General features: G+C 36.7%; 1 protein-coding gene across 1 annotated transcript; it reads left to right on the forward strand.

Annotated features, from left to right (window-relative positions):
• The first annotated feature begins 1422 nt into the window (after positions 1-1422).
• On the forward strand, positions 1423-60450 carry PELI1 (pellino E3 ubiquitin protein ligase 1). Its single transcript, XM_039243158.1, has 7 exons — positions 1423-1759; positions 46323-46462; positions 49350-49479; positions 52535-52636; positions 56772-56969; positions 57066-57254; positions 58022-60450. The coding sequence occupies exons 2-7, from the start codon at positions 46392-46394 to the stop codon at positions 58586-58588; spliced, it is 1257 nt and encodes a 418-aa protein (XP_039099089.1). The 5' UTR covers positions 1423-1759; positions 46323-46391; the 3' UTR covers positions 58589-60450.
• Positions 60451-60948: the final 498 nt, after the last annotated feature.

Consider the following 60948-nt stretch of genomic DNA (forward strand, 5'->3'; position numbering starts at 1 on the left):
TTCCCGCCCACTTCTTTCTTTCCCCTCCTCCACCAAAATACACAAACATACTAACTCATAGTCATCTTCAAGTTCAAACATTCTTGGAAGCATCTCCTGACCTTGCTTGAGTCTGGGGCAGCTGTGTACCAAAGCACCTGGTGTGCTTTCCTGTTATGGTATTTATCACAATAAGTCCATTTATTTACCCGTCTTCTCTCTGCACAGCAAGCAATTTGAAAACAAGGAATGTTTCCTTTACATTCTTGTATCTCTATTTCTGAGAACTAGTAGAGTGTCTGGGATGCAATATACTCAGTAAATGTTTTTTGAATAAATAATTATATGGTCTATAAACACAAGGATTTCTGATTTTGAGATTCTATTTGAAAACCACAATTTTTCTTTCTCTGCATGTGTTTCTGATTTATAAACATTAATCTTTCTCTTCCAGGGAATGGGTTTCTAGATAGGCAGAAGAGGAAAACAAAAGAGTTTGGGACAGGTTGCCTGTAGTTCTTTAGAGATCCAGTAACTGTGTCCTGCCTTTCATCACCCTCCTCCACCATCTATTCACACCAGGGTGCCCTGTATGGGTGTAGACTTAGCTGACCAGCCCAACAGCATATTCTGTTATTGCCAAATGAAAGTTTGCCAATAAATGTAAAAAGTAAACAATTTTCAACTTCTCATATATCTTTTGAATTTATGAATATTTCTTAAAAATCGTAGGCCTTAAAATAATCAAATCTGGATTATTTTACAACAAGGAAGTAAAACATACTAATCTTAATCCTGGATGTTTACCTTTGTTGGCCTTAAAGTCTGATGTGACTAATTAGGTGAAAACATTAACTATAGGATTCTGACGGTGATGTTCCTAACAGTTATCACTTAATTGTTCAGTTACTGAAAGCAACTACATCTCTACATGTCTTAGGTAAAAAACAAACAAACTTGAATTTTAAAAAGCAGAGAGGATTCGTTTGAGGGAAGGGAGGGAAATGGGTATTTGTGAAAGAAAATTAAGCAGGAGGGAAGACCGAAATACCGACAGGAAGTCAGACTTCAGTGGGCACTTGTGAGTGGTGAGGTTAGAAGTTGGGGGTGGAGCGAAGTAGGAAGGACTAGCTGAGGGCGGGATCCCTAACAGCACCTTAAGACAAGAAGGCCCTTGTTCCGCCAGCAGCGGCGAAGAACACGTTCTCTTCCTCAGAGTGTCGGTGACCATAGTAACAGTGGGGGCTGACCCTCTCTCCCGAGCATGCGCAATGCAGTGAGAGCCGGGACGCTTCCTCAACCATGATGTCCCTTTTTTCTTCAGTCGGAGAACTACAATTCCCATGAGGCCACTCGGCGTCGCGTCACCGCCTCCCGCTGTGGCCCTGCCTTGTTCCCTCCCTCCTGCCCCGCCCTCCTGCTAGTCCCCTCCCCTCCCTCTGAGTGTGTGTCAGTGACCCAGACGCGGTGTGAGGCGGAGGGACCGTCGGGGGGCGCCGCCGCGGCCGCCGCCTCCACCAGCAACACCAGCCGCGCCGCGCGTTCGGATTTGCCTCAAGCCCTTCGGAGACGCACCACAAAGCGGGCTCCGCGCCTCTCCCTCAGCTCCTCAGCGCTCGGCTCCGCGGCCAACTTCCCTCGCGGGGCTTGGCCGGCTGGCGTGGAAGGCGGCGGCAGAACGCTGGGCTGTCTGCTCGCGCTCCTCGCGTACGCACACTTCTCACCCCCTCGCTCCGAGTCTCGGGGCCGTGCTGGGATTGCGGCCACGAGCAATTGTCCGGTGAGTGCGGCCGCGGCGCGCCACGGAAGGGATGGCGACGGGGCCAACCAGGGGTGCGGGCAAGGCGGGCGCGCAACTTCCTCGGCGGTTGCCGGGGGCGGCCGGCAGGCTCTCCCCGCCCGCCTGCGCGCCCCCGCGCTCGAGGCGGCGGGGAACGGAGTTTGCGGCTCCCGCATCCCGCGCCCTCGCAGGAGGAAGCGCCTTTGTCAGGAGCCGGCTCGGCGCGCCCTCCCCCTCCACCCCGAAGCCCAGCGCGCGGCGGCCAAGTCCGAGCCCCGCGCCCCGCGCGGGGCCGCCTGCTGCGGGAGGGGAGCCCCGCGGGGGCGGGGAGGTAGAGGGAAATGAAAGAGAAACAAAGGGGGCGGTGGGCTTTTCTTTTCTTTGTGCGAATCTGCTAACTTCTTTCTCCTTCCTTACATAACGCAGACTTCCCAAGTTAGTCATTCTTTTTATTGTTGTGATTATTGTCATCTTCTCTGCGTGTCTCTCGTATTTCCTTTCATCTCTGGATCGCAAAGCGTTTGGAAATACTAATTAATTACACCTTCGGGGTCCCCACGAAACAAGTTAATACGCCCGTATTCCTAAGTGGGTAAACTGAGGTCCGGAAGAGCTCTCTAATTGATGGATACTCTTCATCGTCCCCCGCGCCTGGCGTCTGAGGACCTGAAAGCATTTATGAGTAAGAACTCGTTCTCCAATGCCCCGTGGAAAAGTTAAAGATGCTCATTTTAGTTAAAGGCTAACTAAGTTTAAAAGAAGGCTGGGTAATTGTGAGGTAGTTCAGACAATAATTCTTCTTGCGTAGTGTTTGAATCTTAAAACCTCAAAGGACTCTTGAAAAATGCTTGAGTGTGGAAAATACTGTAACTCATAAACCCACCTCACCATCTAGTTTTATTTTTGTACATGCAGGTCTCTTAAGAGGCAAGAGAGCAATGATGGGGGGCGGGAGGACGGGTTGGTTTTTTTTTTTTTTAATGTAAACTTGACAGATTTTAATCACTACACACGAGGAAATGTGTCTTGGTTTTAACAGCATCAACAGCCTTCCCATCGTTTAGTCATCCAACAGCATGTTAACAAATGATTGAGTGAGCATTTTATCCATAAGGTCCTCGATGTGCAAAGGACTGAAGCTTTAAGTGTATGAAAGGGTCATCTGTTTGTTTTGGTTCAAAGGCTGTGTACTTTTCCTTCTCTGCAGAAATGTTATTTTGTTTTCATAGCAGCTGATCTTTTGTTTCAGAACTGTCTTTGTCTTTTTCTACTTTGAATATATATTATTTGAGGAGAGAAGTAAGGTGTTGTGTTTTGGGGTTTTTTTTTTTCATTTGCATTGTAGTGTGAATTTAAATTTTTGAATTGTGGAGAAAGTTCAGTTTCTTCAGTTTTTCTGTCTCAGCTTATGTTTTCTTTAAAACAGGAAATGTTTTCTCAAAATGATCAGATTTACATCTCTCAAAACATTGTCTTTATTGTGCAGATAGCTCGTATGAATTCCTTTTGGTTTTTTATTCACACCAACAGCCTCTTCTGGAGGAAAATGCTTACCTCTGAGGATAAGTTTATTTTTGGTAGTTGAGCCACACTGGATGCTACCAAAGATTTAAATCAAGCATTTCTACTAGTTATTTCTTGAGACAGATAATGATCAGAACTGTGATCATTAAAAGTGAATACTTTTACTTCTTCTAATTACCATTGAATTTAATTTTTTGTGGTATAGTTGCCCCCAAATTTTGTATTCTGGTGGTTTCATCAGAAAAGGAAAGTGAGACACTTATTATTTTGATTTTTCTCCCAAATCATCCTGTAGGATGTTTAAAGAGATTTTGAGTTTCAAACAAAACAAACAGCTGGAAACAGAACAGTTAAATGTACGGGAAGTTGCCTGTAGTGAAGTGGTTTTAATGCCTCATGTAATATATTTATACTTTTTAAAGAGAAAATGGTCACTTAGGTTTTCATGAATGTTTTAGAGGTGCTGTAATACAATAATAGTAGTATTTATTGACTTGAAAAAAAAGCTAGAAATTATGCCTTGGTGACAGATTTGGGGAGAAGGGGAAGAATCTGTGCTCTTTTTAAAATTGTCGTTTTAGTGACCTTGCAGATGGTTATGTTGAACTTCTTCTGCAGCTTTTACAAACCAAATTTACCATAAGCGTTTGTACTTAAGGAAGCTACTAACACATCTTTGCTCAATCAGGGGAGTCCAGAGGCAGAAGTTAGTGTTGACTGGCAAAGGCTGGCATTGCAAGTTTACTCAGGTCTTTGGGACCCGTTAAAAAAATAGCAAAAAAGTTCAGGCAGGGAACCGAGTCTGGTACTGCTGAATGCTAAGCACGCATGTTTCAAGGGGGAAGCCTCCATAGGTTGCTCTTTGACTTCATTTCAGCTTCTTTTCAGGTTGTCATAATGTCACTTGTATGCTCAGAGTCTTGGCATTCAGAATATGCCATATTGTAATTGTCCAGTGGGTCAGATGGTAAGGACTTTCTATGCTAATCCTACTTTGTGAACAACTGGCTGCAGACAGAATTCTGGAGTTGATTTTAAGCCCAGACTTAGAATTGAAAACTGTCTTTTCTTTTCCTTTTTAATGTTTATTTATTTATTTTTGAGAGAGAGAAAGAGAGCACATGCAGGGGATAGGCAGAGAGAGAATCCCAAGAAGGCTTCGCGCCCCAGCACAGAGCCTGAAGCTGGGCTCAATCAAACCCATGAACCAAGAGATCATGACCTGAGCCAAAGTCAAGAATCAGATGCTTAACCGACTGAGCCACCCAGGCGCCCTGAAAACTATCTTTCTCACACACATACATCTTACCATTGTACAGTATAGACCTATCTTACTATTTATGAAATCAGAAAAGCTTATATGGATTATTTTATTATATACATTTTAACTGTACAGTGTATATTAAAATTTCAAAATGACAGGTATATAATGGGGTTAAGATGGTTCCAGGACGTTCTTTGCAAAAAATCATGTTATTCCAAAAGTTACATTTATATATTTTAATTGAAAAGAATAAAACAAATTTAAAAGCCATTTGAAAAAAGGGAGTAGAAAATCAACAGAAAGAAAGAAACCTGATGAAGATGTTTTTAAAAAGTACAATATAAAAGATTCCTGGCATTATATAAGGGACAGAATTCTAGCTAAAGTCTATAAACAGTGAATTCCACTTAGCACTTTCTGTTTATAGATTTCTAGTCTTCTTTTCCAGATTTCCTCTAAATATATTACACAGGAAAAGTAAATAGAAATCATTCTTTCAAGGGATTTGGGTTGCTGGAGATTTTTTTTACACATATGGTAGTGGGGGAGGGGGCGGTTATTGTTGTTTTTCTTTAAGTATAACCTCTGCCAGAGAAGATTTTCCCCACACTAATGTGTGGAAATCTCAAAACAAGAAATACTGGCAACTGAAAGAACTAGATATAATTTCAAGTTAATGCCACTAGCTTTTTCTTACATTGAAAGACCTCTTCTTTTCCTTCCAAAAGTTAAAAATAATTGTCTAATGTGTTACACTTAGTAGGTCCTATGTAATTTTTGTTGTTATTGCTCAATTAAATTGCAAGTAATAAAGAGAAAGTACAAGGTTTCTTGAGGGAAGGGTGGCTCTGTCAGTTTGGCTTAGGTCGTGATCTCACGGTTCCTGAGTTTGAATGAACCCCATGGTGGGCTCTGTGTGGACAGCTCAGAGCCTGGAAGCTGCTTCAGATTCTCTATCTCCCTTTCTTTCTGCCCCTTCCCTGCTGTCTCTATGTCTCAAAAATAAATAAACGTTGAAAAAAAATTTGAGTGAACATCAGGGAATTTCTGATATTTTTTTCATTTAAATAGAAATAAGTAACCAAAACATATGAACATCTGATTGGAGCCTTTCAGTTAACATAGCTTCTTTCAGAAATAAAGTTGAGGAAAAGAGATTTGTTAGATAATTTAAAAGAAATGAATTGTAAGACTAAGAAGACATTATTTTTTCAGAATGTATACACGATATTTTAGAATTTGTTATAGAATTCTACATAGTACTCCTTGCATTACCCCCTGTAAGACTTTTATACACCTCAAAATATCATTTACAGAAAAATAGATTATGTTGTTGTTGCCTATAAATGGGGAAATTCTGACGTTTGCTATTCCCCAGTTAATCTTGACCATTCACGTAGTTTAAAAAATAGTTCTAAATTCAATACACGTGTAATCTACTTCCTTTTCAAAGAATTTATTACCGATTTTTCTTCTATAATGAACCTCTTGGGATGTTGCTAATCTTAAAAACATGTAGTACCCCTAGTTTCCCACCATCTTCTGCCGTTTCTTTTTCTATCATTTTTTGGCTATAATTTGCTTTCTCCCCTAAATTGTCTAAAATAAGCTAAGAAATGTTTACACATACTTGACAAGAAATACAGTCACTTACTATGCTAAACTTCAGCTAAATTTCAACATACAGGGTCCATTGGAGATGGAACTACACTTATTTAGAAAGCAGGGATAGCAAATAGATTTCACCTTGGGTACCAAATCTGATTGCTTGGTGGTGTCTCCCTGGACTGTATTTAGAAAACTGGGAGTCCCAGTTCAGACTGAGGAAAGAGTACTGTGATTCTGCTATGGAACGGGCAGTGGACTTTTGGCATGAACGCCAAATATTCATTCAGTAAGTATTTATTGGATGTCTAGTGTCAAGCACTGGTCTAGATCCTCATATCATTCATACAAATTAAAATTAAAAGCTCTGTCTTAGGGTGTTTACATTCTAATAATAAGACGCAGGCAATAAAATAAAATATTTCATATTTTAAGGATAAATGACCTCATTTCCTCAAGAAATAAATAACAAGAAATAAGAAAAGGAGAGGAAGCTCTAAGATTAAAGAGGCTTCAGAGACATATCCACTAAGTGCAGTGTATGGATCTTACATCCTGCTTTGAGCAAGCGAACTGTAAAAAGATATTTATGAAAAATTTGGAGAAATTTGGACATTGGATAATTGATTAAAAGGAATTGTTAATTTTTTTGTAGGTGTGGTAATGTATTACAGGTTTTAAACAAGTGTAAACTTTTAGAGATCTAGCGTGTTTATTAATTAAAGTATCATGTCCGGATTTTTGCTAAGATAATTTGGAGGGGAGATGAGCATAGATGAAACAAGATTGGCCATATATTGAAAGTTGTTGAAGATAGATGATGGATACTTGAGATTCATATTCTCTCTACTTTTGTGTATGTTTAAAAATTTCTGTAATGAACAGTTTTATACACACACACACACACACACAGGAAAAGATAAAGGAGAGAAGGGGAAAAGGGAACAGGTGGGATGTGAGTATGGGATGGGAGGAGAATACAGAACAGATTTCATTGAGAAAGACCTTAGGGAGGTGAGGGAGTAAGCCTTGCAGATAATCCTAGAGCAGGGCAGAGGCAGAGAGACCGGCATGTACCCTGGCCCTGAGGTAGAGGATCTTGATTAGAATGCAAGAAACTACAAGAAGACCGGAGTGGCTGGGTTAGAGTGAGAGAGTAGCAGGAGATGGAGTCAGAAAGGTTAAGGGAGGAGCTAGGAGAACAGATTGTGTGGGGTCTGGTTAATTATCCATCCTTGCTTTAAAGTAAGGACATTTATACACTTAACCTAAAATATGTCTTCTTTAGTCACCCTGGGAGCTATCTATACTTCAACGATACTAGCATTACTCAAAATATTTTTGGAACTACTTTTTTTTTTTTTTGCTAATTGCCTTTTAAGCCAATTTAAGAGCCACACATGAAAATAGCTCAGTACTATATATTTGCCCCTGGTTTTTAGGAAAAAAGGTGGAATAGGTACATGATATTTCATTTATTAGATATGACTCAGAGGATTTTGGACAGAAAGAAAATAAGAAATAACTTTCTAAAATTCAGATCCTCTCTAAGAGGCAATTATTATTTCTTAAAAATCAGATCTACCTATAGACTGAAAAGGGGTTTTAATATCATGGACAATTGTATAGCATAATTTGGAATAATGCTACACTCTGAGAGTGACTGATAAGAAAGAGACTGTTACACTCAATTAGATATTTACATTTCGCCTGATGCATTGAAACACATAAACATATACACACAAGACTGTACACATTTCTTAATAATTAAGTATTTAAAATAGTCATTGCAGATAAGTTTCTGTGTCATGCATTCAAGACTGAAGAGATGGCATTTATAATGTAATGAAGTTGTATAGCTTTCTTGTTGCTATAGCATACACTAGGGGAATTGAAAGACTAGCACACATTTAGTGTTAGAGACTAATCTGGCTCTCAAGTCTTATATTCATGCTTCATTTCTCAGATTAATAGTTGCTTCCAGAACATGATGATCTCCCAGAAAGAACTATACTTAAATCTTTATTATTATAGTAAAATTGATCTCATCCTTCAAATGTTCGAAAGACCCCCTTTAAAAAACCCTTCATAAATATCGATGTTTAAAATCTTCTACTCATAGGACAGTATAGATGCAGAGATTACTAGTTTTGAATGATTTTACACAGTGATTTAAAATACATGATTTTAATTTTTGTAGGAATAAGTTTTGCAGCCTGAGAAACCTAAACTTATTTCAGTGATTTTTTTACTTTGTTGATAACATTGAATAAAGAAAATCATTTTTTTCTAGTTAATTATGCCTAATAGGAGGGTACAATATTTTCTTCTGTATTTTTAGCCAATAAAATGTAGGATTTAATGGGATTAAGTAGAATTTGGGAACTTTTAATATATAGTAAACTGCAGGGGTGCCTGGCTAGCTCAGTCAGTGGAGCATGCAACTCTTGATCTCGAGGCTGAGAGTTTGAGTCCCATGTTGAGTGTAGAGATTACTTAAAAAAATCTTTTTATAAAATAAATTGAATAAAGTGACCACTATGAATATAAGTATGTAACAGTATAAAGAATACTTTAACAAAACTCCCTGTTTTAAACTTTTTTTCAGAAAATTCTTTAATTTCTTTAATTCATTCAGAGTTTTTGGTCCTTTTGGTATGTATATATGTGTATGTGTATGTATAGATAGGTAGCCAGGACCTTTCTTAATATACTCTATATACTATCAGGATTGAGATGCTAAGCTGGGTTATTTAATGTATTTTTTTTTTTTAGTTTATTTATTTATTTTGAGAGAGAGCAAGCATGAGTGGGCCAGGGGCAGAGAGAAAAAGAGGAAGGGAAAGAACCCCAATCAGGCTCCACACTGTCAGCACAGAGCCCAGCACGGAGCTTGATCTCACAAATGGTGAGAACATGATCTGAGCTGAAATCAAGGTTCATTCACTTAACTGACTGAGCTACCCAGGGATCCCTATTTAATATATTTTAAACACTAGCCTATTAGCACGAACACAGAGCCCATGTTTAATTCCTGGGCTTTCCATTAATTCAGAAGGTATTTCCAAGCTATCTTTGATTCATCTGTAAAATACAATAAAAATAATAATAGTTTTTCATGAAGGACTTTGAAATTCTCTGATGGGACCATACTGATGTGTGGCTCATTTAGAAATAGCTTTCAATCTCTTAATTTGGTGATTGGATTATGAATCTGTTTTTCATTTCCATTTTTGTGAAATAAATAAATGACTTATGATAGATGAGAAAGAGAAAGGAGGGAGGGGACGGGAAGGACGGAAGGAAAAAATTGTCTCTCACAAAATAGAGAACGTAACCATGGATAATTCGTATAACTTGGATTTACTTAATAGATCAAATGTATAAATAAGTAGAGAACAGTAATAATAATACAGATTCCATTTCAAGAAAAAAAAGTTGCTTTGTAAAAGGTATGTCATCTTAAGTTTCATGGTGACTTAAACTTTGTGACCATGATAAAGCCTGTACTTATTTTGGGAAATAATAATAGTGATGAATCGATAATAATACTAATAGTGACGATGGTGATAATTAATAGTAAGGAAGAATTTGAAAATTCAGTCTATTAAGCTCTATAGATTTTTGCAGCAGCAGCTTCCAGGGTGTTTTCAACTTGTGCTTTGCAAGATTAGCATATTCCACATCTCTTGCCTTTTTCACTTCATCTCTCTTAACTTTCTTCTCTTCCTCACTTTGTCACTGGCTCTGTTTATCTTCCTTTGCTTGCTTTAGTGCCCGCAATGGGCAATTCTTCTACCATGTTTTCTACACGTCTGCCATTTTTCATACTTATAAAGTGGGCTTGGAATGAATTCAGGGTCTTAAAGAAGTAACAAATATAATACTCATGGCAAACCTGACACTCGGCCTCTTTGTGTCTTACCTATTTAGCTTCTTTTAAACTTTTCTTTCTCCATTTGTGTGTGTGTGTGTGTGTGTGTGTGTGTTACAGTGGAGAGATGGTATATTCTATCAACAAGGCACTAAGAGATAACTGTGTGACACAGAGGATATAGTACTTTTTGAACTGAATAATATAGGAAACAGTAGTAAAGTCATTGATTTGAGAGGCTCATGAGTTAATTCTACATCCATCTGGAACCTATACTTAAAGTAGCAAATTTGATAGAATTAATAGCAGAGTGGTATTTCTAGCACTATTTTCAGCTCTTGGTATATGTTGGCTTTTCCAAAACATCAATCAGGGATTTCATCATCAGTGTAATAATAGTTGATCATAATTGGCCTTGGAGAAAAAAATGTCTGGACTTCTGTTAAGGTACTTTTTGACAGTTAAGAGGAAAAGATAGGAAGATCAGTAATGTGGTAAAGAAGTTTATAACTTCTCTGTCCTTTTCTGGAATAAATTATAAGGTGATTGGCCCTGATTTCTTGCCAGTTGTTAAATGCTCATTGTAGTTTCAACATACCAGCTGGCATAATCTTTAGAAGGCACCACTAACTTTAATTTTATTTTTTTTAATTTTTATTTTTGTTTAATGTTTTACTTATTTCTGAGAGAGAGACAGCATGAGCAGGGGAGGGTCAGAGAGAGAGGGAGACACAGAATCTGAAACAACTCTCGCCTCTGAGCTGGCAGTCAGCCCAGAGCCTGACATGGGGCTCGAACCCACGAACTGTGAGATCGTGACCTGAGCCGAAGTCGGACGCTTAACTGACTGAGCCACCCAGGCGCCCCTTTAATTTTATTTTTTAACAATAAGTGAAAACAATTGGAGGTGCTTTGCTGGTTCCTGAAAACCTTAGTGTTGGATTCCTGGTTCTTGGCAGATAATATCCACGGTACCTCATGTTCCTCTGGGTTATGCCAAATTTAATGAGCTACACGTACTGGAAGCACTAAAAACTGATTTTCTTTAATTTTAGATTACAGTTAACATAATGGATTTTTCTTTGAATTGTTTCTCACTACATTTCTTTAAATTTACCAAAGGACCAAAACATCCAAATTACAAAACTAGTTAAATTTATCATTCATGAGAAAATGTATGGATGTGTGTTTCTTTTATAAAGTAGTTGTTACTTCTGATTAGAAACCACAGTCACATAGACAACTTCATGTATCTGAAAGCTTTTTAGATTTACTTAACTGCTTTACTGTAATTTTCATTTAAAATGGGATGATTCAGACTCTGAACTAAGTCCTGTCAGCTCAGCTCACCAAAGGAGCAATGAATTTTGTTTGAGTGTCTTAAACTCTTCATCCTAGAGCAAATCTTTCGCTTCAGTGACACCAGACCTTTTTTATAATTCATCACTGATACTTAGTAAACAAAAAGAAAATCACATTCTGCTAAAACTTCTTGGTTATGTCTCTTTTAGAAATTCTGTGCAAATTAATTTGCATGTAGTTCAGCTCTTAAAGACCAGTCTTTAAAGTCTTCAGCCAGAATTTGCCTCCTGAAGCTCTTTAAAATGGCTTCCAAAAAGGATTTGCTAGATTTCAGAACTGAGTAGGCTGTTAATGATTCAATATGCCCCCTCATTCTCCTCCTACTTCTTAAATTGAAAGCTCCTTCATAGCATCTAGGTGCCCTGAGTCATCATGGCTAACCTCTAAAGAAAAATTGTCACATGGAAAAACACCATGAAGTAACATTGTCAGAAAATAATCTGAGTCAGAGATCATTCATTGATCACAGTGATGCAACCTAGAGATTGTGGACTTCATTTAAGTCTTTGAATGTACTTACATGTAAGTCTTTGTTATAGGACTCGTTAATTATGAAGACTTGTTTATTCTCAGTTAATTTTTAATTGGTTTGATTTTTGCTATTATGTATAAAGGATTTTATATTGAATACATGTATCAGAGAGGAACAGCCGGATTCAGGATAAAAACCACTATACCAGAAGTTAAGAGACTTAGAGTTCTGGCCCATTTATTTAGTATGCACCTCAAATGTTTCATTTAACCTTTCTGGGTCTTCGTTTCCTCATCTTTACAAGGTCAGCAACTCTGTGATCGCCCTTTTTGGAACTGACCCATGGCAGATATAGCTAATAGCTGACCCCATCCCAGCTTCATACTCCCTTTTTGGTACCGCACTGTGAGCAGCTGTATAGATGGCATTCTAGATGAAGTCTGTCACCTCAACCTTATAAAGTCCCTTCCATCTCCATGATTCTGTGAGTTTAAATGACTTGCCAATAAATAGTCTTGTCTCTTCTGAGTCTTTACTGGTTTTTTTACATTGAACATTCAGAATTGAAACTTATTCTGTGAAGTAAGAATTCTATGTAGTAGAGATGGCATGTTTATGTTTCATGTAATTCCATAGACTGAATGTTTGCATCCCCCGCAGATTCACGTGTTGAAACCTAATCCCTAATATGATGGTATTTGGAGGTCGTTCCTTTGGGGGAGGGGATTAGGTCATGAGGACAGAGTCCTCATGAATGACATCAGTGACCATGAGACTCTTGAAAGATCCCTCACTCCTTCTGTCAGTGTGAGGACACAGTGAAAAGATGACCATCTAGGAAGCAGGCCCTCACTGGATCCCGAATACACCAGTGTTGATCTGGGACTTCCCAGTCTCCAGGACTGTGAGGAATAAATTTCTGTTGTCTATAAGCCATCCAGTCTCTGGTATCCTGTTTGAACAGCCCCAGTGGGCTAAGACATATCGTGATGTTAAAAAACAACTATTGGAGAAAATTCATGGGAACACTTAAAATTCCTAATGGAGTGGAAACATTCAAAGTGGCTGATTTAAACTCCTTTCAACTCCTCAATGTTTCTATGGCAAAGCTTCAGGTTAGGGAGGTTCAAAGTGATGTGTCTGTTTGAAGGGCTCATATGAAGCAGAATGAATACTAGATTGAGAGGCAAGCATTCTAACTCTGCAGACTTGTTTAACCTGGTTAGTGTCTTCGTCTGTGTAATGGTATCAGACCATTTCTTCCCAAACGTTAATATATTATGCAGATTATCAGGGAGGGGGTCATACTGAGATGAGGCTCCCACATGTGTTATTGGCTGTGTACTGTAGAACATGTTTTATAAACCAGTTAATGATGGTTTGAGTTTCTTCTGCCTGAGTCTTCAAATCTGAAATCAATCTCTGACTCTTTCACATGAAGTTTCATTAAGCTTTTTTTAAAAAATTTTTTAAAATGTTTTATTTATTTCTGGGAGAGAGATAGCATAGGCAGGGGAGGTTCAAAGATAGAAGGAGACACAGAATCTGAAACAGGCTCCAGGCTCTGAGCTAGCTGTCAGCACAGAGCCCGACACGGGGCTCGAACCCACGGACTGTGAGATCATGACCTGAGCCGAAGTCGGACCCTCAACTGATTGAGCCACCCAGGCACCCCAAACTTGTTTTTGAAGCCTCGTTTTCATAGGCTCATTCCCTATTTTCTTAGTTTGATAGCTTCTTTAGGTTTGCTTTTTCTCCCTTCCCAGAACCAAATTCCTAGGTGGTCATTCAAGTTAGAGGTAAGATAGTATATTAAAAAGAGGCTTTGATTTAAAGAAAACTGGATTTAAATCCTTCTACCAATGATTAGCAGCTTTGCTACCTTGGGCAGTTGACTTAGTTTACTTAACCTCTCAAAGGTTTGAATGCCTTCTTACAGAGTTGTTGAAAGGAAGAGAAATAATATATAAAGTCCTCAGCACAGTGTCAAGCGTGATGTAGGTGATCAAAAATTGGAAGCTGTTTTTATTTTTACTAGCATGTTGATTTGTATAGGTGGAAAAAGAGAAGAAAAGATTTGTCCCCAACCCAGGACCTCCCTGCTGTGTGCCACATTTAAATTTTCAATTGCCTATAGACATATTAATCCAAATTCTTCAAACTTACCATCGTCAAAAAGATCTTTTTATTATTCTTTCTGTATCTGTTCTGCCTCCTTTGGTCCCGATGGAACTTAATGTTTTACTCTCTACATGCCCAAGCCAGGAACTTGTCAGTTCCACCGTGGTTTCTCAAGTACTGCTTTTCTCTGTCCTCATTTCCACATTCCCCTTTCCCTGGGTTCTTTATCCTCTTTCACCTGGAGCTCTTTTTATCTGTTCTTGTTGATTCTAGACTCCTTATGTTTTTCACATCCTCCATAGTGCTTTCAGAGTTATTTTCCTAAAAATTCTTTTTTTTTTTTTTTCACAACCAGTATTTCTTAAATGCTTACCATGTAGAAGGCACTGTGCAGGCATGGTGAGAGTATATGGTGAGAGAACAGAATGAGACTGCTCCTGATGAAAATCACAGACTAGGAAGGGCAGTGGATATTAAAAACAAGTAAATATATAAGTAAATACAGAACAGAGTGCTAAGAGAGAATGCCAGAAGGGGATTATTTTGTATATTGGGTGGTCAGAGAATGCCTTCTGAGGAATTAACATTGAAGCTGCTATCTCAAGAATGAGGAGCTAGCTAGCGAAAGAGCAGGACAGTGTTGTTTCAGGCAGAGGGTACAGCATTTGCAAAGACCTCGAGAAAGTTTTAAAAGTAAAATGATAGGACATGGTGATAGACAGTATATGGAAGATGAGGGAGAAGGAGTTGTTAAGGACTTCCAGGTTTCTGGTATGAGCAGTCGCTGGGTTTATAGTGGTACCATTTTACTGAAATAAATTAGGGATAGGGTAAGTGAGAGCAGGGGTAGAATCAGGAGTGTAGTTTGTCAAGGCTGAGAGTCAGAAAAAATAGATATACTTATATCAGTCTATTCTGGTTCTCCATTTCCTAAAAATCTACTTCAAATTCTATCTTGGCTTAGAAAGTCCTTAAATAGTTGGCCCTTATCTACTTCTAGCTTCTCCCACACTTCTCTTTATTACTGTGCATAGCCATAATGAAATTTTCATTGTTCTCAAAACAGTTTTGAACCTTTACATAGGTTATTGCTTGGAATAAACATCTCTGGCTGAGACCTTTTTGTCCTTCTAAGCCTATCTTGAATATTACTCTTCTATAGAATTTTCTCCAACTTTTCCATGTTTAGGTTAGGGTCTTGGGCCTTTTTACTTATTACTGCCATTGGGTGAACATTAGGTTAACACATCTATTGTAGCGTTGATCACATTGTATTACAATTTCTCTTTTGACATACCTGGACACATTTCATTAATCCATGAGCTATGTGGACCCAGAGCTCTAAGTTTGTTGTTTTTGGGTTCCCAGGATCTAGTTCATAGGAGCTGCTCAGAAAAGTGAATGAGTGGATATTGTTCTTACATAAAGCAGTCTGATCCTACCCCCTGAACCAGGATGAGTATTCTTTGTTTCCATGGGCCTGTGAGACTACTTTTACCACATTATCTTGATGTTAAATTGTTTTACATCATTTATTTTTTTTTTAATTTTGTTTTAATGTTTTATTTATTTCTGAGAGAGAGAGCGAGAGCGTCAGCCAGCAGGGGAGGGTCAGAGAGAGAGAGGCAGATACAGAATCTGAAACAGGCTCCAGGCTCTGAGCTCTGAGCTAGCTGGCAGCACAGAGCCCAATGTGGGGCTCGAACCTACGAACCAAGAGATCATGACCTGAGCTGAAGTTGTATTCTTTTTTTTTTATTTTTTTTTTAAATATTTTTATTTATTTCTAGGAGAGAGAGAGAGACAGCGTGAGCAGGGGAGGGACAGAGAGAGAGGGAGTCACAGACTGAAACAGGCTCCAGGCTCTGAGCTGGCAGTCAGCACAGAGCCCGACGCGGGGCTCAAACCCACGAACCGCGAGATCATGACCTAAGCGAAAGCCAGACGCTTAACCGACTAAGCCACCCAGGCGCCCCTGAAGTTGTATTCTTAACCGGCTGAGCCACCCCGGTGCCCCTGTTTTAGATCATTTCTTAAGGACAAGAACTGAGTCTTGGTTTTCCTTGTTTACCTGGTGCCTGTTACTGTGCTTAACATACCATCAGGAAAATTCTAGTAGACTATAGATTCATTGTGGAATATTTCATCAATATAGCCTTCCTTGGGTGTACATTATGGGAGCTGGAGGTAGGAAGAAGGGAGACTCGATATGATGATCAACATATCTCAAATATTTGTTTACTGTTCCTAATAAAAGATACATAAATGTATTTCATAAAATCCTGTTACTCTTTTAAATAATGTGGAGATCACTTACTATCTCCAGATAGCTAAATTTAGTGATACTTTGTTCAGTATTTAGTTACTTGACCTCTCAGCAACATTTGACACTGTTGTCTACTTCCTACTTTTTGAAGCATTCTTCCTCACTTCCAGGACACCATATACCCATACACCAGCACCTTGATGCTGTTGCTTTTTAAAATTGCTTTTAGGGGCTGCTGCTGTTATTTCAGATTCCTGAGTTTTTGAACTCTTCAGTGCTTCCTCTTACACTTTCTTCTCATACTCTGTACTCATTTCCTAGGTAATTTCATCTGTATTTTGAAGATTTCCAGGTTTATATTTCCAGCCCAAGTTCCAGAACTGTATGTATGATTGCTTCTTACTCTCCGTGGATGTCTCAAAACCTCAAATTCCCGTGCTCACAATCAAACTTATAGGAGCCTCAAGAGTACCTGCCTACAAAAGTTTTTGAAGAGTTATTTACTACCCTTCATAGAAATTAATTTCCATTAATTAATGGAAATTGGTGGAGGGTTGTCCCCCTCCCCACCAGTTCTCTTTTGCAGAAGATAGTTTCTGTACTAATTATTTTAAAATAATTGACAGTATAAATATTCAAGTAAATAGAAGTTAACTGTCAAAAAACTGTAACAGTAAATCTTTATTGAGCCGTTGCTGTGTGCTAGACACTTAGTTTAATTTTCAAAATAACCCTTTAGGTGAGTAATAGTATACTGTTGAAAAATAATAGACTATAATGCTTATTTATAAGTATTGACTCTTAACCAAGACTTCTCAAGTTCCCATTCCAGACTTATTAGCTGTATGACCTCTGGTAACTTACTGATTTGGGCCTCAGTTTCCTCATCTATAAAACAGAGATGATATTATCTCCCAAAAACATTACTAGGAGTTAAAGAATAAATATTTAAATTCTTTCAAAAATCCCTGGCACCTATTACGATAAGCACTGTGTACCTGTTCATGTTATTACTTATTATCTTAGGTTTACAGGTGAGGAAATTGAGCCTTAGTAGAGTTTGTCCAAGACTTACAGCTATTAAATGACAGTGCCAGGAGTGAGCATAGACAGTCTGACTCCAGAACCCATTAACCACTCTGTTTTACTTCATCTCAACTAGTAATAATCTATCTTATCCTCTTACACACAAGACTTCATATTAGTGGTCTCATTGTGATCATGAGAGTATTGTAATTCATTCTAGCACTCACACCTGGTGTTTAAAATGTAAAAGATCTAAAATATGCAGGTACAAGGTCATTTTAATAATGATATGAGAAACACAGGGATATACATTTTAATTCTATTTTATTCCACATGCATTTTCTTTTTCTCATGTTACCAGTTAAGTCACAAATCCCTGGGAAGCAGAAGTACTAATTTTATATTACTCTTAAGTGTCTTTAGTTGTTGTGAATTACTTACTCTGTTAAATCTTCTGCTAAATATTTTCAGAATGACTTGGGAGCTCAAAAGTATGTCATAGTCACATAGTACACTTAAAATCAATAATTTTTATTATGATTAACTATAACCTCTTTTGAAATTATGTAGTTATTTGCCTATTTGTTAAAGACGTTTCAGTTTCCCAAAAATAGTTTTCGTTCTATCAACTGCTTTTTGAATAGGAACTTCCATTTTAGTATTTTGAGGTCTTTGTATTAAATTCTGTGTGTAGTTTAATCTGCTTAATTGTAATAGCTTTAAGTCCCTGACTCTCATTTAGGCCTTTAGTAAAAAGTGCATTTGGTTATTATTTACATTTTTTATAGATGATTTACTCCCCCACTTCCCCATTGCTTATTATTTTATCCATTGTTGGATTTTTTATTCTTATTTCTTTGTGGCAAAAAAAAAAAGGAAAAAAACCCTTTGTGTTAAGACAGTATAAAGGCAGAAGATATAAAGCCTTTTGTAGCCATTGAACTTAGCAAGGAGGGGGTTTTGAGAAGGAAAGTAGACTATGAACACCAGAATCATTTATGAGGAAGAGTCTGTTTTTCCATTGTTTTTGGAACTGAATTCTATGGCCTAGAATATTTACTCTTCAGGGACATAAACACAGTTAAAAAATTGTTATATCAGTTAAGACTATTGAGACAGAAAACTCCACTTAAACTGGCTTAAGAGGGGGAAAGGTTTATTGGTTTGTGTAAACTGGACCAGGATAGGTGTGGCTTCAAGAATGGCTCCACCCAAGGCTTTAATAATATCAGCACTCAGTTTATGTGCTTTTCTTGGCGCTGTTTCCTCCCTGTTGGCGCTGCTTCCTCCCTATTGGCTTTATTCTCGAGCCCTACCTGAGCAAAAGATAACTTTACTCCCAGAGCCCCTAAATCTTTACAGTGTCAACTGTATCTGGAAAAAGTCACCATCTTTTTCCTAGAAGCCCTACCAGAAGTCTCATTGTATTTTACTGGCTAGGACTGGCCTACTCACTCCCTTTGTGGCCATGGGAATGTGAAGCTTGGCTTGTCTGGGAATGAGCTGTATGCCCACCCATCAAGTTTGAGGGCACAGTCAGCTCCACCAGATATATATAAACTGTAATTTCCGAAAAGGAAATGAAGATACTATTATATATAGGAAGTGTGAATGTATGCTGAGCAACAGTAAATAGATGTCCATAATTCTTGTTTGTATCTTTTCCATTTTAAGACTTTAACTGGACTCATCTAAGGAAAACCAATTTGGTTGAATTTAATATTTAGTGCTAATTTGGAGTTTATATGATTTCACTTCCAAATTACTGTTTTAAATCAATACATAAGTGGGAATTGCTAGTACTTTTCACCCTTGAAGACCTTTGAGAATATCAAAATTTTTAAATGTGGCCCTACTTTAACAAACACTATGCTATTAATTTTCCTATTAGCTATAGTAATCAAATTTGCTGATAACTAGTTCTTGTGATATACAACAGTGTCTTTATGGATTCCATGTTTTTCTAGGTTAATACTTTTTTTAATGCCTCGGGCAGACTGGGTTTTGATACAAGAAGTTCATAAAGAACCTCCCCTAGATACTAAGGGCCTTGGGGGAGAAGGAGGAGCAGGAAGGGGTGATGAGGGACATTGACAAAGGCTTTATGTATTCATTACTGGGACAGATTTTAGTCTGAAAATGGAAACTCCGTTATTACTGAAAAGAAAAATTAAATACTTACTGTACTTTTACTCTTTTTAACACCAAAAATATGAAATGAAGTGGAAAATTATATTTAAATTTCAGTCTCCAGTATAATCATATAGATAGCTCCTTAGTTCTTTCCTTTTTTTTTTCTCTCCTTCCACTTCTTTCTTATGTTACATTAATATATGTGAATGCGTACAAACATCCCCATAAGGTTTTACCATTCTATAGTGATTCTATAGTATTTAGGAAATTTTAGGGGTTTTTTCTTTTAAATTCCTTGACACTATAGAAATGTTCTTTACTCACCAAATTAAAATGAAGAGTTCATGATATCTAACTTAAGCATATATTTAAATTTTCTTTTACTTTATTATTAAGTTCTGGAAAATGAGCAAAACAGTTTTTCCCTTACAGGAATTTTCAGCTTTAATAGGAGATAGCACAAGATTGTACCTACTGTAACATAAAGCTGGATATAAGGATAAGTGTTTAGAGGATAAGGAAAGACCTCCTGATTGGAAAAGGCATACCAAATGGACCTTGCAGCGTCAGAATTTTTTACAAGTAAATAGTGATAACATTAAAACAACTATTCTTTACTGAGCATTTATTGTTTCACTTTTTTTGTCAAAAAAAAATTATGTATCATTTTAAATCTGTGGAAAAGCCAGAAGAGTTTGAATTACGGTGGATCTTAAAGATAACATGGTTTAAAACTTAAAAATGAAAAGTAATGGAGCTTATTGGGACACATCAAGTGGGAAGTTTTCTATCAGCCACCAGAACAATACTTTGTAGTATAAATAAAAGTTGAAAATCGTTTCTAACAAAAATTACATTGTTTCTCAAGAGATATATATCTGAATAAAAACTTCGTAGTATATACATTACCTTAGAAGGTACTCAATTAATCTTCTGACATAAAAGAAATTCCTGTGATTGTGTATGAATCAGCAGTATTAGCAATTGTAGTCTGTCATCTGCTAGAATCAACAATGTATTTATTTGCTTAGTTTTTATTTTATATATTAATGTTTTAGAAATAAAAGATTGATCATTTAAAATGGATTTTCCAAAATACAGGGTAACTTTAAATGAGTGGTGTTAGGAAATTTATAAATACTCTTAAGTATTTACTGAAGAATATTTTTATAATCACAAAAAAGAAAATAATAAAAATTCATGTTATTAAGAACTTACATCCTTTTTTGAAGTACTAAGAAGAGATTAGACAGAACCTATTAGAATGTGATTTTAATTGCAGTTTATTGAGTTACATATCAAAGAGCCCAAATTAGTTTAAACAAATAAGATTGGAATTTTTGGTATTCTGAGCCTCGTACTTTTTCATTGAATGTCAAGGGTATGTTAACGTTTCTGCATTTATGTTTCTCTGCAAAAGATTGTTCTGACAGTAAGTTTTAAGTCATTTTCACAATTTATTGCTGTCTAAAAATTTCCCTTGAGTTCACATTTTGTTCTGAATGTCTTAGTTTCTTTCCTCCACCTACACACAGTGTAGAAGGCAAGTGAAGCAGGAGTTGCAAAGTAACACAGTGAATTTAAGAACTCTGGCTTTTTCTTCAAAACTAATAAACCTTTATCATAAGATTGCTTTTTATTGATACCACAAAGGAGGTGGGGGGGATTTTGGCAAGTATTCATTAAATGTGTGAATGACCTAATTGATTTAGCTGGAATGAATAGGAAGCTTTGCCATTTGTCCTTGTAGATATTTGGCTCAGTAAACACAGTGATAAACCAAATACTTTATGGTCAAAGGTAAAACAAAAAAAACAACAACAACAACAACAACCAGTCTACCAAACTTACTGATCCAAATATCAGCAATTTTATGTCCAAGTCAGAGCCTTCAAAGAGAAAGGACAATATATTAATTAGAATCTTTATTTCTATTTTGAAAAACACTTATGTTAACTTACGTAGAGTCCAATTCTTTGACAAATGTTAATATGTGAAAATATTAATAGAGGAGATCCTTGCTGAGAATTGTAAGCTGTATGTAATTCAAAGATATGTGTAGAAATTTAAACATACTATCATACACTCTACAATAAATCTCCAATAAAAGCAGGAGTCATTTTTAAGACCAATAATTAGAGATGACAATAGGAGCAACTTTAGAATTTTTTAAAAATTCATTATGGTTTGTCACATTAGTTCAATTCAGTCTGTAACTGTTTTAAAAATGTAAAATTTTAGGAAATTTTTGAGGTCTTCTAAAAAATATTTTCCCTTCAGTGAGGGGGAAAAGAAAAATTTTGATGGCAATTAAAATGTATATAGTACTTTAAAAAAATTTTTTTTAATGTTTTATTTATTTTTGAGAGAGAGAGACAGCATGAGCAGGGGAGGGTCAGAGAGGGGGAGTCACAGAATCTGAAGACAGGCTCCAGGCTCTGAGCTAGCTGTCAACATAGAGCCCGGCATGGGGCTCGAACCATTAGATCATGACCGAGGTCTGACGCTCAACTGCCTGAGCCACCAGGCGCCCCTACAGTACTTCTAAAAAGTACATTTGCAAATCTGCGAATTTGCAAATTTATCTTTTAAAGCATAGAAGTGTGTCATATATACGTTGCTTATCTAAAGCTTATATTTGCTTATATGATGAAAAAAAAGGTATCAGAAAAATTCTAGAGGGGAAACAATTGTTTCTCTTAGTAGCTCCTTTAAGAGAGGAATATTTCTCATTTAATCTTTGTATCTGCAGCTCCTAGCACTGTACCAGATCCTTGTAGGTATCCTGTAAATGTTTACTTACCTAACGTCAATTTTAGGAATTTTGTAATAGGACAGTATTATATTTCTGGGCTTTAAAACTATACTCCTCCCCTCTCCACATACCCACTTTTGTATCTCAATTTTGGTACAAACACGTTCTCAGTTTTGAGTGTGAAGAAAACTGGTTGATATTTTCATCTCCCTATCTTAGCCTAGGCTGAAATTACTCAAAAGGGAACTGAGTTTAGCAGCATACCATCTTTTCAGGTATCTAAAGGGTAGAATATAGCTTCTGAATAATATGTATGGAAAGAGTCTGTTTTTATCTGAGACGACTGATGGAAGGTTTTCCTATCTAGCGGTCAGTCCTAACAAGTGTTGTTAGAGGGAAGCTAAATTCTAACTTCCAAATGTTAACTGAAGCAAAAGCCTAGATTTTATTTTACATATTAGTTCCAATTTCAGGTACAGCAATCCTTTGACAACAAGGAATAGAACTAGGATTAGCGAAATTGCAGTTATTGGAGAGGTTCATAGGAAATACAGTTTGAGAACAAGTTAAAACAGCACTAAATGAATATTTTGCACAGCATCATTCCAGAAGACATCGACTTCCAATGCAAGCTTTATTCACCAGTGTTAAAAACATGACTCACTTAACATTGTGTAGGAAACTTGCTGTGATGTCATAATCTACCACAGCATAGTAACAAGTATATAATGAAACATACCTCTGAAAAGGTTTCAAATCAACTGTTAATGGCATGGAATTTGATGGGTTTTATGCTTTTATTCTCCCTTGTGTTGTTTTGTTAAAGCATCAACAAAAAGGGATATTAACATCCTGAGCTTTTGCAAATTAATATGTTTTAAAGGAATGTTCTTTTTCTGGTCTTGGTAGTTTGTCCGTTGAAAAAAATACAAGGTAAAAAGATTTTCTCTGTTGTGAAGTAATAAAGGACAATCAGTAATTGCTGACATACTTTTTGTTTGCACTGAACTGAATTTTTTTAAGTGAAGTTTTATATTTTGGTATACAAATATTAAAAGTCATATTGGTGAGTGATTTCTTTGGTTTCCTTCCAGCCTGCCTCAACCAGCTTCTCATTCCTATAGGTAAACTCAAACTTAGTCAAAGTTGTCCTAGTTCTTAATACCCAAAAGTATAAAGACCATGTCCAACACCAGAGATTTCTTTTGATCGCTATTGACCTGGCTGGTTTCAAATAGCTTGGTAAACATCTTCCAGCTGCATATTTGGTTTCTTACTCCTTTTACAAACTTGCATTACAGAAACATCTATGTAACTCCTCTCACTCTGGGAGCCACATTACTGGCCTGTCCTTGATCCATTCACTCTGAGAAAAAATAAAGATATAAACCCATCCCTCTCTGGTGACCCAAACAGTCTTCTGCCTGCCTTCAGAAAAGAACCTTCCCTCTGGGAGAAGTTGAACAATAATGTACACAAATGCTGAGGGAGTCCACACAGAGTAGGCACCCATATTCATCACTATATATTTTATAATTTCCTAAATACTAAACAATTGCCAAGACATGTGAGGAGAATCAGTAACTAGAAAAAGAAAAGTCCAGGCTGCCTGTCCCTTTGTGGCTTTCCATACATTACTTCATCCATTTTGTCTCTATGCATATGGCATATATTTCCCTCTCCATCTTCAGATTCACTTCTCTTGCATTGGTTTAATCTGTTTTGAAAGATAACTATTTCTTTGAGATGACTCTCCAAGAATCCCCAAAGTGAATTTTATGTGTTCTTCTATAGCCTAAATTTCAGGTCACTGTATCTGAAAATTCCACCCAAATTTGATAAAATTTGACATAATACAGCGTTTTTATCATAGACATTTTTGGCAGACCACTTCTGGCCCTGGTTTGATTGATTGATTGACCTTTGCTGTGTAAAATGGTGGAAAGAACAGGGGCTTAAATTCGAATCACAATTTTTGCCACTCAGTTTCAAAATGACCTTGAGTAAATTATTTATCCTGATTTCCTCATCTATTAGAAGACAGTTGTAAAGATTGAGTTTAACAACAAAGTTCTTAATACCTGCTACCCAGTAGATGACACATTTGTTTTCTTCCCTGCTCTGAAACCTCATTTAAAGATTTTTGATTAATTCCACATTCTTAAGTTCCACTGTATCAGGCGCTTCTTTGCCTTTCAGCTGCATATCATTCAGTTATTAGATAGACATTTATTCAGTGCTTGCTGATAGTGACTGAGCTTACAGAGACCTACTCCTTGATTTCCACAGACTTACACTTTTATTGTCCTCCTAACCTTTCACTTCCCTCCAAGGAACCTTCTTACTTATCCTTTCTTGAGCACTCAATCCAGTTTTTACTTGTTGCCTTTTTTGTCTTGATGCATGTGTTTGTTCCACCTGAACTGACATTTCTCAAAAACTCCCTTCTGTGAAGATTTCTCTGGATCCTCTTCCACCAAAGTGGTAATACTTTTCTTTGAAGTCTTTCAGTATCTATGGTCTTTTGCTTTAATATAGTGTCTGTCCCATTCTGATTTAGGTTGGGCTGAGTAAATAAACAAGTGGTAGTATAGGGAATTACATCTTTTGCATTCATTTGAATACTCCCAAAGCTTCTGGCATTTTAGTGAATGTTCACTGATAATTTTTTGCATTAGTTATTGCATTATAGTTACTCGAGATGCACAAAGTTAAAAGTAAGGAGATCACAGCCCTCAGTTTGAAAACTACTCAAACGTCTAAGTTAATTAAACGACAAGGGAAACCTACAATTACTATTTTTAGTAGAAAAAAAATCATTAACAAGCATTTAATGGAAAATACCAACCTAGAATATTGAAGGAGGGTGACTCTTGAATAATATTGTCATGTAGAGATATCATCATCTGGTTACCTAGAAATAATGGCTTTTAAACTATTTTTAGCTATTTAACCAAACAAGATCATAAGCTATTATTTGTAACTAATATTTCCTTTTATATAAAGTAGTAAGTGTAAGTAAAGTGTACTCCTGAGTTCTGTGAGTCATACTAGTAAACTGAGGAGTGGGTAATGGGAACTCTGTATGTATAGCCTGTTAGTCAAAAGTAAAGCTAGCCTGGGATTTGTGACTGGCATTGGAAGTGGGATGGTCTTTTGGGATTGAACACTTTAACTTGTAGGATCTGAGTTAACGCCAGATAGATAGTGTCAGTTGAAATGAATTATTGGACACCCACTTGGTGCTAGAGAATTGATTAATTGGTGTTACAGGAAATGCTGTGCTCATTTGCATTCACTGAAGGTGATGTAAAATATCAGCAAAGCATAAACCAAAAAAACTGTGTCTACAATTAAAGCTAGATTAAAATAATATGAGGTTAGAAATTTCAAACCTAATTGTGAATTTTGTGATCTCTGGTACAAAAAGCATTTAGTTCGGAAAAGTCTTAAGCTCTCTTCGTGAAAACCTGTAGAATGTTCAAATGATTACTTCCCTCAGTTTCTTTGGTAGTAGGAGTTAAAATATTTAGAATTTTTTAGCTTATTCAATTCTAAAGTTGCATAAGTTCTTCTGATCTTTTATTATTTAAAAGATCAGTATTTGAATTCCAGATGAATGCCAGCATTCAGTGATCTCAGGTCTATGGCAGAGTTGTTTTTTTAATGTGATAATATTTTGTTTGTTGTTATGACAGCTTTATTGAGATATACCATACAGTTTACCCACATCATCATGATCAATTTTAGAACATTTTCATCACCTGAAAAAGACACCCATAGCCTGTAGCCATCACTCCCCAAACCCCAATACCCTGCCCTCATCCTAGTTAACCACTAATTTTACTTTCTGTCTGTGGATTTGCCTATTCTGGCCATTTCATGTAAATGGAATCATACAATATGTAGTCCTTTGTGAGTGGCTTCTTTCATTTAACATGTTTTCACTGTTCATTCATGTTGTAGCATTTATCAGTACTGTCAAAAGTTCATTAAAAAAAAAAGTTAAAATCAGTGAATCACTTAAGTAGAAATTAGTTGAGTTTACTGTGCATATACCAAAAAGACAGTTTGTAAACAGAGCATTCAAACCAAAACATGGAATGAGGCTCAGATACTTGCAATATTGGAATTTTCTTAAACAGAATTGATAACTAGTCACCCCTTATCAGTTTGGGGGAATTACTTTATGATTTTTAGAAGTGACCCAGGTCAGGTTAACTTCACCTGTTTTGCATAATAAGCTAAATTAAACTTTGCTTGTATGACTGCTTGGTGGTTTTCAAGACGGTCACCATTTGTATTTTATTTTAACAGCTCTTTATTCATTTTTATTGCCAGATATTCTATTATATGGATAGACCACATTTTGTTTATTCATTCATCACTTGATAGACATTTGGGTGGTTCCACTTTTTGACCATATATTTAATGGTCTTATGAACATTCGTGCACAAGTCTGTGTATGGACATATGTTTTCATTTCTCTTGGATATACACCTAGGAGTAGAATTCCTGGGTCATATGATAACTTTATATTTGCTCTTTTAAGGAATTGCTAGACTGTTTTCCAGAGTGACTGCATCATTTTGCTTTCCTACCAGCAGTGATTGAGAGTTCCAGCTTTTCCACATCCTTGCCAATGCTTACTTTTTGTCTTTTACTGTGTCATACTAGTGACTGTGAAGTGGTATCTCATTAGGGTTTTGATTTACATTTCCCTAATGGCTAGTGAGCTGAGCATTTTTTCATGTACTTACTGCTCATTTGTTCATCGTTTTTAGAGAAATGTCTATTCAGATCCTTCACCAGTTTTTAATTGGGTTTATATTTTTATCATTTAATTGCAAGAGTTCTTTATATATCTGTATCTAGATATAGATACATCTCTGTGAGATAAGTGATTTGCAAGTATGTTTTCCAATTCTGTGTGTTATCTATGGCAGTACTTTTGACATCTAGGTTTCTTTGGTTTGTTTAAGGAGACTTCTGGGTTAGCAAAAGCCTACAAAGTGGGAGAGTGAGCAGACAATTTAGGGAGGCATAGCCTCTGGGTGAGCAAAAAGAAATCTCTATTTTATGCCTATCATCAGATTTTTAATTATGTAAATTTCAGCTTTCTCTTTATGATATAAATTATAACAACCAACCCAGCAAATAATAGCGCTAAAGGTGAATCTTTAGCTATCTCATGTAATAATACTTGCACAGTACAAGATATGAGTTACTTGTTGGCTGACTGCTCTGTTCTTTAGTGCTTGTACTATCGCCTCCAAAACTAATGAAACAGACTAACATAGAAGTCAAAAGATCTGTTAGCTAGCTCCTCTGCTTAGCCCTCCAGCCTGATCAAATAACGTACCCTTTATAACCTATAGATTTGTCTCATCTATAAAATGAGGAAATTGAACAGAAAAAAATGTCTTGGTTGAATAGAATGTCCTTTAAGGTTCTTTCCAGCTTTAGAATGTGATTATATGGTTCAGTAATAGTGAACTTTCTGACTTTCTTCTTCTTTCTTCTTCCTTCTCACCATTGTTAAAAAATCTTGGGCCCCAATATACCTTTTCCTTGAAAGGAATGGAATTAGATGGATTTGGCCGGTAAAAAACCAAGCACAGGTAGATACTCGGTAAAGACATGATAGAATAGCCAGTGCCATCTGGGTGGCATATGGATTAGAAGAACATGGCCTGTGCATCATCAGTGAGGCAGAGCTAAAGGATGAAATAATTTACACACCTGCTGTGGGTGTGGCTAGAGGTGAAGGGACTGTGAAGAATGAGTCCTTGATTGTAACCGTGGAAGTTTACAGAGATCATTAGAGAAGAAGCAAGCTTTCAGAGGTTAATTGTGTACAAAGGTGGAATCAAAACCTAGGCTATAAGTAAAGAGGAAAAATAGGACCATAAGACAAGAAACATCTGAAAAGGCCTAGAAATTGTGAGGTAAGTGTACTTTCTTTTGTTTAGTCTTCTTCTGGATTATTATTTATTTTTTTTAATGCTTATTCATTTTTGAGAGAGAATGTGTATGTGTGTGTGTAAGTGGAGGAGGGACAGAGAGAGAAGGAAACACAGAATCTGAAGCAGGCTCCACACTCTGAGCTGTCAGCACAGAGCCTGACACGGGGCTCAAACCCACAAACCGTGAGATCATAACCTGAGCCAAAGTTGGACACCCAGCCGACTGAGCCACCCAGGCGCCCCTCTGGAATGATTTTTTTTTTTTTTATTTCTAGGAGAGAGAGAGACAGCGTGCGCAGGGGAGGGTCAGAGAGAGAGGGAGTCACAGACTGAAACAGGCTCCAGGCTCAGAGCTGGCAGACAGCACAGAGCCCGACGCGGGGCTAGAACCCACAAACCGCGAGATCATGACCTAAGCGAAAGTCGGACGCTTAACCGACTGAGCCACCCAGGCGCCCCGGAATGATTTTTAAAAGTTTATCATTGGTCTCCAAGTTCAACTGAAATATTTGCCAGAACTTCAGACATTGTTGATAGTGACAAGGAAATTTAAGACAGCTGTCAGCCAAGCTAGATATAGAAGAAGAGTAGGAGAAAGGTCACTGAGATTCAGGTCCATTTGCCAGTGTTTAGGAACTTCGAGTCCCACCAGCCAAGAAAAAATCCTTAAAGTTTTCTTGTATTTGACTGGTCTGCATGATATTACTATTCAGACATTACTGTAAGTAAAGCACATGTGAACAGCAAAAAGTAGAATTCAGACTGAGAAAGAAAAACTTGGAGATTTAATTTTAGCCCTTTTCTCCTTTATGAATATGGGCCTTTGTTTCATTATAAACATAACTCACCATACTCACTTAGAAAATATTGAGGTTTTGTCTTTAATGTCTTCTTAGAGTTAAGAAAACTATATCCCCTCAGGAGACTATTTGGTATAAACACAGAGCTTGAAATACATAAGGAACGTTTATAGTGTTAATGCTTTAATTTTAGTCATTAAGGTAGTTTATGATGATAGCATATGAGCTATTAATATCTCCATTACCTTAGTTGTTGAGCAAGAAACACACTCCCAAAATTAAAAGAGTTGGTGTGTTGGTCTAAAAACCGGCAATCGCTTCTCCGCCTTTTGGCTAAGATCAAGTGTGGTCTAAAGACCGGCAAGTCCTCAGGTTTTGTTGTAGAATCAAGTTTAGGGCATAGTCAGTCACAACTGCATTCTATTTAGTATGAGTATTGGACCTGTCATGTCCGGCTTCTTGAGCAGTTTCATCAGCCTGGAGTCACATGACAAGGCAGGATCACCAGATAGCAAAATCTTAGAATATGCCCAGATCATTTTTACAGATACATTTCCTGGACTGGACATGCATCTATACAGGTTAAACAAAAGCAGGGTACTGGAGCAGATTTACTTCACAGTAACCTTAAAGGCCTGCTACCAGCAGAATGGGCAAAAGAAACATAATGCAAACTTACTGAAGAATAGCTTCAGGGCAGGTGACACAGGGAATGCCGGGAGGCAGAAGTTAACTTACAGCTATAAGACAGGGGGAGGTTTAGCTTGTGCCAAGGCATTAGGTGACAAAGTATTATTAGACTTAAACCAACCAAAAACACTTATTTTTGTGTAAGAGAATATCAGCCCCTAGACTCAAGTTGGACAACAGTTTAATGGGTAGAGAGTATAGATGGTTTGCAGCTTATTGAACAGGTATAAACCAGCATTTATTCTTATGACTTAAGTAGCATGTTTTTTAAAAATCTTAAATTAATTAAGCACCAAGCAGACTCACCTTTGATTGTGTTGAGGAATAGACAAGTTCCATGTACAACGCTTCACCATAAGAAAACACATTTCTTGGGGCGCCTGGGTGGCTTAGTCGGTTAAGCGTCCGACTTTCGCTTAGGTCATGATCTCTCGGTTCGTGGGTTTGAGCCCTGCGTCGGGCTCTGTGCTGACTGCCAGCTCACAGCCTGGAGCCTATTTCAGAGTCTGTGTCTCCCTCTCTCTCTGACCCTCCCCTGCTCACGCTGTCTCTCTCTCTCTCCTAGAAATAAAAATTAAAAAAAAAAAAGAAAAAACACATTTCTTAAAAAGAGTGGGGGAATTTGGAGTAGCAAGAAGTTAACTCTTCAGATGAAGTTTACAAGGAGGGTAATTAACGTAAGCTCAGCTGAAGGGTGTGCCCAGTAGCTATTTATTTGATGAAGCGTAAACAATACCAACTTGCCTCTGGGTATTGCTATTGATTCTCCATGTTCCTGAGCACCAAATGGATCTAATTTATTTTAAAATACAAAATTAGAAATTAAAAAAAACATGATCAGTTGAAAAGAACAGAAATGTTCACCTGTTCTTATGCCTGGGATAATGTAGTGTTTTGTAACAAGACCAAAAAAGTCTGATTCATTAGATGGTGCTAAACAGACACTGTTTCTTTATATGAATTATGTGGATTTGTCTGTGTTTTTTTAACGGAATGTTCTTAACAGAATATTATACCAAATCTGTTAAGAATAGACTGTTACACTATGATGAAAGGGTAGTTCAGTATCTTAGTTATACTTCTGACATTTTTAGAACATTTATATAGTTAATTCAGTCAGCCTTTTAAGAAATGGAATACTGCCTTTTCAGGTACCTTATTCCATAACTTGAAATTCAGCCTGTGTTAAAAACTGTTCTTTGCTTCCCTCTTACTTCCGTTTCTTCCCATTTGGGCCACAGACTTCCTTAGGGAGGAGTTGAGGGAGAAGTCAGTTCTCACTTCAGCCAATAGAATTTAGAATTAAATAGTGTTTACCTATTTTGTGTAAGACAAGCCCACCCACACACATTATGAAGTGCTTAAGTGAAAGAACCCTGAGCAGGCAAGCTATTCAGTGTGTGATTGCAAGTGTAACTGGGAGATGCTTTCGTACTATTTGGATTTTATCTTCTGCTGTGAAGGTTGTTTATCTAGCTTTGTGATAGCGATGGAATAAAGAGGTAGGTATTCTATAGCTTAATATTAAGTGTCACATTGTCAGTACTTCAGGCTTTATGTAAGGTTCTAGAAATGATTTCAATCATAATCAGATTGCTTATGTTTAAGTTTTTCACATTCAGCTTTAGAAGTATGTTATGTGTGAATTATATTTCCTTCTGTCTTAGGGAAAGGGTTGAGTAAATCTCCAGCTCCAAGGCTTTTGTGTTGTTAGGGAGGCTTTACACTGTAATCTCACCCCCCCCCCCCCCCCCCCCCACCCGTCAGTCCTAAAGAAAACTAACTGCAGGTGTTTATTGCCCATTGACTGTTGGTCAACAGGAACCTGAAAATTCTTCATTTGTAATATTTTTCCATGTTTTAGCATGTTTTTTACATGCTTTAGAACTTAATGTTGTCCATTGTTTTCTTTTGAATTACTAAATTTAAGAATTACGTCGCTGTCTGAAGGAAATTAGTTGGAAGCCAGAGTGATGATGCTGTTTTGTAGTTTGGTTAGCTATTGACAGTTTATTCACAATCTTGTCTTTTGACCATAAATCTCCTCTTGAGATCCTCTAAAAGAGATCTAGGCCTTTGAGAGAACCACAATTTACTATTTAGACATTTTTACGAGATAGGGAAAAATTATAAAGATTTTTTTTTAATATTGAGAGTCTTGCTTTATAAGGATTTTAAGTAATGTTTCTACCCTGAATATTTTGTTGTTCTTCCTCTGATATGATAGGAAGAGATTTAATAATTTTAGGTCTGATGATTGGGGAGAGGGGGCGCTTTCTGGTATAAAATGAACAATTATAAGTTCCCCAGTATTCTTCTCTGAAGCATTGTGTTTTCACTTTAAAAAATGGTTATAATTGAGATTTGTATCTTTTTATAGGAAATTTATTAAAAACGGAATCTGTTTGCTAGAATACTGACATGCTACCCAGTAATGTATGTTCATTTTTTATCAAATTTTCTAATCAGTTTGTGAAAGGAAAGTACTCACTCTCTTGTACAATATAAAATGGAACTCAGTAACAAGAGAAAAGTTGCCAATTAGGAAAAATTGATCATAATAATTTTATGTAATTGGAGTATTTGTAATGTGATAATATAACATTAATCCAAGTGGAGAGAGGAAATTTGTAGAAATACCTCAGCTGTATGGATGAGGTATTCATTTTCCTAATGAAAAGAGTTAAATGGGAATATCACACCGAGTGATTTAAAATATTCACTCTGGTAAAAAATAGATGTTCTTAGCCTCCCACATACAATGTCTCTAAATTACTGCTATAAAAATTTATGGGGAAAACATTATGATTTGGTCAAAGAAAGATCAGCTGCTACTTCTGAGAACTTTTTATGAACCAGTGAGAAACTTTTTTGTTAGTGAGATTAATAACAGTTGTCATCTTTTAATAATCCCTGTCTATAGGTAATTGACCTTGCTGTTAAAACAGTATTGGAGATTCATTTGTAATTTGAATTTTCAACTACACTTTTCTTTTTCCAGTCCTTTTTAATAGAACTTATAGTGGAATTACAAAACTATTGAAAGTTAAAGTTCACTTCCGTGTAAGAGCAGGGAGTACATATACGAAATCTGACTTGACTTAGATGTACTATTTTTCCCCTGTTAAAAATCAAACATTTATATACAACATTCAACCTTGAAACTAACTGTGCTGATTTTTGAGGACTTTGATTATATTTCAGAGCCTGTTACATATTATAAGTAGTAGAAAACTAGACCTTATATTGTATCAAATTTACCTACAAAAATAGATTATAAGCATTTGTTTAGATACTAAGAAATAAAGATGAATCTCTGAGAAAATAAACCTAAAGTGATGGAGCTGTGTCACCATAAATGAACTGAGTATTAAGACCTACTTTGGATACCTAATTAAACACATACTAGGTATTTAGCAAATACTTTAAAAAAATTTTTTTTCTCTTACAGTTTGAATAGTTTTAAGAGACCCAAAAGTCTATAACTTCAGTATACAGTGAGTGAACTGAGCACATGGTCCAACATCCAAATCTCAAAGCAGCTTTGTTGTTCTTGGCACAGTCCTATTGTCAAATTCTATGAAGTATGAAAAATATTGTCAACATTTTACAAGTAGGGAAAATCATGTGCTATAGAATAGTAGATTTGAGAATTCATGAAGGACCTGGATCTAGCCCTCATGACTGTCCAGGGCCAGAGCTCTCAGGGTTGACCCTAGGCCGTCACACACAGCTTAGACATTCACAGTTGTCTCCTCTAGTTTGAAGAAAACAGTATCATAATGAAGTAATCAGTAAATAATTCAGCAGAGTCTTTGATATTATAGCTTTTCAAGATTTTGTTTAATGAAATGTATCAGAATTACAGGTTGATGCTGCTTCTTCCTAACTCTTGCTCCCTTCTATTCCTTTTCATAAATTCTTTAAGACCAGGATTCATGTGTAGAGGTGGACAGAACTCAAATTCAGATACTGTTAGATTTCAGTTACATGTAAATGTATGTACATTAATTGAATTTACATTTATAACTGATTTAATTCTCAGAACAGCCTAATGAGAAAGAACTATTATAAACCCTCGCTTTATAGATAAGAAAATTAAATGTAAATGCATGAATTTAGTAACTATTATATTATTGCATATACAAAGTGTTTTCTTTAAAGCTTTTTATTTATTTTTGAGAGAGAGAGAGTGTGTGCGCCAGTGGGAGAAGGGCAGAGAGAGAAGGAGATAGGATCTTGAAGCAGGCTCTGTGCTGTCAGCACAAAGCCCAGCATGGGGCTTGAACTCACAAACCATGAGATTGTGACCCTAGGTGAGGTCGGATGCTCAACTGACCTAACCACCCAGGTACCCCCGAAGTGTTTTCTAATAAAGCTACAACAGTAATGATAAAGTTGCCCTTATGTGCATAACATTTTTTGGTTTTTGGGGTTTTTTTGTTTTTTAAGAAAAATCTATGAAACAACATTCTGCAAAAATCTGGTCAGTGTGGGGATGGATCACTTTGGTCCTGGTATCACTCAGTCCATCCAGTGGCCACACTTATGTAGTAACAACTTTCTTGAGCAAGGGGGCTGTGGATGGGCAGTTTGATATCAGAGAAAGCACGGAAGGCACGGTGACTTGACAGGACCAGCACAGCTTGGCTGTACTTCACCTTTAGGTTGGGAGAAAGCTGAAAGGAGGCAGAGTCTGAATCTTGAATTCATTTTCATAATGCCTTTTGCTAAATTAAAGGGCTATTTTGTGTGTTCTGTCTGTTTTTGTCTCTTATTTACTTTTCATTTTGAAGTCATTTTAGCCTTATAGAAAAATTGGAAAGATAATTCAGCATGTTTACGGATACCCTTTACTCGGCTTCCCCTAAGGTAAACAGTCTATATAACCAGATTGTATTTATCAAAACCAGGAAATTAACACTGGTACAGTACTATTAACTAAACCATAGATCATGTTCAAATGTAAACGGTTTTCCACTAGTGTCCTTTTTCTGTTCCCAGATCCAGTTCATGATCCCATATCCCAGATAGTGATTGCATCTCCTTAACCTCTTCCAGTCTGGGAGTTTTTCAGTCTCTGTCTTTTATGACTTCAAAAGCACTTTGAGTGACTACTGGTAATTATTTTGTGAAATGTCTGTCAATTTGGGTTGGTCTGATGTTTTCTGATAATTATTAGATTGAGGTTATACATTTTTTGGCAGTATACCATGGAAAAAAGTGATGTGTCCTTTTGGTGCATCATAATCAAGGCATACATGATCTCAAACTGTCTTATTATGGATAATGTTATCCTTGATCAGTTGGTTAAAATGGAGTCTATCAGGTTTTCCCCACTATGAAGTTTCTGTTTTCTCCTATATAGTTAATAATGTCTTGGGGGAGATATTTTGAGACCATTGTTGGTGCTTTCTTAAAAATGCAGATAACTTGGTCAGTGTTTCAAGGAAAATAAGGACTAGAGAAACCCAGAAATATCTAGGAGTAATTTAACTGTCCAAAATAATAATAATAATTATTTTTTTAAATGTTTTATTTATTTCTAGGAGAGAGAGAGAGAGAGAGACAGCGTGAGCAGGGGAGGGTCAGAGAGAAGGGGAGTCACAGACTCTGAAACAGGCTCCAGGCTCTGAGCTGGCAGTCAGCACAGAGCCCGACGCGCGGCTCAAACCCACAAACCGCGAGATCATGACCTAAGCGAAAGTCGGACACTTAACCGACTAAGCCACCCAGGCACCCCCAAAATAATTATTAAATAATACTCTTTGGAAGAGCCCATAACCTACATAAGATTAATATGGCTTACTCCTGGAGATTAAAAAGATGATCGTAGACTCGTTGCGTTTTTAATGGTTTGAAAGTGGTTGGGGAAAATCCATTTAATTCATTTTTTCCAGGTTTAAATTTTATTCAAGGGACTTTTAAATTCAACTTTAACCAATTCATTGAATTACTGAGAAAATAAAAGTGGCTAGGCAATATTGTAGTTTATTTCCATGTTAGGACAGTAGAATTTATGTAAGCTCTGCTTAATATTTTGTAGTAGGAAGAGTTGAGGGATTTTCTTGTATGTTGTTTAGTTTCCCATTGTAGTCCTCTCCTGTACGCACCACCCACAGGTACTTTTAAACTCAATTATTTCAGCAGTTCCAGAAAGCTAGCTAGAATTTGAGTTGTAACATAATGTTCTTATCTATAAAATAAGGGTTGTAATAGTTCCTACCTCAGGGTGCCTGGGTGGCTCAATCGGTTAAGCGTCCAACTTCGACTCAGGTCATGATCTCACGGTTCATGGGTTCGAGCCCCGCATCGGGTTCTGTGCTGGCAGCTAGCTCAGAGCCTGGAGCCTGCTTCAGATTCTGTGTCTCCCTCTCTCTCTGACTCTCCCCTGCTCACGCTGTATCTCTCTCTCTCTCTCAGAAATAAATAAAACACTAAAAAAAAAAAAATTAAAAAAATAGTTCCTACCTCATAAGGTTGTTCTGAGGATTAAATCAGTTAATACATGTAAAGTGCTTAGGACAGTGCTTGGCACGGAGACAGAATCCAGTAAGTGTTAGCCACTATGAAAAAAAAGAGGTAGCATAAGCATGAGTTGACTGCCAGTGTTGGGTGCTGACTTTAGAAAATGATAGAATTTTCCATGAATATACTTTTATCCAATGTTTTTGTTCCAAATAGCTATCAAATCCCGCTGAATTTGCTGGTTTCTGCAGACTTTTGTTCAAGACTTTAGTGGTTAAACCTAGGGGAATTTCTAGTCTTCCTTTCTGCGAAGCATATTACCTTTTTCCGAACTTTGGTAATCTGAAAGGGTTGCATACAGGACAAGTATGGGCAGGGACTATACAAATGTTTGAGACCTTAGTTGTGTCTTTTTAAAATACATTTCTAGGGGCATCTGGGTGGCTCAGTTGGTTAAGTGTCCAACTTCGGCTCAGGTCATGATCTCATGGCTTGTTAGTTTGAGCCCCTCATCGGGATCTCTGCTAACAGCTAGCTCAGAACCTGGAGCCTGCTTCAGGTTCTGTGTCTCCCTCTCTCTGTGCCTTCCCTGCTTATGCTCTCTCTCTCTCTCTCTCTCTCAAAAATAAATAAAACATTAAAAAAATTTTTTTAAATACATTTCTAGATATAGGGGATTAAGTGATCATTGAGGTCAGCCAATCAGGAATAATGCCCTGCAGTTTTTTCTTGGCTTGTCCCTTTTTAGGGAGTCCTGAAGGCAGTTCACCCATAAGCTGTCTTGACTCACTTCGAATACATGTTTTTCTTCCTGACGGTACCAGGAATTAGCCTTAGTGTAATACCCTGCTTTTCACCTGAGGTTTCTTTCTCCCTTTCCATTTTTTAAACAGCCATACAAAGTCCATTTCATTTACTGAAGTGTTTATTGTTGATTGCTACCAGGAAACAGGATTGACAAATACAGTGAGCAGTAAGGAAGTGATAAAGTTTCAAACAGTCTCAAAAAAATACTAGTCATAGTTGCATCGTTGTTACTAGTCTATACTAGAGTTTAACTTGTTTAGTTTATCTTACCCAGCTATACTTTATACTCTCTCCTAAATGGTCCCATGATAGAGTCTTCTGTTCTTATGTAGGTGTTAGCCCCCACCTCCCAGACTTGGGTGGGATTTGATTGGTGGTATCAGAAAACCCAGACTACTTAACTTACAGGAGCCACAGTTTCTCCATTTATAAAATGGGGATAAATGACTATACTTGATATAGTTGTGATAGAAATTAAATGAGTTAATGTATGTTGAATTAATATATGGGTTTCAGTTCTACCTTTGCCAGATATTACCTGTTTGACCTTGAACCCAGTCAGTGGCCTTTCTGACTGACACACTCAGTTCCCTTATCTGGAAAATGGAGTTAATAAGACTTTGCTATCTAATTCATAGGGCTATTGTGAGGGTCAAGTAAAATAATCTTATGTGAAAGCACCTTGCTAATTAACATTCTGTGCCAGTGCAAGATAGACTTTAATCCAAGGTTGATTCAAATTGACACCCCTTTTGATTTAAAAAGATTTCCCCATGCTTTCCAAAGCTTGCTTTTAATTTCTCTAGATATGGGCCCCCTAGGTCAAGAAGATATTTGCTATTCTGGCCTTTACAGATTAGCCTTTCTCTAAATGTCAGACTACCCAGCACTGGCCTATAAAACTACTTCTGTGGCCACCCCAGCTTTCCTTCAACCACTTGAGAGAGGTTGCTACAATATTAAAGTATTTTAAATGCACACAAATATTAATAATTAATCAGCATCAAGATAAGATGATAGTTCTTCAATTTTCACTTCAAGCCACTCTTATTGATTCTAATAAAATACTGAAACTGCAGCTACCTTTTAAGCCATTGCCTTCACTACCACAAGGCTTAGTAATAGCTTTTAAGATATCAATATGATGATGTAAGAAAGCAAATATTTATTAAATATCTTACTGTGTGCCAAGCACCATGCCAAAAATAGGGAAAATCTCCCTCCTAGAAGCAAATTGTCATCCTCAATTTGAGATTAGAACAGTGGTTCTCAAAAGAGGACATCCAGATGGCCAACAGACACATGAAACGATGCTCAGCATCCTTCCTCATCAGGGAAATACAAATCTAAACCACACTGAGATACCACCTCACGCCGGTCAGAGTGGCTAAAATGAGCCACTAGAGGACTAGATGCTGGCGAGGATGTGGAGAAATGGGCACCCTCCTGCACTGTTGGTGGGAATGTAAACTGGTGTAGCTCCTCTGGAAAACAGTGTGGAGGTTCCTCAAAAAATTAACAATAGAACTCCCCTATGACCCACCAGTAGCACTGCTAAGAATTTACTCAAGGGATACAGGAGTGCTGATGCATAGGGGCACATGTACCCCAATGTTCATAGCAGCACTCTCAACAATAGCTAAAACATGGAAAGAGCCTAAGTGTCCATCAACGGACGAATGGATCCAGAAGATGTGGTTTATCTATACCATGGAATACTACATGGCAGTGAGAAAGAATGAAATCTGGCCATGTGTAGCAACATGGATGGAACTTGAGGGTGTTAAGTTGGGTGAAATAAGTCAGGCAGAGAAGGACAGCTACCATATGTTTGCATGTATAGGAGGATTAGAAGGACCTTAACAGAGGACCCTGAGGGAGAAGAAGGGGGGAAATAGGAAGGGAGAGAGAGGGAGGCAAACCATGAGAGATTCTTGAATGTTGAGAACAAACTGAGGACTGATGGGTATGGGGGGTGATGGGCATGGAGAAGGGCACTTGTGGGGATGAGCACTGAGTGTTACATGGAAACCAACTTGACAATAAACTATTTGTAAAACAAACAAACAAACAAACAACAGTGGTTCTCATAGGGTGAAAAGTGGGAAGGAGAGTAAGAGATGGGAGGGGGGATGGGAAGGTGAGACATCTTTGATCATAGCAAGTAGGAATGCTCCTGGCATCTAGATGGTGTAAAGGCCGGGTATTGCAGGCCAGCCACCCCACAGTATCTAAGTATTAGTAGTGCCGAGGTCGAGAAACCCTAGTTTAGAGGAGTAAGTACTGTCTATGGGAAAGATGTTAACTGCTTTCCCATCAGGATGAAAATAATAATTGTCCCTGTAGGTGGTAGAGTATCAGCATGTCATTTGGCTGTCCTTACAGGGAAGACTTGGGTGTTCACACATGAGGTGACCTGTATCTTGGGAGGAGGAACATGGACTTTACTTTCTCTGTTGCTGAATTAAAAGCTAAAAGTCACTGACAGGCAGTAGTAACCTCATACTCCATTGTTTCTTCTTTCTTTCCTTTTATGGAAGAATGCTGCTTATTAATCCTACTGATTGTAAAAAGAAGGAAGAAGATGATTAGATTTTCACTCTTATCAAGAAACTGCCATAAATTAACCTCCCTTCAATCATCAGTGTATTGGTTTTGTAAAATGGCTCCATCACAAATATACCAAAACAGTTCTGTTTGAGTCATTCTTTTGAAATCAGCCAAAGAGGAACTCTAGTGTAGATGGGAATCTGTTTCATCAGAGATGATATATGCAATCCACATTATATTTTTCACTGTAAAGAAGCACTTCATGTTTTAAAACATTTTCCTTTTCTTTTTTCTCCACATCCCTTTATGCCTGCTCACTTCCCCACCAAAATAGAAGTGTTCAAAAGATGACGTAAATATCTACGTAAGATTGGTTTTGTTCTTTGCTTAGTGTTTGTTTGCTTTTTATTTTTCAGAGCAGGGATTTTGTATTTGTGTTTAGTAGGTAGTAAGCAAAAGGCTGTGTGCAATGTAAATAATAAAGGAAAAAATGTGTAATGTTGGGAGAGCAATCTGAAAAAAGATTGATTTCCCAGTTTTCCTTCTTTAAATGAAACTGACAATATATATTATAGAAAGTCATTCCTTTGGGAAGAGTTGATATTAAAACATTTGTACTTCACTGGCCTTTAAGAAAACAAGTTATTAGAATGTTTTATTAGTCAAAGTAAAGAGACTATTTCTAAGAAGTATATATTTTATGGCTCATTTAAAAAATTTTCTAAGCCTACACAGAAAATAACACCAGGGCCCCTGGATGTCTCAGTTGGTTAAGCATCCGACTCTTGGTTTCAACTCAGGTCATGGTCTCCTGGTTTGTCAGTTCAAGCCCCATGTCAGGCTCTTTGCTGCCAGCATAGAGCCTGGTTGGGATTCTCTCTCTTTCTCTCTCTTTCTCTCTTTCTCTCTCTCTCTTTTTCCCCCTCTCTCCCTGTCTCCCTTTCTCCGGCCCTCCCCTGCTAGTGCTTTGTCTCTCTCTCTCAAAATAAATAAACTTTTAAAAAAAGAAAAAGAAAACATTATTCTAGAATAGGTTTCTTTAAAAAAATTTGTTTAGGGGCGCCTGGGTGGCTTAGTTGGTTAAGCGTCTGACTTTCGCTTAGGTCATGATCTCACGGTTCGTGGGTTCGAGCCCCGCGTCGGGCTCTGTGCTGACTGCCAGCTCGGAGCCTGGAGCCTATTGCAATCTGTGACTCCCTCTCTCTCTGACCCTCCCCTGCTCACGCTGTCTCTCTCTCTCTTCTAGAAATAAATAAAACATTAAAAAATAATAATAATAATAAAAAAAATTTGTTTAACTTGGGAAGGTCCCTGCTGATAAGAACATGCTTACTTTTTAAGGATCAAGCAGAGCTTTAAAATAACAGCCTTATTATTTTAGCAAGATCTTTTTCTATCGTTTTTTTTTCCAGTCTCAGAGTTAAGGGCATTATTTAATATTATTTTTGTTAGATCATCACATTGGGATAGAACTGAACATAATGTGGTCACACCAACTAACTTAATTGAATATCAACAGGTAGAGCCGGTAATTGAGTCATTAGAATTTATACATATGTTCATTTCATATTCTCAAGTGACTTTAGGAATTAATTTTGAAGAATTCTGTATCTTATTTAGATTTTAAATACAGAGAATATATAAAGAGAATGAGTACAAGAGCACTATCTTGCAACTGGGTTTTGTTAAAGATTTTGAACCATTTTGAAAGTCATGACTCTTTAGAACATATAAAGATTCTAACAACTTTTTTCCAACAGTCACCTATCACCATGTTTTAGAATTGCAATCGAAGATTCCTGGTGGAGTAGTTATCATGGCATATGTTATTCATAGTTTAAGAATGCCAGTTTAATACAGCATTGATGATATGCCATTTAAATTTAAGAAAACTGTTTTATCTTGGGTCATTTAAGTGTATAAACAATATTATTATAGTGTTTTATTATAGGTTTTAGATTATTAGATACAGAAATAGAAGTCAAGTTTGAGTGTGTTCCTGTGATTGAAACTTTGATATCACTGATAAAATATCCCCAAATCATGCCTTCTATTGTATCTAAGCAGAATAAGAATAAGCTTAATTGGAAATCTATTGTTTTTCTTGGCTAATTAGGCCAAGCACTCCAGGATGTATAGAATGTTGGCTGTATGTTAGCCCTACTGTAGTTTCTTGTGAAACCTAAAAATTGTTCCTTTTGCTGCAGAGGCAATGGGGCCAAATCTACAGTCCTATATGTACATTACTTGTAAATTCTTATGTTAGAAGCAGATGGTCTCATATTTTTTACAGCTCCAAAATTCTCTTTATTCTACTTTAGTCCCATCATTTTTAGAGATGAGGAAACATTGCTTTGTTCAAAGAGAGCTAGAACTAGAACATGCGCTAATATTTGCTAGCCGTGCTATATGCTGATGTCAGCCAAATATGGGCACTCATTTATATAACTTTCAGATTTCAGATTTGTATACTTACTAATACTATTTAGTACCATTTAAATTGACTTACCTCTTTAAATAAAGTTTTTTTAAAAGGAAGATTTTACTATAAATGGAAAATGATCACTTCCTAAAAATACAAAGTAACCCTAAATAGGAGTCTAAATCAAGACAAAGCTATGTTATTAAAATCTAATTTAAGCCTTAAATTTAATTCTTATTATTACATTTTTAATTCTTGCTGTTCTTGGTCAGAAATGTGTCAAAGTAGTGTTTTCATATTTGATGGCAGTACCTTTAATAAGAAAGGCACAGTTAAAGCTTCTGATTAAGCTTTGCTTAGCATTTTGTAATGGGATGCTTCCTTATGGGGGAAATAAGAAGGTATGAATTCTTGTTCATACATTAAAGTATGATTTAATATAGGTCAGAATGTCTTGTTATGGAACCAAAATTGTTTAGTTAAATTGAATTAATTTGTTGTAAAACTCTTAAGTTTTTACTCTGAAGGTTTTAGTTAGCTTCATATTGTTTTTCTAAATGGGGGATGATATCAGTATAGTTTATTTTACTGAAATAAAACATTTCCCTGGGGAGAAATTCATCTGGGGTGATGAGAGGATTTTATAGTGTATTTGAATGGAGGAAATGTATGCTTGTTTTTTTTTTTAAATAGTTCTTAAGCATGGGGGTACCTGAGTGGCTCATTTGGTTGGGTGACCGACTTCGTTTAGGCCATGATCTCATAGTTCATGGGTTCAGGCCCTGGGTCAGGCTCTACGCTGACAACTCAGAGCCTGGAGCCTTTCAGATTCTGTGCCTCCCTCTCTCTCTGCCCCTCCCCTCTCTTTCTCTCTCAAAAATAAATGAACATTAAATAATAATAATAAATAGTTATCAAGCATGTTGTATTTCTTTAAAATAACTTAGGGTTTTTTAAATTTACTAATAAAAATTAGTGTGTTTGTCTGAATTGCTGGTCTAAATATGTGTGTCAATTACAAGAGATAAAAGAAGATGAAATGGCTAAGCCTTCCTCTTTTGCTTGTTCTTATTCATTGGGCTACAAATAGTCTGTCTTGTCTTCTCTCTGAAAGTGCTGCTGTAGACGGTATTTAACTGTACTGTAGAAAGGCATTTTTCTTTCATGAGTTTCCTATGAAACCTGTTGATGAAAGTAAAAACCCAGGAGACTGTAATGGGCTAGCTAGTAAGAGTTTTGTTGTGAAACCTTTGTAACAGGTCTAACAAGACCATAGAAAGAGTAGATGTAGGAATCCCATTAAACTACTGATGAAGTAGACATGATAGTATTATGGGGATTGTTTATTATAGCAATTTTTCTGGCTTATCAGAAGTGTTCATGTTGTTTTCCATATGTGTGTCAAATTTATAGTTTTTAACAAGGTTTTTTTTTAAGAGAGAGCACTTGTGAGCAGGGGAGAGGGGCAGGTGATAGGGATTGAGAGAATCTTCAGCAGGTTCCATGCTCAGCACAGAGCCTCATGCAGGGTCTCAACCCCATGACCCTTAGATCATGATCTGAGATGAAATCAAGAATCAGATGATCACCTGATTGACTCACCTAGAAGCCCCTTAATTAAGGGCATCTTTACACAATTTCCCCCAGTGACAATATCTTGCAAAACTATAGTAAAATACCACAACCAGAATATTGACATTGGTAAAGATACAGAACATTTTCATTCACCACGGAGGTCTTTCCTATTCTTTTGTAGCCATACCCACTTCCTTTTTACTCCCACCCCCTCCTTAGCTCCTGGCAAGCATTTTTCTGTTTCCCATTGCTATAGTTTTGTCGTTTCAAGAATGTTATATGAATAAAATCATTTGTGTAATCCATTAAGGTTGCCTTTTTTTACTCAGCATCATTCTCTAGAGATTCATCCATGTTATTTCATATACCAGTAGTTTGTTCCTTTTCCTTGCTGTGTACTATTTCACAGCATAGGTGTACAACGGTTTAATCATTCATTCAGTAAAGAATATCTGGATTGTTCTAGTTTTTGGCTGTTATGAATAAGGTTGCTATAAACATTTGTGTACAGATTTTGTAACGTAAGTCTTCATTTCTCTAGGATAAATGCCCAGGTGTACCATATATAATTGTCTTAAATATTTCCTTTACATACATTTACAACCAGACCAGACAGTGTTGTTAATTTTTACTTTAACTTTCAGATATAATGTGGAAAAGCTTATTGTATTTACCCATACTTTTACTTACCATGTTGTTTCTTCTTTTCTGGTGTTCCAAGGTTCTCCTCTTTTATCATTTCTTTTCTTAGACCATTTACTCTAGCCATTCTGTTAGAGTAGATCTGTTGGTGACAAATGTTGCCTCACCTGAGACTATTTTGATTTCTCCTCTGTTTTTGCTGGGTATAAGATTCTGGGTTGACCGTTCTTTAAGCACCTGGAAAAAATGAACTTTCTTATGACTTCCATAGTTTCTGGTAAGAAACCCGCTGTCATTCTAATTGCTTTTCCTGCCCCATAAGTAAGGTATAATTTCTCTCTGATTGCTTTCAAGATATTTTCTTCGCCTTTAGTTTCCAGAAGTTTAATTATGATGTATCTTGGAGTGGATTTCTTCAGGTTTATGCTGTGTGAGGTTTGTTCAGCTTCTTGAATCTGTGGTTGTGTTCCTCTTTCCAAATTTGCTAAGTTTTTGGCCATTACATCTTTGACTACTTTTCTGGCTCCATTCTCTTTCTCCTCTCTTTATGGGTTCCAGTGATACAGACATTAGATCTTTTGCTGTGGTCCCACAAGTCCATAAGGCTCTGCTTGCTCTGTTTCCTTCCTTCCTTCCTTCCTTCCTTCCTTCCTTCCTTCCTTCCTTCCTTCCTTCTCCTATCTCCTTCTTTGGCTATTTTCTCTCTTGTTCAGATTAGGTAATTTCTATCTTCTAGTTCACTGATTCTTTATTATGTCCCTTCTATTCTGCTGGTGAGCCTGTCCTAAGAAGTGGGCTTTTAAATCTTGTTTTTTTGTCAAGACTTTCTTTTTTTGTTTGTTTGTCCCAAATATGTTTGTGATTGCTTATTAAAACATTTTTATCATGGTTGGTTTAAAATCTTTGTCATAATTCTGACATCTCTGTCATCTCAGCTTTGGTATTTATTGATTATCTTTTTGCATTGTCTTAAATCTTTCTAGTTCTTACTACAATGAATGGTTTTCTGTTGAAACCCAGACATTTTATTATTATGTTCTGAGACTCTGGGTGTTATTTAAACCTACTGCTTCTACTGTCTTTTTCTGACACTGCTTTGGCAGGGGAATAGGGACTGCCTACTTGTTACTGCCAGGTAGACATAGAACTCCAGGTCACCTACTCAGCCTTCAGTGACACCCAAGGGAAAGAGAGTAACAAGGATGTTACTGTCTGATGAGGGTGGAAGTCCAGGCTCCCCAGATGGTCTCCACTGACAGAGTGAGAGTAAGGTGGGGACATGTTACCAACCAGCAGGGAAGAAGTCCTGGCTCCCTACTTGGCTGCCCTCACAATCCCTTGGTTGTCAGGGAGAAGGTACTCTTCATTAAGGCCTCCTGAGGTACATGTGAAGGCTCCCCACTTGGCTCTTGGTTGTATGGGCAGTGGTAGGGCCAGTGGTTTCTGTGGTGGTTGGCTATAGTAAGAGTGGCTATTGATCAAACATTATGTGTATTGCTAAGGCTGCCTCTTTCTCCTTCCTTTAACTAGAGTGAACAAGAAGCTTTGGGGGTGGCTTCTTTTTGTCTCTGCCAATTGATATTTCCAGATTGCTGAGTTCATCAGCTCTAAATCTGGGGTATATTAAGCAAAAAGAAAACCAAGAGAACTCAGCACTGTGTCATTCCTTGTGCCCCAAAGTCCCTAGTTGGTCTACCTCTTCTCTACTTTTCAGAGTCTTCTTATATTTTATATATAATATCCAGAGTTTTTAGTTATAGTTAGTGGAAATAATAGGGAAAAATACTCCTACTCTATCTTCCTAGAAGAAGAAATTTCCAAATTTACATTTTTAAACTATTTAAACAGTTGGAACAAATATATAACCACTATACGGGAAAATGTCACACACTTTATATGTAATGTGATATATTTTGCGTAATATTGTGCTCACAAAGATTGTTAGAAAATAACATCCTTATTTTAATTTTTTTAAATGTTTATTTATTTTTGAGAGAGAGGCAGAGTATGAGTTGGGGAGGGACAGAGAGAGAGAGAGAGGGAGACACAGAATCTGAAGCAGGCTCCAGGCTCTGAGCTGTCAGCATAGAGTCTCATGCAGGACTCAAACCCTTGAACTGTGAGATCAGGACCCAAGCCAAAGTTGAGTGCTTACCCAGCTAAGCCACCCAGGCTCCCCAACATCTTTATTTTAACTGAAATTTATTGTTCACATTATTAATGAAAACTTTTCCCCCCTAGGAGATAATGCAAAAGGTGTCCAAGGCTCCTGACCAGTGAACAAAGATTTGAGGAAAGACAGCCAAGCTCATGTTTTCTCCTGATCAAGAAAATCATCCATCCAAAGCACCAGTAAAATATGGTGAACTCATTGTCTTAGGGTAAGTTTTCCCCATTTGATGAGACATAAAATTGAATAATACATAGTAATTTTGGCATCTAAATTAAAACTACTTTTTAGAATGTATTTCCTACCTATTTCCAAAAATAATTTAAAGCTACAAGGTAATATTACCTCAAAATAATGTTGATAATATTAAATCACGGAAGTCTTTTAATTCTCACTTTTATGCCAACTCTTAAGTGCTCTAATATGCATAAACTTTGCCTCACCCTCACCCCCAGGAAGCACAAAGCTTCTTAAAGACAAAATAATGTATTTATCTAAAGCCATAGAAGTCATTACATTTGTCTTCCTATTCCATCGTTTAGAAAAGGTTGTCTTAGCTGACTTTACCAAAATCCCTTCCCCCCACCCCCCTTTAGGTTATTTCACAGAGATTAGCATTTATTTGTTCCTTTGTCCCTCTGAGGACATTTTGCTTTGTGCTTATGGCCCTGTGGTTCTTATGATAGAGTTGTATAGGCATAATGATATCATGACTCTGAAGGCCAGGATCTCAGTACTTACTTGCTTCCTAAGTATTCTCATCAATTTACATAGGTACAATCTAAAGATTGAAGAACAGATGATTCTCAGATAAAACGATTATTTCAAGTTATTCAGTCTTAACTCGGCATTAATCAAAACAGAGACACAATATTAGTCTATTAGCTAGAAATCTCAGAAACTAGAAATTGCAAAGTGTACTTTTTCCTTTTCTTCTGTCTAGAAAACAACTCTCTGTACATTACAACATGTTTTAGAATCAAGTTGGTACAAATCTTGTTTAAGTGAGAATGTGTCCATTGTTTCAGATGAGAGAGTGAAAAAAACTAGGAAGATGATATGGAGTTTATGAGCTTGGCTAGAAGTCGGAATGCTACATTCCAGTGTCTATTCCAACACTGCTAGTTCTATGTGACCTTGGGGTAGTCACTTAACCATTCTGGGCCCTAGGTTCCTCTTCCGTAAAATGACAGACAAGATCATCTAAGACCTTTTGAAGCCTAAAAATCTTTTTTCTGAAAAACAGCTTAAAAGATTAGAAACTTAGTAACTATAATGTTACAATTTCAAATCATGTAGATCTCTATTAATAATAAACAGCTTTTAATTACCAAAAAATTATGCCAAGTTAAATAATTCTACCAGGAAATTTGAGTATTTTGAAGACTAGAATTTTTTTTTTTTAAGTTTATTTATTCATTTTGAGAGAGCATATGTGAGCACAAGCAGTAGAGAGGCAGAGAGAGAATCCCAAGCAGGGTTTGACTCCCAAGATTTGGACGCTGCACTGACTGAGCCACCCCGGCACCCCTGAAGACTAGAATTTAAAATCGAGTATATGATTTAAACTGCCTTTCTTAGCCCAGCAGTTTCTCAGTTAATCCTTGGCAGTAGTGGTTGTCTCTGCATCTGGTACTCTTGGTGTCTTAAAAATAATACTTCTTTCCAGCCCTCTAAGAGAAATAAAGCTGGAGAAGGTCAGTTTGGTGTTGTCACTCTTAGAAAAGAGCTTTGAGCTATGGAAACACAGGGAAGAGACCGCATATCCCCAGAAGAGAAACAAGTCATGCAACTTGGCAGACAGAAGGGTCAGATACCCACAGTGGGGCTGGTGGCAACACACAGCCTAGAATTAGTAATGTATTAACTAAGGGGCACTGCTCTGAACTCTGATTATCAAGGACTTTCTCCAGTAGAAATCATTGTGTTTTATTTTTTATAGAGTCGGTATAATTTCTGTATGTGACAGGCAGCGTAAGTTTCCTCCTCTTCTTATCAGCCACTAATGTAGGCCATTTTACAATTATATTCTCCTCCAACCTCAAAATTGGCCCTGGTCCCTGCTTCATTTTCCCTCAGATTAACTAACTATATAAGAGACCAGCAAACTAAAGATTTTGTCAGAGGGCATGGGACAGTGAATGAGGAGATTATTATTAAGGCACTGTTCATGCCATAATGAAGCAATAAAGAATGAAAAAAAAAAAGCATGACAAACACCTGGATTCAAATACTAGTTTTTCCATTATCACTTGTATGATCTTCAGAAAATGACTTAACTTCTCTGACCCTCTAAGGAATTTTATTCCTCTGAGGAATAACTTAATTCCTAACCTATAACAGGTGAGTGATGCCAATGTCAAGAGTTTCTTTTGAGGATGGATTAAATGAGATGCTATATGGTAAAGAATGCAATAGTGCCTAATACATAGTAAACACCCAATGTTTTGTTCTGAACTTCTTTTCCTATTTAGTCCTCACTTGATTATTTTCAGGATATGTATATTTTATCATTGGAGAAATGGTTACAAGATCTGAACAAAAGTATATTTAATCACTACTTAGTAGACATCTCAGTTGGACAGATTTTGCCAACATAATGTGAATATGTATGTGTGCATTCAAGTCACTGAGACTTATCAAACAAGTCTAAAAAATTCTTTACTTCAAAAGTTAAGCTATTTAAATAACAATTAAAGGAGATTCTGTTTTAGACAATTCATCTTGTACTTTTAAAGTTGTATTAGCACATGCAAACATTCAGCTTTAAAAGATATAGAATGAGTCCTAATGAATCAGATATGCCATTAATCAGCTCTTGATTATCTTGGATAAAAGAGGGAAGAAAAATATATATAACTTAAGAAATCCAGAAAATTTTCCTTGTGACTTGGAATGTAACAAGAATCTCATTTTGTTTCATACTCATAGACAGCTGTTCTAGGGACCAGCAATTACTAAACAGAATTTGAGATACTTACAATCTGCTAACAGATGATTAATTGGGAATTGATCCTTATTGTAAGGCAAAGTAAAGCATTTAATTTAAAATTGTGTGGTTCTTAAAAGAGATGACCTACACTTTTTCCCCCCACCAGGTATAATGGATCTCTCCCAAATGGCGATAGAGGAAGAAGGAAAAGTAGATTTGCTTTGTTTAAAAGACCTAAGGCAAATGGGGTGAAGCCCAGCACTGTGCATATTGCTTGTACTCCTCAGGCTGCAAAGGTAAAAAACAAACAAACACAAATTAAAATAAATCCGTTAACTTGGAGAAATTGAAAGACATGTACATGTTGTTTATATTCTCTAGCATTCACTTTACATTCTGTACCAGAAGTTTCCTTTTGTTTGGATGGGAGAAGACACTTTGGAGACATAATACTTGAAGGGCTGCCATTTGGAAGGCCATCAGATTTTTTTTTTAAATGACAAACCAGGATCAGTGGGTGGAAATTAGAAGGAAACATTCCCTTTTATTTTTTTTTTTTTAATTCTTTTTTCTTATTTAAAAAAAAAAAGGTAGTTTTGAACCAGGGCTTTATTCGTTATTTAGAATTATACAGGTATCTGCCCTGAGAAGTAGGGAGTTTCCACTGTTATCAGAAGGGGTCTTGCCTGGGCTGGGTGAGAAATGTAGTATATAATAAGTGTATTCAGGTTCTAGAAGCATAGTTGGATGAGGTGATTTTTTTTTTTTTAAACTAAGGATCTTTATCAGAGATTCTCTGTATGCTTATATGTTTTGTGTACTCATTTTATGACCCTCATAGTTTGTTTTCTTTTCTTTTAATTTTAGAGAGCACAAGTAGGGCAGAAGGACAGAAATGAACAGCGGGGCAGAAATGGGGGGTTGGTGGGGAGAGAATCATAAGCAGGCTCCACACTCCAAGTGGAGCCTTATGCAGGGCTCAATCCCATGACCCTGGGATCATGACCTCAGCCAAAATCAAGAGTTGGATGGATGCTCAATCAACTGAGACACCCAGGTGCCTCTGACTACCATAGCTTTTAACATAGTGCCTTGAACAAAGTAGACCTCAGTAATTATTAAAATGAATCAAAGCCATAAAAGCAAATACCCAGCTGTATCTACAGTGTAACTTCTCATTCTCCTAGCATATTTAATGCTCTTAGCTCCTTTTTCTTTCCTTACCAAAATCTCCCAAACCTGAGCCACCTTTTCAGAACACGTGGGCTGTTCCTGGAGTGATAGACACTAGGGGAGTTTCAAATCTTTACATTTCTATGAATTCCTCTACTTCCAATTTTGTAACACAAACTGTATTTGATATTTGTTGCGTGAATAAAAATTACAGAGTATTCCTCAGCTTCTGGAAGTACCTGTCTCTTTAGCTAAGCAGCCCCGGGATGTACACTAACACTATATCACCTGAGACATATCTTTATAAGCTAAATAAACGAGAGCCAGAGAAACTTGCATATGATGACTTGTTTTAGGTCATAGCTCCAGTCTTGAAGTTAATTGGATTTGTTTGTGTCCAGTGTAGTGTCCAGAACAGTCCTCTTGCTTTTACGAGGCCTTCTGTATTACTGTGTGAGACCCAGTGAATGTAGAAAAGGGATGATTTCTTTTAAGGGTCTCTTTGCAAAGAAGGGATGTGCTAAGCAGGTAGTGGAAGTGAACGGCTAATTGATCCAACCTGAGGAACTCTATTCCAGAATCACCCCTGCAGGAGTGCTCTTGCAGGTGTGCCGGTTCTTTATGAAGGATTGTCCCACATGTTGCAGGACAGTTAATATGCTTGTCCCAACCACTAATGCCATTTAAGCCTTCAAATCACTGTGACAGCCAAAAAATGCACCTACATATTTCCAAGTGCCCCTTACACAGCTAATACTACCTCTGATTGAGAGCCACTATCATAGGGAAAATATTTATGATCCCACTTCTAAAATACCCTTTTCTGGCAGTCATCTAGGATATGATTAAACCCTGCTTTTTAGTCCAGTGAAAACTTAACTTGACATAGTTGTTATTCTTAATCTAAGAGTAGGTTTAATAGCTTAAAAAGCCAAGGATTATAGTCTCAAAGTACACAAAAACCTGTGTTTTCAAATCTCTTTAGCCATTAAGAACTAACTTCCAAGGTTCTTTGCAATTATTTGATTGAAAAATCATTGCGTTATGCTGAATTATAGTAATTATAGGTTTTAAAACCTATAAAACAGTTCTGTAATGTTTATTTTTTAAATGTTAACGTGCATGGGAATGATCTACAGTGCATTTAGTGGTTGGATACCTCTGTGAAGAGAGAAGAGTGAGAAGAACATGTAAGCAGCATTTATACTATCTGTTGAATTTAATTTCTTTTAGGAAATCAGAAGCAAAAATGGCATTATTAATGCTTTGATAGTTGGTACTCAGGTGTTTTGTTTATTCTTTCAATATTTGAAAATTTCATAATCTTAATTTTAAAGCTATTGTTTTAGGGCTTTATCTATTACAGGTTACCTACAAATTGAAACCAAGTAAAGATTCATAATGCCAAAGTTCTAATTAAGAAACATTTTTAAATTTAGCTTCTTTGGTGTGTATAATCACTCTTTGCCGTCATTGTATGTTTTCCTTTTACGTAGTCTGTTTCCACTTCCTTTGTGCAGGTTTTTCCCCTTTCTGATATTATCTTCAACTCGTATACACAGAAAACACCTGAAAACAAAACCAAAAAGTTCTTTTTAGCAATGTTTTTAGTTTGGAATAAGTCAGAAGTACAGTCATAAGCATTATTTTCATTTCCTTTGGTAACATTTAATCATTCTATGAATTTTTCCATATCTGGCCCAGCATATGGCAAATATTTGTCATCTGTAGAGTCACAGAATGGTTAAGAAAACCAGATAACTCGGCTTGTTGGTAACTTATTATAACTCTTTGAGTTACTTCAAAAATAATTTTCTTCATTATCCTGAAAAATGTTGTATTTTCTCCTTATTAAAGCAGTATTGAGTAGTGTTTTCACATTCTACACTTCTGGGTTTTGATTTTGATTACTTTATAATTTAAAATATTTGTAAGGGAGACCCAGATTTTACAGTGTTTTTATACAATGAAGTTCTGTTCTTACTCTATAACATCTCCAGATTATTTTTGTACCCTGTACTCGACCCGAGAAGCTAACTATCACTGCTGAAGTTGTGGAAGAGTTATTAATTTCTCCCTTAAAATTTAGGAGAAAATGTGTCAAATATGTAATACATTACTTTTCTTTTTTTAATTACCCTACTAGCTAATTTTTGCTTTTAATCTTTTCTTTCTTAGGCAATAAGCAACAAGGACCAGCACAGCATATCGTATACCTTATCTCGGGCCCAGACAGTGGTGGTTGAATATACTCATGACAGCAACACTGATATGTTTCAGGTATTAGGACATCTGGTTTTTTTTTTTCTTTAAGAAAACAAAAAAGTTAAAAACCTATTGTCAGTGACTTTCCTGTGTTCAGATTAAGGATGATTATATTTTAATCATATATTTCATTAAAATATATATTCTAGGGGCGCCTGGGTGGCTCAGTTGGTTAAGTGTCTGACCTCAGCTCAGGTCATGATCTCACAATTCGTGGGTTTGAACCCTGCATCGGGCTCTGTGCTGACAGCTAGCTCAGAGTCTGGAGCCTGCTTCAGATTCTGTATCTCCCTCTCTCTGACCCTCCCCTGCTCACACTGCTCATATACATATATATTGATTTCTAAATCTCATATATAGAAGTCAGCATAGCATGGTTAAAAAATAAGCTCTGAAATCAGAATTCCTAGTAAGCATTACTTAGCCACACTGTGCTTCAGTTTCCTACTATGAAGTGCAGGTAATAGAGCTTCCCTCATAATGACATATAGGAGGCTTAAATGTGTTAGTACATGTAAAGTGCTCGGAGCTGTGCCAGGTAGCTGGTAAACACTTAGCTCTTAGTAGTAGTAGTTATAGTAATAGTTCAGTCAGCTATTCTTATTCCAAAAGAGGAACCAAGAAATATTCTACACTTATTTATGACCGTTTTTTACCACTATTTCCTACCTTCCTCTCAAGGCAACAAAATGTATGGGCAGTCTCTAACTGTCTGTATCATGCATGTGATAAGGCTTGTTTTTCAGCACATATATGCTCAAGCTACTGATGCAGTAAAAGGTTTTTGTCTCTCATTTTTGTACCAATCCAGTGCTGGTGTTTTTATAAACTTGATAGATGATAAAACAGTCAAACCCAACGAGATAAACAAAATTCATGATGCCTTCTCCCTTAAAACTCCCAGGGGTTTTTTTTTTGTTTGGTTTTGTTTTGTTGTTGTTGTTGTTGTTTTTTTAAGCAAATAAGGCATAATGTACCTGATAATATTGCTCTTATAATTACTGTCCTGATGACTTTTCAGTTTTTCTTCATTTTACAAGATTGAACATGGAAAGGCCTGGAGATGTCTTTAATTATAGCCAATAACAAAATATTTCTCTGAAGCCACTCACTCTCCTTCTAATAGAATACTGAATTTTCTAGGATATTATTACCTCTATAGTTAATACTAGAATATGGATATATGTTTATGTCTTTGCTTTTTCTAAAAAAAAATTAAATAACACCCTTAATGAAGATGAAGGTTGGGTTCTTGATGAGAACCTAACACAAGCTTTCGGATGATTTTCCAGTTTTTTTCACTGACAGCCAATTAAAATGAATGTGCTTAATTAGCTTTTTTAAGAATCAAGATGCTATCTAGATGTTTGACCCCAGCCTAGAATTTTAGTTTCAGATAATACCTTAAATTTATTTGTTTATCCCTTATTTTTTGTCAATAATTTACTGAAATCTTGTGAGTTAAATGTTACAAAGTTACGTGGGGGCAAAATTGGGATTAAACCAGGCATTCTGAATTAATGGAACAAGTGTCTTTACCATCTCATGAAGGTTCTTTAATAAGTTGCACTGTTTTTGGTTTTCTCCTTTTCATAAAGGAATGGAGAATTTTTCCTAATATAATAGTCATGATTCTCCTTCTACAAGCATTATATCTATAGAAAATGCGAATATTTCTATATCAAAAAATAAAGGTACGTCAGAAAACTACCCTGATAAATTAGCCAGTCTTTGAGAAACTGGTTTTATAAGCATTCTAGGATTGCCTGCCTTCCAAACTGAACAAGATCATTTATTGTTGAATTCATTAGCTATCCAAACTCCAGCTCTCTGTTGGTGGACACTATGAAGTAAATAAAGGTCACATTACAAGGTGATCATATTCATAGGCCACACTGGTAGTCTAAATGGGAAGCTTCTGATTGGATTGAAGAAGATTGAGGGAGGGGCACCTGCGTGGCTCAGTGGGTAAAGTGGTAAAGCGTCAGACCTCAGCTCAGGTCATGATCTCATGGTTTGTGGGTTCAATCCCCACGTAGGGCTCTGTGCTGACAGCTCCGAGCCTGGAGCCTGCTTCGGATTCTGTATCTCTTCCCTCTCTCTCTGACCCTCCCCTGCTCACACTGCCTCTTTCTCTCAGAAATAAATAAAACGTTAAAAAAAGGGTGAGGGAAAGACTTTAATAGTAGTGCCTTTTTATCCAGGCCTTTTTTTTTCCTTCATGTAAAGTTGAGTAGGATTTTGCCAGCCCAGTAGAAAGGCATTCTGACAAAAGAGATGGAAAAGTACACAGTGTGGTAGGTTGACAGGTAAGCTGCTTGTAGCTAGAATATACTTTTCGTGTGAATAGCAGTGATATGAAATTAAGCTAGATTGATGGGAAGCAAATTGTGAAGTCAGTTTCTAATTATTATAGAAATGAGAAACTAAGAAGTTTGGATAGACTGTAAGGGACCATGGGGGTTTTTTATGAGAGTGGGAGATAATAACATTGTAAGATCTATGTTTTCAAATCTAATAGTTCGAAAGAGGAAGAATTACAAAAATCTTAACACACAAAAATTCTGTTTTGGAATCTGATCATGATCATAGAGGTTTCTTCTTTTTATAAATTCTTAAGATTTCTTCCTTCTTACCTGTCTTTACCAATATTGCTTTGATGTCTTAAATTTCCTTCAAGACCCAGATCAAATATCAACTCTTCTGGAACAATCTCTCCTCCCAAATAATTGCCACTTCTGAATTTCTTGATTCTAAATATCAATCCGCAATCTATTCCCTGGCCTACATCTTTTAGATCTAAAGGAGCCTTTATTTTTTGAAATGTTTTTAGTTTCAAAAGTCAGAGACCATTTTCTTTGGATATCATTACATTAAAAAGGAAAAGAGACATCCAGTCTTACATTTCTTAGCCAATCAATTTATTTCTAAAATTATCCAAGCTAAAGACTTACACTTGATGATAGGATGAAAACACTAAAAGGATTTTATCCAAAAATGTGTGGTTATGAAGAATTCTTGAGACTCAACTATGCAAAAAATGACTGAGGTGTCATCTTTGTGGAGGGTCAGTGTTTTTTCTCAGTGTCCACTTTCTTCAATTTTATGATCCTGCTTTGTAACAAATACATGAATGAACTGATCATTTTTAAATGTTTGCTTTAAAACTCTGACACTTGTCACTTCTGTCATCTATTCCACTGATTTTCTTTTTTCAACTTTCATCTTTCAAAATGAAAATTAATTTCTTTACTAGCTAGTACCTCTAAAGAGGTTTTAATTTGCTGACCCACCCACCAGAACTCTTTCTTAGCCGGGAACCTATCTCTCTGAAATATGGCTAAGAACCAGGAAGAAAATAAAAAGGACATCTGGTATATAAAATAAAGGCCACATAGGCCATGGATTGAAATTCCTTTTCTTTGCTCCCTGGAGACTCCTTTATGATCTTACCGAGAACCTTTTGAAATACTATTCTTTGAGGTTTAGTTTTTTTTTATTTTTCAACCTTTAGTAGAATAATAATGACTGGTTAGAGGAGAGCATGCTGCTAGAAGCGAGTATGCCCAACAGCAAGAAAAAAGAGTTGACAGGTTGACAGAAAACTCACAAATATACCTATAAAGTATGCATAAGACCTCAAAGCAAACCTGTGTAGGCTCTTAACATTAACATAAGGGTCAACATTCTTGTATACCTTTATAGCACTTGAAGACATCACTGCATTTCAGTTTAACTTAAATGGTTTTTGTAGTTTAATGTCCTTGAGTCATCATAAAAGATTTACTTGTATGTTCACTATATTCTGTTAAAGAAGGTTAGGTAATACATGGTAGCTATATTTCCATCCAAAAGGTTTAAAATTAAAATTTGCAGCCATCTAAAATCTCAGCCATCCTAAGCTCTGCATTCCCTGAGGGTTTCATACTTTCTGGCTGGTAAGTTCCCACTTAATTCTTTTTATGCTGTAAATGATTATTACATCAGAACAAGTTTGACAGATTAGTTTTCTAGGGTGTAGATGCTCTCAGAGTTAAGTATAAGTTTGAGCGTTAGAAATTCCAGAGGTTTAATGATTTCGTCTTATTACCTTTCTTGAATGGATTTTCCACTGTATCAATAGTTTTATAGGTATTTCTTTTTCCCTTAGATTGGTCGGTCAACTGAAAGTCCAATTGATTTTGTAGTAACTGACACAGTTCCTGGAAGCCAGAGTAATTCTGATACACAGTCAGTACAAAGCACTATATCAAGGTTTGCCTGTAGAATCATATGTGAACGGAATCCCCCCTTTACAGCACGGATTTATGCTGCAGGATTTGACTCCTCAAAAAACATCTTCCTTGGGGTAAGAAGCTTTTTTCCTAAATGATGCATTATTTTATAACCACTTCTGTTTCCAATTTACAAATAAATGAAAGTTCACTATTCTTACTGCTACTAGGAGAAGGCTGCCAAGTGGAAGACGTCAGATGGGCAGATGGATGGTTTGACCACTAATGGTGTCCTTGTTATGCATCCACGCAATGGGTTCACAGAAGATTCCAAGCCTGGAATATGGAGAGAAATATCAGTGTGTGGAAATGTATTCAGCCTGAGGGAAACCAGATCAGCTCAGCAGAGAGGAAAAATGGTAAGTATTGAGATGTAGCTTCTTAGGTACAGTAAACATAGGGTGTGTTGGACTGAATGCATTACCTATTTACAAAAGGTTTTTTTTTTCTTTTTTAGTTTATTTATTTTGAGAGAGAGAGAGCGAGCATGAGCAGGGGAGGGGCAGAGAGAGGGAGAGAGAGAATCCCAAGCAGGCTCCATGTTGTCAGTGCAGAGCCTGATGCAAGCCTTGACCCTACAAATGGTGAGATCATAATCTGAGCCAAAATCAAGAGTCAGATGCTTAACTGACTGAGCCACCCAAGCACCCCTCCAGAAACTCCTAAATGTCTTGCTGATGCAAGTCTGACTGTCAGACACGGACTACTAAGTATCATACTAGAGGGTAATATCTGAATGTTTCAATCAGGACACTTTAAAAATGTATTCTTTCTTGGTATGTTAATATATTTTTAAAACCTAAGCTATTCTAAATTAAAACTGTGATTTTCTATTTGTATCTCTTTGACCGTGATCTGTATTAGAAATATCAGACTTACTGATTAGCCAGATATTTTAATCATAAATTGTCTTTACCATAAGGCTGAAAAGAAATATGTTCTTGCTCAGTATTTTGCCCTTGATTTTCAAACTTACATTTTTCATGACTACCGTTAGAGTTTCTTATATTTAGTAACAGTCATAGGAAATCTCAATTCTTGAGTAAGGAGGATGTAAGACCAAACCTTTCATGTAAAAATCAAAAACACAGTGGTGAATGTGTTTTTTGATTCTTGTTTCCTCTAGGTGGAAATTGAAACCAATCAATTACAAGATGGCTCATTAATTGACCTCTGCGGTGCAACATTGCTGTGGCGTACTGCAGAAGGCCTTTCCCACACTCCTACGGTGAAGCATTTAGAAGCTTTAAGACAGGAAATCAATGCAGCACGACCTCAGTGCCCTGTAGGGTTCAACACACTAGCGTTTCCTAGTATGAAGAGGAAAGATGTTGTCGATGAAAAACAACCATGGGTATATCTAAACTGCGGCCATGTGCATGGCTATCATAACTGGGGAAACAAAGAAGAACGTGATGGAAAAGATCGTGAATGTCCCATGTGTAGGTCTGTTGGTCCCTATGTCCCTCTGTGGCTTGGATGTGAAGCTGGATTTTATGTGGACGCCGGCCCTCCAACCCATGCGTTCAGCCCATGCGGGCATGTGTGTTCAGAAAAGACAACTGCCTATTGGTCCCAGATCCCACTTCCTCATGGTACTCATACTTTTCACGCAGCCTGCCCCTTTTGTGCACATCAGTTGGCTGGTGAACAAGGCTACATCAGACTTATTTTCCAAGGACCTCTAGACTAACAGACAGTTGTCCTCCAGGACTACATTATAAATTTATAAGCTAAGTGAGTTGGGTTTTCCGACCTGTTGTCCATGTCACAGTTTCTCTGCTCTGGTCATTTGCATTAAGATGAAGAATTTTTTTAAACATTTATAATAAATAGTAACAATTTCTGATTAAAAAAATCTGGAAAACTCAAGAAAAAAGAATTTCTGAAAGTACCAGACTTCTGAATTCTGAGTTTTGAAAATCTATTTTGAGGATTAAAAAGACAGTCTAATTTGTTGCCTTCCTTTTAGTGTTTTTGAATCACCCATCCTCAGTGTTGAAAAATTGTTTTATATAACTGAGGGTATTGTTGGTTCAAACTATGTTAGTTTACAGTTTGTTGCAAACATTGTAAAATACAGCAACGTGTATATTAACTTTTTTCTATTTATCTTTATTATAGAAAGTATCTTAGAATGTTCTTGATAGAGTAGCATGAGAAGGTATCACACTCTTGGTGTGAATGGTAGTTTAGTGAGTATAGCTCAAGGATTTGCAAGTTTAGAAAGAAGGACAAGAAAGCCTCTCTCCCCACCCCCCTTCTAAATACGGAATTTGGTAAATTAGAATACTTTGTAAAACCAAATTCTTATTAATTACTATTGTGAAGAGCTATTTGTTTTTAACCACGTTGAATATAATCAGGAAAGTTCTTAATGTTTCTCTCAAGTGTAGTATATAACAAAAACTTAATGCTAAGAAACATTTTATATGCTCCTTTGAATATGCAACTTAATCTAGATTATCTATTTTTCTCCCATGATAACTAATCTGTTTTTAGTACCAGCAACATTTGGCAGGTTTATTTTTTAGATATAAACTGTGGTTCATCTGTTCACTGTTTCTAGAAAAAAAAAAATCATTCTCATGAGAAAAAGCAGAAATTAACAAGGAAGAAAGTGACTTGATTTGCTTTTAGAAGAAGAAATGCTTAATTAATTGATTATTCTGTATGTGGTCTTATCCAGGCATTAAGAAATCTAGAGAGAGATGAAGGGTTGAATGACAACAGTGCCCCCTTTTTTTAACCTAACAGGCCAGCCTTAACTATGTAGGCTTTGAGTTCTAAGGAGAGTTGCCACCATGTGACTCGAGGAAATGTTTGGTTGGCAGATGAGCACCAGTGACAGCCGAGTAAAGGAACATACTTGCACGGTATGTTTATTCTCTAATTCCAGTAAGTTCTTTGCTTCAAGAAGCAAGAAAACGTTTCTTCACTCCCTCCCCTTCCCTTTTTTAAATGTACCACAAGGGACATATAGACAGTTGCACTACATCAAACCCTTCGTGACACTTGTAGAAATCAGTACACTTTTAGACTAGACAGAATCTTTTTTTTAAATCTTTTGATTTGTGTTCCTTTAGTTTGAAAGTTGTGTAATACTTAATTGACTCTAGCAAATTTTTGTATGTGGTAGTATAGCTTTAATTTATCATAACTATTACTATGCTGTTCTGAATTTTCTTTTGGTTTAAAAAAAAAAAACAAAAACCTGTTGCTTAGAAGCCATGAACTATTTTTACGTTAATTCAACTTGTCAAAATTTCCTTATTTTAAAAAATGATCATTTGGGTTCACTCAGGAAATGCATGTCAGGAAACTTGTATTATAAGTTTACTAGTTGTGATGTATCAGTAACTGCTGTTTCCCCCTTTTCAAAGAAATATAATTGATTTTGAAGTTTTCCACATAGTCACATGCTTTGTGACTAATGCAAGGAAATCAAGTCCTGTGTTGTATTTGTTCTAGTCATTTCTATTCAGGCTATATATTGTAGCTAATTTTTATTTGCAATTAATTTATTCAAACTAAGTAAATACTTTTCAAAATAGATGAATTTGTCTCTGTGAGTTTGTTATTGTATTACTGAGAATGGGAAACCAGACACGAAAACTTGTGGACAAATCTACCCTCCTCCCCCACTTCAAAATTGTTCACTTTAAGTAGAAGAAGAATTTGCATGTAATGTAACACTTTAAATCGCTGATTCTCTTGGGAAAGCATCTCTTACTTATTAATAAAGGAACTTTGTGTAGTGGTTGGATAATTGAGGCTTTAGTTAAGTCCTGCTGGAGAGTTGGCTCTTCACAAGTTGAATACTAGACTGTTTAAACAGTGCCTCAGTGTCCATGAAAGGTCCATGTTCTTCTCAAAGTGCCTGAATTTCCTCCTCCCAACTATGAAAAGTCTGATTCATTTTCTTTCAAATTCAAGTTTTGAAAACTCAGGTTATTAAAATCATTAAGTGCTTTTCTGTTCAAGCATTTTGAATATTGGTTCTGTCATTCTGCCGAAACACTATTACTTAGTTGTATTAAGGGAATGTCTGTA

Source organism: Hyaena hyaena, unplaced genomic scaffold, assembly GCF_003009895.1.
Source record: "Hyaena hyaena isolate Hyena2069 unplaced genomic scaffold, ASM300989v1 scaffold_224, whole genome shotgun sequence".
Classification (NCBI taxonomy): domain Eukaryota; kingdom Metazoa; phylum Chordata; class Mammalia; order Carnivora; family Hyaenidae; genus Hyaena; species Hyaena hyaena.

What these genes read in the sequence shown, in the direction of transcription:
- PELI1 (XM_039243158.1), top strand. Translation starts at nt 46,392, where the DNA reads ATGTTTTCTCCTGATCAAGAAAATCATCCATCCAAAGCACCAGTAAAA. An exon ending in GGTGAACTCATTGTCTTAGG is followed by an intron (nt 46,463 to 49,349) that starts GTAAGTTTTCCC and finishes TCCCCCCACCAG; the next exon opens with GTATAATGGATCTCTCCCAA. An exon ending in CTCAGCAGAGAGGAAAAATG is followed by an intron (nt 57,255 to 58,021) that starts GTAAGTATTGAG and finishes TGTTTCCTCTAG; the next exon opens with GTGGAAATTGAAACCAATCA.